The sequence below is a fragment of the Barbus barbus genome (genome assembly GCF_936440315.1).
Source record: "Barbus barbus genome assembly, chromosome: 49".
NCBI lineage: Eukaryota > Metazoa > Chordata > Actinopteri > Cypriniformes > Cyprinidae > Barbus > Barbus barbus.
This window is the reverse complement of record NC_136727.1, coordinates 18,331,089-18,403,177: the sequence shown is the minus strand read 5'-3', so window position 1 is coordinate 18,403,177 and position 72,089 is coordinate 18,331,089. Positions and strand designations below refer to the sequence as shown.

At 39.8% G+C, this 72,089-nt stretch overlaps 4 protein-coding genes across 4 annotated transcripts; all 4 read right to left on the bottom strand.

The window, feature by feature from the left end:
- Window positions 1–17,929: 17,929 nt before the first annotated feature.
- LOC306867510 (zona pellucida sperm-binding protein 4-like) lies at window positions 17,930–20,978 on the bottom strand (the record flags this gene model as incomplete). Its single annotated transcript, XM_079413188.1, has 9 exons — window positions 17,930–18,006; window positions 18,081–18,153; window positions 18,230–18,377; window positions 18,447–18,639; window positions 18,710–18,867; window positions 18,939–19,036; window positions 19,107–19,294; window positions 19,371–19,530; window positions 20,973–20,978. The coding sequence occupies 9 exons, from the start codon at window positions 20,976–20,978 to the stop codon at window positions 17,930–17,932; spliced, it is 1,101 nt and encodes a 366-aa protein (XP_079269314.1).
- Window positions 20,979–35,098: 14,120 nt separating this feature from the next.
- LOC306867509 (zona pellucida sperm-binding protein 4-like) lies at window positions 35,099–37,506 on the bottom strand (the record flags this gene model as incomplete). The annotated part of the gene is made up of 9 exons (XM_079413187.1): window positions 35,099–35,175; window positions 35,246–35,318; window positions 35,397–35,544; window positions 35,615–35,807; window positions 35,878–36,035; window positions 36,107–36,204; window positions 36,275–36,462; window positions 36,539–36,698; window positions 37,486–37,506. 9 exons carry the CDS (start codon window positions 37,504–37,506, stop codon window positions 35,099–35,101), a joined length of 1,116 nt encoding a protein of 371 aa, XP_079269313.1.
- A 10,954-nt stretch (window positions 37,507–48,460) lies between these two features.
- On the bottom strand, window positions 48,461–52,986 carry LOC306867508 (zona pellucida sperm-binding protein 4-like; the record flags this gene model as incomplete). Its single annotated transcript, XM_079413186.1, has 9 exons — window positions 48,461–48,537; window positions 48,609–48,681; window positions 48,758–48,905; window positions 48,976–49,168; window positions 49,239–49,396; window positions 49,468–49,565; window positions 49,636–49,823; window positions 49,900–50,059; window positions 52,915–52,986. 9 exons carry the CDS (start codon window positions 52,984–52,986, stop codon window positions 48,461–48,463), a joined length of 1,167 nt encoding a protein of 388 aa, XP_079269312.1.
- Window positions 52,987–60,501: 7,515 nt separating this feature from the next.
- LOC306867507 (zona pellucida sperm-binding protein 4-like) lies at window positions 60,502–69,007 on the bottom strand (the record flags this gene model as incomplete). The annotated part of the gene is made up of 9 exons (XM_079413185.1): window positions 60,502–60,578; window positions 60,650–60,722; window positions 60,801–60,948; window positions 61,019–61,211; window positions 61,282–61,439; window positions 61,511–61,608; window positions 61,679–61,866; window positions 61,941–62,100; window positions 68,891–69,007. 9 exons carry the CDS (start codon window positions 69,005–69,007, stop codon window positions 60,502–60,504), a joined length of 1,212 nt encoding a protein of 403 aa, XP_079269311.1.
- Between the last annotated feature and the right edge of the window lie 3,082 nt (window positions 69,008–72,089).

Genomic DNA, 72,089 nt, shown 5'->3' with positions numbered 1-72,089 from the left:
CTCAATTCTTAACATTAGGAAATGCATTAATTAACGTGAACTAACAATGAAAAATATATTTTTACAGCATGTTAATTCTTCCATGATAGTATGAACTAACAAAGAACAATTTTTTTAAAGCATTTATTAATCTTTTTAATGTTAGAAAAATAGTCATGTTCAAAAGATAAACTTTAAAATTTAATAATATATTAACACATTTTGGAATTAATATTGATCAACATTAAATGGTATATAATTATTAATGTTTATATATATATATAATGATAGCTACAGACACCAAACTCGGTACATAAATTGTTCTTATTAATCCGGACAACTTTCTAATTTACAGTCATTAGCTACGACCAACAGGAAGTCGGCTATATTTATTTTAATGTGGGTTTTTTTTTTAAACAGGCTGTAAACAAATTCATACTCCTTCAAGCAGAAACACAGAAATCACACCAAACATTTTTTCTCATGATGCCAAAATACTGAAGAGGCTAAATTGTGGACGGATTTAGGATATCTTGAACGGTGTTTTAATGGCAATTTATTAAAGTTACAGAAAAAAGAGAAAACTTTTTTTTTATCTTTTAAGAGCAGCTTCCAAACACTGTTGTTCTGTGTGTGTGTGTTTCACAGAGTTGATGGTTTGGATTAACCCTTTAATTGCCGTATCCCTTAAAACCAAACTGCCAGAGGGTTACTGTAATGTGTGTGCTCGCTGGGCACCGTTTTATCGATGCCACCAGGGTGGCGTATGCTGACGGCTTGGGCCCGTCATCGCTGCTCGCAGCTATATTTAGGTTTGTTTGCGCATAATAATCCCCACCACAGTAAAATAAGTATGATTTTAATCACATCATACGGCATATATGCACTTCAAAAGTTTTCATTCACTCTAAAAATTGAACCTGCTCTTGTGCAGCAGACAGATTAGGCCTCCATTCAAGAACAAAAGATAATGCTCTTACATTTTACGGCCTTCTCTTACATATCTATAGTGTTTTTCTGTGTCAGAGCTTCCCACGCTGCAGTGTTACCACAAAATAAATATTATAATTAAATTTAGATTGCACATATTGAATTGTCTTAGCAGGTGTAATGCTACAATAGCGTGCTCAGTTTGATTCACAAACAAATGACTCATTTGAATGGTTAAGTGAATCAAATCAGAGAGTCACTCGTTTAGATATTTATGGCGCCACCAGCGCAGTCCGTCTCCTATGATTCAATAACAATCGCTCGTTGAAAAAGACGAATCGAATGAATTTTAGCAAACAAAATGGAATTTAACTCATTAAAATTTAATTAGCTAACATTATCGTGCACTGGATACAGCTCATCAGTTTTTTATATTTAAAAAAAAAAAATACATATTGTTTTTCTAAAGAGACTGCACCTAACAGTTAGGCCTAAGGTTACTCATCAACACTCAATATATCCGGGACTGAAGTGTTCCTCTTGAGAACTGTGTCTGCCGAAAGCTCCTCAGGATTGCACCCTAGTGAAAAAAAAGTATACTAAGTATACTTGCAGCCAGACTAATTGTCAGTATACTTCAAGTGTGTTAATGATTAGTTAACTTGAAAGTGTGCTATTTTGGAACACCTTTTTTTGTACTAAGTGCATTTTAGTTGTAATTAAATTATACTAAAGTATAACTTTAAGTGTATTTAGTGTACTTTTTGATACTAAATTGGAACTATTTCAAGTATACTTTATACTATTGCAAGTACACTTTCAGTAAATGCCTATTTTCATGCTTCATTAGTGATATCAAAGTGAACATTTTTTGAGTGTCTTGAATTATGAGTGAAACACACAAGCAAAGCAATATACTATACATTTATTATTTTTGGGTAAAAATATACAAATTTTCTCCCAATGCTGAATCCACTTTTTAAGGTCATAACAATAAATACATAAATTCAATGACAGACAGAGACAGATTATTAACAATTCAAACAGTGTTTATTTACACCTCAAATGGTTTTAGCATTGCAAAACATAAAATGCACCAACCATGTTTTTAAATAAAAAGAACGCTGAAAGAAACAAAAAAAATTAAAACAAGTAAAATAAATACAACAAAAAAACTATTTTAAATTATACATGTCCAAAAAATATTGCAATCCTATAAAGAATTGCTCTGTTACATTTACGCATGATGGCCGCTTGCACATCGTACTTGTATGTGGAAACTCCGCAAGAACAGCATTTGTTAAAGTAAAAGAGGTAAGGTCAGAGGGCATGTTCATACTACTTTTTCCTTTTACTACATCAGACTGTAAATATTCTGTATTAGTTGTCTATATTATACCGTTTTTGCTGCTTCGTACATTGCCTATTTGGTTATTTGTATATTATTCTTTTATTATCTGTGTCCTGTTGCTGTATTTGTGTTGCACTGTGGAGCTTCTGTTACTACAACAAATTCCTTGTATGGCTAAACATACTTGGCCAATAAAGCTCATTCTGATTCTTAAACCCATACTACTTGATAGAATGACCATCATGATTAGCAGTGAGGAACTGTATCAGTATGTCACATCAATATTGCTTCCAGTGAATTAGTCAAACATACAGTATACAACAGAAGCGAGTACACCAATGTAGCATCACTACAAATCACGAGATACAACTGTTACGGTACGGAGCCGGACGCAAAAGGTAAGTGTTAAACACAGTGACTTTATTTGCTGATATGGTGCAGAGGAATGGTGCGGCTGGCGTTGTGAGGTGAGTGCTCCTCTTGGAGTAGCGTGTAACATCCACAGCGGAGGAACTGAATGTTGTCCTGTGGTTTTCAGGAGCGAGGAGCAGAGCAGACGATGAGGATCAAGACCCAGGAGAAACTGGAAGAAGAAGAAATTAAAGAAATAAAATCCATTGTGGACGGAGAACAGGTATGATAAGAAATCTATCTGAGGATTTACTCATCGAGCACTTGTCCGTTGGAGTGGAGTCCACGTTTGATCAACAAAATCAGACAACTTCAGTGACTAAGGTGAGTGCCTTTATAGTGCTTGTGATGAGGGTGGTGACAAGGTGCAGGTGTGCATGATTAATAGTCAGGTGAAGCGGATCGTTGTAGTTCACTGGGTAGAGAGCCTGGTCGTGCTGTTACAACAACACTATTCAAGTTGAAAATTATAGTATTTATAGTACAGATCAGGCTAAATTGTAATGTAGACACATGCCTGTTCTGTTCTGTAAAGCTGCTTTGAGAAGTTAGTGAACTCTAAATAAGGGCATAAAGTGCAAAAAGCAGCAGCAGTGCACTGACACTCTTTGTCTTCAAAGACAATCAAAACATCCAGTGCTTCCCTCGTGACATTTCCTCTTCCTCCTCAACAGCAATGATGGGGACTGCTGCCTCCTGCACCTGGTCAGACTCGTTTTTATAAATGCATAAAAAAGTGTTATGTGCCACAAATCATCACTTGTGTGGAAAGACATTTAAATTTTCATAATTGAAAATAAAGGTGTGAAGGATGAGAGTAGTGTTTATTCAGTAGGGTGTGTGCCCATTTAAAACCCTGTAGTACTTTTCAAAAACATGTATTAATTTTCACAATATGTCTTCCAGAGCTGTCGGTCAACTGGATTTAATTGGGAAAACTTTCAGGGGTGTATCAGCTGAATGTTCTTGAGCCTGAATTGAATCAGTTTTTTCATTAATAAAACAACCAAATAAATATAAATTAATAAATATAAATAATAAATCAACACCCCTTTATACAAACCCACAGCAACTTTAAGATAAGTGCAAGTGGAAATATAACACACAAGACCTTTTTTGTAATCCATATTAAGAAAGCCTACTATAACTAGAACTTTCAAGACCCAACTCGTATTCTTGTGAAACATAATGACATTGAGTCAAAGGCAAACTGAAATTTAATATGTTATTCATACTGCTAATACAGTCTGAATCAAAAATGGTGGCACGCTACGTTACATCTAACACAGTGGCGGCTGCTGGTCTTTTCGGCCTACATCATAAAAATTGTCCATTTATTTATACGTAAATTTTGCCCTATGTTCCTTTACAATAAAATGCTCTGTGACCCTGTCGTACCAACTAGGCGTCTTTTCCAGTGACTTGACCAGTGTCCTCTCAATGGCCAGCAGAGCTAGGCTGCTTAAACGGCCTTGGCCCATTGTGCTACGGTGTAGGACTTGAGCCGCTTTAAACAGGAGAAGCTCCTTTCTACACCTGCAGATGTGGCTCCAATTGTTACCACTAATGAGAACAGTTTGTTAAGCTGAGGCATTGCACTGTCCAACTCCATGTCTTTAATACAGCAAAATATGCTCGATGTTACAGTCACTGCCCTTGCCGTCCTGAATAAGAGAGAACATCTCAATCGAGTGAAGGGATTTGTGGAAACTGTGGTTCCTAATTATTGTGATCCAACATTTGCCTCGCATTTCAGGATGAAAAGACAAACATTTCAGGTGAAGGATAATCCAGTTCTTACCTCCGAGACTGTGTTATGATCTATATGACCTTAATATTTTTATTGTGAGTATTAGGCTGATCACTGTTGTTGTGCTATGATATTGTAATATTTACCATTATATATGAGGAGCATAGAAAAGTTGATGAAAGTGTCACTCCACAATACAATAGCAAAATATATAAATATGTATAGTATTTTTATGTTACATTAATCAGTGTCTAGCACACCTTCCTAAGGAAAGGATACGGACCAGAACAGAAGACATTGCAATTACTACATGATATGTCTCTTTGAGCGTGCTCTGGCCCACGTGCCAGCTGCTACCACAATGAGAAGAAAAACCACCTAGTCTCCTCACATCCTTTTATTCTTATTCTTTTTTATTTTAGTTTCTTTTCTTTCTGCAGAGTTTTGTGTTCTAATGTAAGTATGCTGCAAAGTTCAGCTCCGACTGCTCTCGCTTCAAACTTCAACCAGACCAACTCTGCAGCCAACGCCCAAGACGTCACTTCAACGACTACTGAACACCGAACCAATCATTGACTTGGTCAATGAATCGCTGCTGACTCAGTGATCAGCTGTAAAACAGTGATTATGTTCAAATTCCCTATAAAATCATAAATGATTCCCTTTGAGCTAAATTAAACTATTTCTTTAAATTACATATTAATATTACGTTTTATTATGTTACAATTCATTAAAAGAATCCTGAAAAAATGTACTCAACTGTTTTAAATATGTTTTTTTATTATATATTTTTTATGTAAAAAACATGTTCCTTGAGCAGCAAATCAGCATATTAGAATGATTTCTGAAGGATCATGTGACATTGAAGACTGGAGTAATGATGCTGAAAATTTAGCTTTGATCACAGGAATAAATTACATTTAAAATATATTCAAATAAAGCAGTTATTTTAAATAGTAAACATATTTCACAATATTACTGTTTTTGCTGCATTTTGGATCAAATAAATGCATGCTTGGTGAGCAGAAGGGAATACTTTAAAAACCTTACTGTTCAAAAACTTTTGACAGGTAATGTACACTATTTTTTCTAAACTAAATTATACAGGGGACCCTATTGTTAAGGTTAAAGTAACTATTTGTTTGTATACAAGTTCATATTATTATGAACTTGTATACAATTTTACCATTTTTATAATAACATTATATCTATTCATTTTTAATAATTATAATAAAAAAAAGAGCAATTATGAGTTAATATTTAAAAGTAACTTTTGCTAAATTCTCTATTTTTCTCACAAGTTTATGGACACTGTGTGGATTTTCTATTATGTGAAAATGTTTTCTAGCCGCTGTCTTTCCGCGGTTGAAACACTCATTGAGTGATTACATGAGACACTATACATTCAGTAAGTTGTAGTGTATCTTTCAACATGGATAGTAAAGTAAAGTAAAGTCGTGACGTATTGTCAAGTATGGTGACCCATACTCGAAATTGGTGCTCTGCGTTTAACCCATCCAAGTGCACACACACAGCAGTGAGTAGTGAACAAATCCACACACACACACACACACACACACACACACACACCGTGAACACACACCCGGAGCAGTGGGCAGCCATGCTGCAGCGCCCGGGGAGCAATTGGGGGTTCGGTGCCTTGCTCAAGGGCACCTCAGTCGTGGTATTGAGGGTGGAGAGAGCGCTGGACATTCCCTCCCCCCACCTACAATCCCTGCCGGCCGGGGGCTCGAACTCGCAACCTTTCGATTACTAGTCCGACTCTCTAACCATTAGGCCACGACTTCCCCAAGTTCAAAAAGGATGTTCATTCAATGTTTACTTCATGCTAATAAGAATGCACTCCTGCTTCGTTTGAACTTAAGCAAAGCGGGAGCGCACATGATCCGTCATGCCAGCCACTAAACAGCCCCAAAACTGTTTTTATCGTTTTAAATTCTTAATAAAACTAACAGAATTTGAATGCTGAGACTTTGTTTCATGTTATTATAAGTGACCTGTTCTGTCGTGTCCGTCAGCTCGTTGTTTATGTCCTCTCTGCTCTGCAATGTTTTTCACTCCCTAAATAAACGTGTGGCGCGAGAGGCTGAAAATGGACGAAGCAATGCGGAACACCAAACGTCTCTTATCCTTGAGTTCGAGGCTAAAATAAATGCTTATTTCAGTATGATTAAACAAAGAAAATTAGATCGTAGAAACTAAAAATTTTGGTTAACAGGACGTTTATCCCATCCAAGTGTGCATACACATTTTGCTGGGGAGCAATTAGGTGTTCGGGGTCTTGTTCAAGGGCATCTCAGCTGTGGGTATTAAAGGTAGAGTGTTATACATTCACTCCCATGCATAATTCCTGCTAGTACGGAGACTTGAACCCTTGACCTTTGGGTTACTAGTCAGTCCCTCCAGGATTTTGCGATCACTGAATTTTTCGCAAGAGCTCACAAATTTTCGTAATTGGCACAGATTTTGGGCTTAGACGAAGTATGGAAATACCCAGAATTATAAGCAAGAATGAACATTTTACCTCAGATCGTAAATTAGACATTCTTACCTTAAAAACCGATGACATCAGTAATCTTCCTCCACGCTGATGACTTCCTTATGTTGTCTTTGAAGAATCTATGGTGTGTTGCATATAAATCTGGGTATTTCCCTACTTCGTTGATTAGTTTTTCGTCGTCCATTGCGGTACGCTACTCCATTGGTTGTGTTCCTGGTAAATCCAGTAGATGGCAGCCAACGACAGTGAATGTAATCACGTCAGGCAAATGTTACATAGGCCTATACTGAAATTTTTTGCGTACGTAAAAATCTCAACAGAAAAATAAAAGACTAAAAGGACTGTGTTTATTATACATTTAATTATACATTTTATTCAAGATGTACAATTAATGCAAGTAGTATTTTGCAGCAGTGGAATCTTGGTATAATGTATTAACGATTTGAGACAAATGTTATTTAAAGTTGTAAAATACAATGTACAAAACGACAATGTACTTTTACCTAAATACATTGATGTGCTCACTGAATATAAATCTAACAGACCACTCAGATCATTAGCATAGAGTCAGTTAGAAATACCAAGGCTTCACACAAAACAAGGGGAGTCTGCTTTTAGCTATTGTGCCGCACACTTAGCTATTGTGCCGCACACAGTTGGAACCAGCTTCCAGAAGAGATCAGATGTGCCAAAACATTAGCCACATTTAAATCCACACTCAAAACTAATCTATTCAGCTGTGCATTTGTTGAATGAGCACTGCGCTATGTGAAAACTGACTGCAATGCAGTTTATGTATAATAATTTTCTCTTGACGGTTTTAAATTCATTTTAAATTAATTTCTATATTTTAAAATTCCTTGTTTTTGCTGATTTTTAATGACTTCCACTTTCTTTTATGTAAAGCGCTTTGAATTACCATGGTGTATGAAATGTTCTATATAAACATTTGCCTTGATATCCGTAGCTTTAACAGAATTCTGTGTTGAATTTGAATGCTTCTCGCAAGATTTAACCGATGTCATTGGTTCTGCGGCGAATTAGACTTTCTTCACTGTATCTCCCAGCACGGTGTATAACGGTGTCACGTGATCAAGAGCAGCCCGTGGCTCCGGCCCGAGCAGATAAACCGTCTGCGGCACGTAGCACGAATTAATTCCGCCATTCGGTCCGTTTGCCCAATTTAGCTCTTGTAGATGAGAACAAGGTTGTTCATTCCATTTTTCAAACTGAGAAACAACCTCTTTGAATGAGTGTTGCATTGACATCACGGGACACGGCTAAGTCCAAAATCTGTGGCAATTACAAAAATTTGTGAGCTCTTGCAAAAAAATTCAGCGATCCCAAAATCCGGGAGGGACCGACTAGTAACTCAAAGGTTCAAGTCTCAGTACTAGCAGGAATTATACATGGGAGTGAATGTATAAGTCTACCCTCAATACCCACAGCTGAGGTGCCCTTGAACAAGACCCCGAACACCTAATTGCTCCCCAGCAAAATGTGCATGCACACTTGGATGGGATAAACATCCTGTTAACCAAAAGTGAATGATTAACCCTTAAATTGGTACCCTATGCAGTGGCCCAGGTTAACAACTGGAGGTTGGATAAGGGTCATGGCTTGTACAGAAGCCTCGACGCAGAATGCATGTCTTCACAAAAGGTCGTGGAACCTTGGTTTAATGGAGTTTATTTAAAAAAAAAAAAAAAAAAAACAAACAAAAAAAAGGCATGGAATACCAGATTCTGCAAAGCCAATAGACAAAAAGTCCTGTGTTCTGCAAGGCTTATTAAAAACACTAGATTTACAGGACCAGAGTAACTTCTCCACTAGAAACCACAGTCTGCTTGCTAGAGATGGCCTTAATAGGAGTGTGTCTTCCTGAAAGATACATTTTAGAAGTGTGAATGCACTTATAAATTCTCAGTTCCGCTAGTCAAGTTAAAGAACTCACGTTTCCTGGTGCAGCTTTGCTCACAAGAGCCAGAAGATGGATGGCACACCTCTGTGCTGCAATGGATGAAGATCTGACAGGGAAGAGAGGAGCAAGTCATAGAATCCACAAGTAGTAAAATTGAAACCGTTCAAGTAATGGGGGCATACAGTCTCTTGCAGAGGAGCCAGTGAGGCTGGATCTACAAATGTGAACATTTTCACAACAAAGCGCTTGTAGTGGGTTGGGAACTGAAGACCAGACGATCCAGTCACTGGAACCAGTGTGGTCAAATAACGGTCGTCCTGGTAAGGGCATCTGAAGAGGAAAGAGAATGCTAGAAAGTGCATCCCAGTAGACAAACTGGATAAAGACTGGCTGTACACTCACCCATCAACCAGAAGGTCCCACTGGGGGAGACGGAGTGGACTGGGGGTTGAAGTTGCCCAACAACGTCCCAGCATCAGGACAATGTTGGGGTCAGTCCTCTCCATAATGCGCACCTCAGCATACACAGGCTCCCGCAGGACTTTTGTGACGGGATAATCAGCATCACTGTAGTAGGACGTGTAGGCCTCATCCCCTGAGAAACATTGGGGTTTAACCAGATTGCAGTTTGAAAGGCTTTAGGAAGACACAGGACAAGACCTTACCTTCTGCGCACCCTTTGGTGACACATTGGCCATTGGCCAGTCTGAGCTCCACCCTGAGAGGTCCAGGAGCAGCTACTGGTGGAGGTGGAGGAACAGAGTTGACCTCCACAACCAGAGCTTGAACAGAGGTTCCAGAGTACATACACTGAAAGAGAAGCCTGGACAACAGACAGTGAGCTTGTAGCATTTATCAAAGATTAAAACTCACGCCAAGTCATAGGTCACTTACTCAAAATGACTATCCCTTGTGATGGAACCAAATGGTCCAATGCCAACTTCATATGAGGAGGTCATTCTGTTCTCATACACCACATATCCGCCGTCCTCCTGTGAATAGCAACACTGTTGGCATCCAGTCCATAAGCAAAACAGAATTACACCAGAAGCAGCTGCTCACCATCATGCTCGTGCCACATGCGGTCACAGGGAACTGGTATATAGCAAAAGAAGGTGTGGACTCCACAGGACTGCAAGGTGGGTCGTTTCCACCCAGTAGACTAACCGAATCCAGACTCAGTCGAGGCAGAGTAACATCTCTAGACACCACTACCACAAACTGACCATCTCTAATACACTGGAACAGAGGTACAAGCGCAGGTGAATTCTGCAAATCTGTTTAACGTGGACAGAATAAAATTGAGAACGCTTACCTGCCCTCCCATAGTAACACTGCTGTCCGTTAAAACAGCAGTTGATAGCTGCACACTCAGCACCACTGATCCCAGTTTGTCCACATTGGATCTGCTCATAATCAGCTACAGCGCATTTATCGAGGGGCTCTGCCTGGGCCACTGGCTTCTGAAGCTCAAACTGTGGAGGAAACCGATGGTCAGTTTGTTGTGTCAGTTTGCTGTTGAACTGGCTTCTGAAACCGCTGGTCAGTTTGCTGTTGAACTGGCTTCTGAAACCGCTGGTCAGTTTGCTGTTGAACTGGCTGACGAAACCGCTGGTCAGTTTGCTGTTGAACTGGCTGACGAAACCGCTGGTCAGTTTGCTGTTGAACTGGCTGCCGAAACCGCTGGTCAGTTTGCTGTTGAACTGGCTGCCGAAACCGCTGGTCAGTTTGCTGGAACATCAGAGCTTGAGGGTTCTGAGGCAAATTACTCCACTGTGGAACGGCATGACAAAAAGCACAAAATGCCAAAATCTGAAACAAACACCCACTTCCAGCCATCTTTCAATAGCTATCCAGAAAATAAAAGTGCAGTCTTTTGGTCTTTTTGTACTCTTCAGATTTCAGCTAATTAATGATAGCTCCTCCCTCTTCATTAATCCTCACGGTTCTCCAGACTTGCATGAGTTGGAGATTATGCCATTTTGAATTCGTTTTGAGAATTCTGGATTATTTTATTCTTAAACCAGGCTCACACTACAGGACTTGTGGCTGGATTTTGCTGTCCCGGACACATTTCCACAGTCTGCGACAAAACCCCTGAATCGTGACCAAATCGGTGCTCGTTGCGGTCGCTGAAGTTCATTAAGTATGAGCAGGTCAGCAATGTGATCCGAACCTGTCTCGAGCTATCACAGACGCTACAACATTTTCAAACCTGGGGCACATTCAAGCACAACGTTTTGCTACCGTTTCCGGGTTGAATGACATGTTTCCTTGAAACGGTGTGCAACGGGGTTTGAGATAAATGTATATAAAGCACGCGGCATTAAAGAGACAGCTCGATCTATGGGTCCAAGTGAAGTCGTTTACAAATGTGTCCGCTGCAGCTCAGTATACGCAACAACTGAAGATATTAGAAGACATGTTTGTTATAAGAGTTTTATAGTAACATAGCATATCAACATGGTGATGGTGAATTTGTAAGTACATGTAATTAACATCAAAATAAATTCACAAGAGGAAGTATATTGTTTGCACATGTTTATTTACATTAAAGGCAAAATAACTTAAATAAATAAGAGCACAAGTATAAATCTGGAACTTCTTTAGGTCTGTCTACATATCATGTAGTAATTGCAATGTCTTCTGTTCTGGTCCGTATCCTTTCCTTAGGAAGGTGTGCTAGAGACTGATTAATGTAAAATAAAATACTATACATATTTATATATTTTGCTATTGTATTGTGGAGTGACACTTTCATCAACTTTTCTATGCTCCTCTGATTATATAATGGTAAATATTACAATATCATAGCACAACAACAGTGATCAGCAATAATGATAAGCCTAATTCTCACAATAAAATTATTAAGGTCATATAGATCATAACACAGTCTCGGAGGTAAGAAGTGTATTATCCTTCACCTGAAATGTTTGTCTTTTCATCCTGAAATGCGAGGCAAATGTTGGATCACAATAATTAGGAACCACAGTTTCCACAAATCCCTTCACTCAATTGAGATGTTCTCTCTTATTCAGGACGGCAAGGGCAGTGACTGTAACATCGAGCGTGTTTTGCAGTGTTAAACACGTATTTATACCGATTTCATCAGGCTCCGAAAATTCTTCAAAAATAACACAGAGTAGCCTTCTCAGCTTCCATAGTTGCAACTCTTGTGTCATCAGAACAAGGTTCCTCCACTGTGGAACAGCATGACAAAAAGCACAAACTGCCAAAATCTGAAACAAACCCCAACTTCCAGCCATTATTCACAGATATCCAGAAAATAAAGGTGCAGTCTTTTGGTCTTTTTGTACTCTACAGATTTCAGCTAATTAATGATTACGCTGAACGTGGCCCTGAAGTGTATCTGCAACAAAGTGAGCGTGTGTGTCTGTGTTAGCATGTTTGCTGTGTATTAAGTATTATTAAATCTTTAATTTCTGTGTATGTGAAGTGACATACATACTGAGACATGTGAAGTGACATACTGCCAAGTATGGTGACCCATACTCGGAATTCGTGCTCTGCATTTAACCCATCCAACGTGCACACACACAGCAGTGAACACACACACACCATGAACACACAACCGGAGCAGTGGGCAGCCATTTTATGCACACACACCCGGAGCAGTGGGCAGCCATTTTATGCTGCAGCGCCCCTGGGAGCAGTTCGGGGTTCGGTGGCGTTCGGTGCCTTGCTCAAGGGCACCTCAGTCGTGGTATTGAGGGTGGAGAGAGCGCTGGACATTCACTCCCCCCATCGACAATCCCTGCCGGCCCGAGACTCCAACCCGCAACCTTTGGATTACGAGTCCGACTCTCTAACCATTAGGCCACGACTTCCCCAACGACTTCCCCTTTTACTGTTTATTAAGTATTTTTAAACCTTTAATTTCTCCCTGTTTGTGTGTTTATGTGACAGAGAGAGGGAGCTCTCTTTTAACGAGCCGGTCATCTGAATAAAGTGTGTTCAATAAGCAAGGCAATGCACAGCAGAAGGTCTCCAGTAATGGAGCTGAGAATCACTATTTTATATCTACAACAACGTGTGTCTGTGTGTGTGTTTGTTTGTTTGTTTGTGTGTGTGTGTGTGTGTATTAGCATGCTTACTGTGTATCAGTGTTGTTTAACTTTAATTTCTGTCTGTGTGTGTATGTGACAGAGAGAGAGAAATACGGTGTTAATGAATTCTCCTTTGTGGATGTGTTCTGGTGTCAGACCTGCATTTCACATTAGGCTACACCTTAACAGCATAGAAATCATAAAGGCCTTAAAGAGCTTAAACCCCGGTAATCGCTGCTTGCATCAATTTTTTCCTTTTTTATTTTTATTTTTTTACATAAATTCTGAGCTGCTGCATGAACTTATGCATGAACATTAATCAAACATATGAGGTGCGAATTCTGGGTCTGGTCCTAATGATTGTAAAAAACTGAAATGCTTAAGATTTAATAATTACCTTACAATATATATTTACACATATATTTCAAGCTAATGCTATGGAAAATGCTATACAAAATTTTCAAGCTAATGCTATGGAATGGAGGTCAAGGGGACTATGAAGAGGAGGTTCCAGCTGGCAGATCAAAAGGACAGACTTCAGGAGGCAGACACACTCAGTGTGTCATGTGTATGAAAGGTTAAAGAGATGGGACTTTTAAACTCACAATCACATTTCTATACAGTATATACTGATTACAGTAATCAGCTGATCCAGCCGGCATCCAGACCAGATGGTGGACCTGCACCCAGGAACGACCACAACACATCCCTGAATGTCAGCAGAGACCATGTCAGCTAGATGACAGATCCCTGTGAAGACCTCATTGATGGCCCCAGCACAGATCCTCAGCAAAGACTACGAGAACCAGACAAGCCCTCTGCACAGACCCTTTTTTACCAGCTTCAGCTACTGGCATGATGTTTCTTCAAGCAGAAGAAGTTGGGTGAAATATTCAGAATCGTGTCGATCCAAAATCTGACTTTTGATGCAGCCTGGAATAATCCCACCACGTTCATTCGTTTGGCCAGAGGAGACTGTTTCCTGACTGAGCCTGGTCTTGTTTGGGTTCCTTGTCATTGTTGCCTTTTGTCTTGCTTAGTAGAAGACACTTAATATTCAGCAATATTATTGACTTGTCTGCACTGACGCCATTTGATAAGAACTGAACTGAATTATAACGCATAATGTTATATATATATATATATATATATATAATATACAGTAAATATAATTTACTTGTTACTTTGTGGTTTAAAACGTGTGTTAATGTTTATACTGTAGTGCATTTGTTCATTGTTCATATATATTTATATTAAAGTATTTGGTAATTTTATAATTAAAGCCTTTTTAATGTTTTTAAATGGTTGTATTTGTGTTTCTGGGCCACATTTGGCCTGGGGACCAAGCCGAGTCTCATCCGGATCTGGCTTAAAGTGTCTGGGCCAGACCTGGGACACCTAAAATAATAGAAGTCACTCCAGGGCCGGCGCCAAACGAGTTACTGTGCCCCCACACTTTCCATCCTCTCTCCTCCTTGCTGAACGTGATCGATTTTGAAAGCGAAAGTACCGATAAAACAGCACACATAAGAAAGCGATTGCAGGCTTTAGCTAGTGTCAGCAATTGCACGCGATCACAGATTGCATGCTCTGTGCAATGGACTACCCCCCCCCCCCCACCCACCCCGATGAGACAGTGAGACACAGAGAGTGCAATCCCCCCCCCCTCACACACACACACACAACGTGATTTGTGCCCCCCCTAGAAATCAAATAATTCTCCATAATTCTGCTGGAAACTGGTTGAAGTAATTTAAGAGCAAAGATAGACAAGTTCTCTGCTTGAAACTTCCTCAGGGCAAGTTTCAGTAACTGGCAAAAGAGTGCTAGTTAAAGCTTTCTTCAAGTTCATTGCCTGCAATGTTTATGTAATCTGTTTTGTGTTATTCTATCAGAGATAACATTGTAACCCTGCAGCAGTCAGCTACAGTATTGCATCAGATAGTGCACTATAGATCCCCTGAGGAACAATTGCACTCATTCTCTACTATAGGAGAGGAAGAATTGTATAAACTTGTTAAATCATCTAAACCAACAACATGTATGTTAGACCCTATTCCATCTAAACTACCAAAAGAGCTGCTTCCAGAAGTCATGGATCCTCTTTTGGCTATTATTAATTCATCACTGTCATTAGGTTATGTCCCCAAAACCTTCAAATTGGCTGTTATTAAGCCTCTCATTAAAAAAAAACACAACTTGGCCCCAAAGATCTAGTTAATTACAGACCGATCTCAAATCTCCCTTTTCTGTCAATGATACTAGAAAAGGTAGTATCCTCGCAATTATATTCCTTCTTAGAGAAAAATGGTATCTGTGAGGAAATCCAGTGAGGATTTAGACCGTATCATAGTACTGAGACTGCTCTCATTAGAGTTACAAATGACCTGCTTTTATCATCTGATCGTGGTTGTATCTCTTTATTAGTTCTACTGGATCTCAGCTCTGCGTTCGACACTATCGACCACAACATTCTTTTAAATAGACTAGAACACTTTGTTGGCATTAGTGGAAGTGCATTAGCATGGTTCAAATCATACTTATCTGAACGCAATCAGTTCGTAGTAGTGAATGAAGAGGTATCATATCGATCACAAGTGCAGTATGGGGTACTTCAAGGCTCAGTACTAGGGTCATTACTTTTCACGCTTTACATGTTACCCTTAGGAGATATTATCAGGAGACATGGTGTTAGCTTTCACTGTTATGCTGATGAAACTCAGCTCTATATTTCTTCGCGGCCCAGTGAAACACACCAAATTAAGAAACTAACGGAATGCATAGTCGATATAAAAAAATGGATGACGAGTAACTTCTTAATGCTAAATTCTGAAAAAACAGAGGTGTTAATTATCAGACCTAAAACCCCCACATGTAATAACCTAGAACACAATCTAACACTTGACGGCTGCTCTGTCAATTCTTCTTCATCACTTAGGAACCTAGGTGTGTTGTTTGCTAGCAATTTTTCATTTGAAAGCCATGTTTCTAGCATCTGTAAAACTTCATTTTTCCATCTCAAAAACATATCTAAATTGCGACCTATGCTCTCAATGTCAAATGCAGAAATATTAATTCATGCGTTTATGACCTCAAGGTTAGACTATTGTAATGCTTTATTGGGTGGTTGTTCTGCACGCTTGATCAACAAATTACAGTTGGTCCAAAATGCAGCAGCTAGGCCTTACTAGGACCAGGAAGTACGACCATATCAGCCCGGTTCTGTCAACACTGTATTGGCTCCCTATCAAACATCGTATAGATTTTAAAATCTTGTTAAATAATTATAAAGCCCTGAATGGCTTAGCTCCTCATTACTTGAGCGAGCTCTTATCAGATTATAGTCCTCCACATCTGCTGTGTTCTCAAAACTCTGGCTATTTGATAATACCTAGAATATCAAAATCGACTGCGGGCGGCAGATCCTTTTCCTATTTAGCACCCAAATTCTGGAACAATCTACCTGCTACTGTTCAGGAGGCAGACACACTCTGTCAGTTTAAATCTAGATTAAAGACACATTTCTTTAACCTGGCTTACACAACACACTAATACACTTCTATTTTTCAAATCCATTAAAGGATTGTTAGGCTGCATTAATTAGATCAACCGGAACCGGGGACACTCCCCATAAAACATGTACTCGTTACATCATAAGAATGGCATCTACGCTAATATTTGTCTGTTTCTATTCTGTTTCTCAGTCTGTGTCCGGATCAGATGGTGGATCGGCGCCGGGAGATGATGTATGTGGCCCTGATCATCGGCGGGGGCTGGACACCTGGATGAGCCCCGTGGACATAACCCCAGTGAAGACCTCAACTTAAAATACAATAAAACAAAACAAATAACTAAAAATATAAAATACTGAACTACATAATACTATTATTGTTAGAAATTGCAACAATATAAAAACAGAAGTATAATACATTTAAAATTTTAATTAAAACAATAAGTACACCATAAATAAACAATAATATCCTGGCCAGAGGATAACTGGCCCCCCGACTGAGCCTGGTGTCTCCCAAGGTTTTTTTTTTCTCCATTCGGTCACAGAGAGTGTTTTGGTTCCTTGCCGCTGTCGCCTCTGGCTTGCTCAGTTGGGGACCCTTAATTTCTAGCGATTATCGTCAATTTGATTTCACAGATACCATTTAAACTAAACTGAGCTAGACAATGACATCAATAATGAAATGCCTTTAACTGAAAATGTAATGTTTAATCTTATTATACATTACTGACACTATCCTCCAATTTGATACTGTTAAATTACCAGCTACAGACTCTCTTGGGCAGGTCTTCCCCATACAAAACAGATTTAGACTGGAATTCCTCAGGAGCGCTTTTAACCTCTCTCTGGTCACAGAACATGCCTCTTATTCTCTATAGAACTACACACTAGAGACAATCTGTTCATATGCACTAATCATCTTGAAAGGTCTTTAGTACGGAGACTTGAACCCTTGACCTTTGGGTTACTAGTCAGTCCCTCCAGGTGGTAATTACGAAAACTTGTGAGCTCTTGCAATAAAATTCAGTGATCACAAAATCGTGGAGGGACTGACTAGTAACCAAAGGTCAAGGGTTCAAGTCTCCGTACTAGCAGAAATTATACATGGGAGTGAATGTATAACACTACCTTCAATACCCACAGCTGAGGTGCCCTTGAACAAGACCCTGAACACCGAATTGCTCCCCAGCAAAATGTGTATGCACACTTGGATGGGATAAGCGTCCTGTTAACCAAAAGTTAATGATTAACCCTAATTTGGTACCCTATGCAGTGGCCCAGGTTAGCAACTGGAGGTTGGATAAGGGTCATGGCTTGTACAGAAGCCTCGACTCAGAAGGAATGACTTCACAAAAGGTTGTGGACCCTTGGTTTAAGAGTTTAAAAAATAAACTCACAAACGGGGAAGAGGCATGGAATACCAGAGCCAAAACAAAACCAATAGACAAAAAGTCCTGTGTTCTGCAAGGTTTATTGAAAACACTAGATTTACAGGACCAGAGTAACTTCTCCACTAGAAACCACAGTCTGCTCACTAGAGATGGCCTTGATAGGAGTGTCTCTTCCTGAAAGAGAAATTTTAGAAGTGTGAATGAACTTATAAATTCTCAGTTCCGCTAGTCATGTTAAAAGAACTCACGTTTCCTGGTGCAGCTTTGCTCACAAGAGCCAGAAGATGGATGGCACACCTCTGTGCTGCAATGGATGAAGATCTAACAGGGAAGAGAGCAGCAAGTCATAGAATCCACAAGTAGTAAAGTTGAAACCGTTCAAGTAATGGGGGCATACAGTTTCCTGCAGAGGAGCCAGTGAGGCTGGATCTACAAATGTGAACATTTTCACAACAAAGCGCTTGTAGTGGGTTGGGAACTGAAGACCAGACGATCCAGTCACTGGAACCAGTGTGGTCAAATAACGGTCGTCCCGGTAAGAGCATCTGAATAGGAAAGGAGGTTAGAAAGTGTATCCCAGTAGACAAACTGGATAAAGACTGGCTGTCACTCACCCATCAACCAGAAGGTCCCACTGGGGGAGACGGAGTGGACTGGGGGTTGAAGTCGCCCAACAACGTCCCAGCATCAGGACTATGTTGGGGTCAGTCCTCTCTATAATGCGCACCTCAGCATACACAGGCTCCCGCAGGACTTTTGTGACGGGATAATCAGCATCACTGTAGTAGGACGTGTAGGCCTCATCCCCTGAGGAACATTGGGGTTTAACTAGACTGCAGTTTGAAAGGCTTTAGGAAGACACAGGACAAGACCTTACCTTCTGCGCACCCTTTGGTGACACATTGGCCATTGGCCAGTCTGAGCTCCACCCTGAGAGGTCCAGGAGCAGCTACTGGTGGAGGTGGAGGAACAGAGTTGACCTCCACAACCAGAGCTTCAACAGAGGTTCCAGAGTACCTACACTGAAAGAGAAGCCTGGACAACAGACGGTGAGCTTGTAGCATTTATCAAAGATTAAAATTCACAACAAGTCATAGGTCACTTACTCAAAATAACTGTCCCTTGTGATGGAACCAAATGGTCCAATGCCAACTTCATACAAGGAGGTCATTCTGTTCTCATACACCACATATCCGCTGTCCTCCTGTGAATAGCAACACTGTTGGCATCCAGTCTAGAAGCAAAGCAGAATTACACCAGAAGCAGCTGCTCACCATCATGCTCGTGCCACATGCGGTCACAGGGAACTGGTATATAGCAAAAGAAGGTGTGGACTCCACAGGACTGCAAGGTGGGTCATTTCCACCCAGTAGACTAACCGAATCCAGACTCAGTCGAGGCAGGGTAACATCTCTAGACACCACTACCACAAACTGACCATCTCTAATACACTGGACAGTCACTGGAACAGAGGGACAAGCGCAGGTGAATTCTGCAAATCTGTTTAACATGGACAGAATAAAATTGAGAACGCTTACCTGCCCTCCCATAGTAACACTGCTGTCCGTTAAAGCAGCAGTTGATGGCTTCACACTCAGCACCGCTGATCCCAGTTTGTCCACATTGGATCTGCTCATAATCAGCTACAGTGCATTTATCAAAGTGCTCTGTCTGGGCCACTGGCTTCTGAAGCAGAAACTGCGGAGGAAACCGCTGGTCAGTTTGCTGTTGAACTGGCTGCCGAAACCGCTGGTCAGTTTGCTGTTGAACTGGCTGCCGAAACCGCTGGTCAGTTTGCTGTTGAACTGGCTGCCGAAACCGCTGGTCAGTTTGCTGTTGAACTGGCTGCCGAAACCGCTGGTCAGTTTGCTGTTGAACTGGCTGCCGAAACCGCTGGTCAGTTTGCTGGAACATCAGCGCTTGAGGGTTCTGAGGCAAATTACTCCACTGTGGAACAGCATGACAAAAAGCACAAACTGCCAAAATCTGAAATAAACACCAACTTCCAGCCATTGTTCAACAGCTGAACAGTCTTTTGGTCTTTTTGTACTCTAATTAATTGCTAATTAATGATAGCTCCTCCCTCTTCATTAATCCTCACGATTCTCCAGATTTGCATGAGTTGGAGATTATGCAACTGTGTGATGCTTATATTAATTTCTGCCATTTTGAATTCGGCCTTGGTTTTATCCTGCATTAGCGGAATCCAATTGTTGACGTTTTGAGAATTCTGGATTATTTTATTCTTAAAACAGGCTCACACTACAGGAGGCTGGATTTTGCTGTCCCGGACAAATTTCCACAGTCTGCGACAAAACGCCTGAATCGTGACCAAATCGGTGCTCGTTGCGGTCGCTGAAGCTCATTAAGTATGAGCAGGTCAGCAATCTGATCTTAACCTGTCTCGGGCTGTCACAGACACTACAACATTTTCAAACCTGGGGCACGTTCAGGCCCAACGTTTTGCTACTGTTTACGTGTTGAACGGCATGTTTCCTGGAAACCGTGTTTAAGATACGTTTTCTCATGTTTGGTGGGTGTGTCAAAAATGTCAGCCCAATCAGCAGCAACATCTATATAAACCACGCGGTATTAAAGAGACGGCTTGCACTATGGGTCCAAGTGAAGTCGTTTACAAATGTGTCCGCTGCAGCTCAGTATACGCAACAATTGAAGATATTTGAAGACATGTTTGTCATAAGAGTTTTATAGTAACATAGCATATCAACATGGTGATGGTTCATTTGTAAGTAAATGTAATTGTAGTAATTGCAATGTCTTCTGTTCTGGTCCGTATCCTTTCCTTAGGAAGGTGTGCTAGACACTGATTAGTGTACGGATCCAGTTCGGATCCGGACCGGATGAGCTACTTCATTAACGGGTCCGGATCGGATCCGGGCCGGATGAACAGTTTTATTAGCGGATACGGCTAATCCGGATCCGTAATCCTTATCTGTTCCGGATCCGCTGCGCTGTGCAAGTGGATGCCGTTACGGACCCGTTTTGTGGATCCGTTCTGGATCTTGTGGTACCTCCGGGGCGGATTTGCTCCGGAATCATTTTGCTATCTGGGAAGTACTATGTTTATTATACATTTAATCAGTGTTTGAAGTGGGCCGGTAAGCACCGGTACGGAGTACCGGCATTTCTATATTTTAGTCTTTAGAGTACCTGCATTTTTTTGTGCGTATCGGCACTTCTGACATGCTACCGGTACTCAAAGTAAAATCTTCAGGGTCTGGGTGATTACTATATGATCCCATATATGATTAGAAATTATATAGAAACTATGTAAATCACACTACCCAGGCGGGATCACCTCTCATCTCGACCAATCACGTGAATGAACTCAAGCAGAGTTGGTCTACTTCATTGTGTGGTGCGCGAGAGCATGCCAGGGGAGGCGTGCAGAGTAGTACAATAATAATTACTTATTGTTATCAACATTTTTTTAATTTTATTTTCATACATAACACAACATATATATATATATACATATATATATATATATATATATATATACATTTAATAATAAAATAAAACAACAGATATATACTCAACATCTCAAAGTCCAGTCAAAAGGAGGGAGAAAGGGAGGGACAGAAAAAAGAAACCCACAGAAGTCACTCTTCCATACAGTCACGTATTTCAAAGAGAAAGCACTGCCAAGCATCAATGGTAGAAGGCTTGGCCCCATTGATTCATGCTGTTGTACATTCACAGGAGACTATTTGCATGAGGCTACGGATCCAATATGTTTTCCCACACATATGCGGTGTAAACCAGTTCTGTATTATGGTCTTCTTCGCAGCTGTAAAGCCAGCAAACAACATTCTCTTTTGCATCAAACTTATACAGAGACCAGAATCATCATTAAGAAGACACAAACTTGGGTTAACTGACCAATCAATTTGCAGTAAGGATGATAAAACCAGGTTTACATGTGTCCATAGACTGATAGTGAAAGGACATTCCCAAAACATATACAGAAAAGTACCTGATGATGTAGTATTACTTATATGGCAGTTGAAATTTGATTGTAGTTTAATTTTGAATCTTTTGTAAAGAGTTATGTATGCTCTATGAATGACTTTGAAGTGAATAAGACGATGGGCCAGATTTTTAGATGTTAAACTGAGATTAGACCACACCCTCTCCCAGTCGACAGATAAATTAAGGTCAGATAATTCCCTATTCCAAATAGTTTTAATAGAAAGAGGTTTTATAATGCAATCAAGAATCTTATTATATATTAAGGAAGCAGATGGCCGACCAGCAGATGGTGCAATCCAGTCCCGCATAGGATGAGAGGAAACGGGAGAAGACCAAGGAGCGCCATACGCTTTGAGAGTGGAACGTAATTGAAGAAAGACAAAATATGCGGATGCTGGTAGACAAAATTTAGTTCATAACATCTGAAATGAACATAGGCCCTGGTTATCATATATATTACGTGTTTACACCTAAAGAAGACCAAGAGGGTTGGACAAATGGGCGATTTCCGCATACAAAATTTTCCCTGTGCCAGTAAATAAAATATCTTGGAGTCTATTTGGTTTAACCTTGTCAGCTTCAATCACTCTCCAAGAAACTGTAGATTGAGGATCAACCCAAGTATGAAGAGCCTTAAGCTGGAACGACCAATAATACAGTTCAAAGTTTGGTACAGCCAGTCCTCCTGCGCTATTAGGATGTTGTAATGTGGTAAGTTTAATTCTGGGGCATTTATCATTCCAGACAAATTTCGTAATTATGGAGTTGATCTCCTTAAAGTAACCTGGAGGGGGAGAAAGAGAAAAAAAAAATTAAATCGAGGTAACAAATTTATCTTAACAGTGGAGATTCTTCCTTGGAGGGAAACATTAAGATTCTTCCATCTTTGACTGTCATTCTTGACCTTAACTAAAATATTATTAAAATTGTCCCTGGCAATCTTATGAATGTTTTTATATATGGTAATGCCCAGATAGGTGAAAGATTCCTTAATAGGGATGAATGAGGGAATAGAAGAATTAACTTTAATATTGTTAATTGGCATTAAAGCAGATTTGCTCCAATTTATTTTATATCCTGATAAGCTATTAAAATGATCAAATTCCTTAATTATATTAGGGACTGAAACATCAAAGTGGTCTAAATATAGAATAATATCATCAGCGTATAACGAAATACTATGATTATGATCATGAATCTTAATCGATACTTCAGACTTCCTGATGGCTTGTGCTAAGGGTTCAAGAGATAGACAAAACAATAAGGGGGAAAGCGGACAGCCCTGCCTCGTTCCCCGCTGTAAAGGGAATGGGGGGAAATAACATTACCAGTTATGACTGATGCTGCAGGTGTGTGGTATAATGTCTTAATCATAGAAATGACGTGTTCACAGAAGCCGAAACATTGCAAAACTGCCCACATATAATTCCACTCTAGCCTGTCAAAGGCTTTTTCTGCATCAAGTGAAAAGACTGCACAAGGGGTTGGGTGGGAGTCCGCAAAATCAAGAATATGAAGGAGTCGACGCATATTATCAGATGCATTGCGCCCCTTGATGAAACCAGTTTGGTCCTCCTTGATCAGACTATGAATTACCTTCTCCATACGAGAAGCAAAAACTTTAGCATAAATTTTTAGATCACATGAGATAAGCGAAATTGGTCTGTAGCTGGAACAATCTAATGGATCTTTCCCTTTTTTAAGAAGTAATGAAATCAGTGACGTTTTTTGATCTCTATGAAATACCCCATGTTCAATTGCAAAATTAAATGAATTAAGCAAGTGTCCCTACCAAATCCCAAATTTCTAAATATAATTTCGGGGGGAGACCATCTAGGCCCGGCGATTTGCCCTTTTGAAGGCTTTTTAAAGAGACATGGAGTTCCTCCAAACTTAATGGGGCCTCCAAAGATTCTTTATCTATCTGTGAGATCCGAGGCAGTTCCAATTTATCTAGATACTGCTTACAGATTGATTCATCAAAATCTGTTTCGGCTTTATATAGATTTGTGTAGAAACCTTTAAATATTTCATTAATTTCCACAGGGTTTGTGGTGACCTGCTCATCCGATGATTTTATTGCGCTAATATATGCCTTAGACTCACATTCTCTCAACCTAAGAGCCAATAAATTACTAGGTCTCTCCGATTCAAAATAATATTTTTGCCTAGTCCTATGTAAAATAAATTCCGCCTTTGATTGTGAAAGCAAATCATATTCTTCTTTTAAAGAGGACAACTGTGTAGCCTGTTGCTCCGTAAAATGTTGTTTTTGTAGGTTTTGTAATGATTGGATTTTATTGTCTAATTGTGTAAACTGGCGGGTTTTCGCTTTGGCAAGAGTAGAAGAGAAAGATGTACAGAAACCTTATATAGCACACTTAGTCGTCTCCCACAGTTTTTGAGGATCCACACCAGAGGGCATATTAATTTCAAGAAACTCCTTAATATATTCTTTTAAAGAAGTAATGAAAGTCTGATTACTTAATAATGATACGTTAAAGCAACATCTAGGGGACTTGGCTTTAACATCGGAAAGAGGAGCACTGCACAGCACAGCAGAATGATCAGATAATAAAATTGGTAATATAGAGATGGAGGAATCAGACAAAATTAAAGATGGGCTGAGAAATATGTAGTCTATCCTAGAGAAAGTCTTGTGTCTATTAGAGAAAAAAAGTGAAGTCCTCAGATTTAGTATTCTGAATTCTCCAAAGATCGATTACGTTAAGCTCAGTGATAAATTTATTCAGTAATTTAGAGGATGGATTGGCTGTTGTATCAGATTGAGATTTATCAAAAGCAGGATTTATGACAGCATTAAAATCCCCACCCACCACTAGAGGGCAATCAATCTGCTCAAGCAGAGTTTTGGAAATCTGTGAAAGGAATGCACTGTCTGTCTCATTCGGACCATAAATAGAGACCAAGGCTAACCTATTATTATATATTTTGCATCGGATAAAAACAAATCTACCCTTCTCATCACTACCAAGGTGTTCAATTGTTAAATTTAACTTCCGGTTAACAAGGATAAGCACCCCCTTAGTTTTCTTTTGAGCGCAGGAAAAAGCTGCTAATTTGTAATACTTATTCTAAAAACGTGCCACGTCGGATTGCTTTAAATGTGTCTCTTGAATGAGGGCACAGGAAATAGATTTATGGTGTAAATATTCTAATACACGAGTTCGTTTAACAGCAGAATTTAACCCATTCACATTTAGTGATAAAATATTTAGAGTAAGCATTGAATATATAGCGTGTAAACGTTGATATGTATTTTAGATACCAAACCTCCTAGATGAAAAATCCCTTTAGAAATAAGGTAAAATAAATAAAAGTATAAATGTCTGTTGCAAAAAGTAAAAACCACATAAAAACATGAACAACCGACAACCTTAAACAAGGAACAACTCAGACCGCACATTACCCAGAACATAGGTCTGACTGAGCAACAAAAATTAGTGATGGTTCGTGACCGATCCACTCCAACACAGGACATGTCTCCCAAAAAGCTTGTACTGCCAAATTTTTTTTTAATTAAACCAACTCTCCATTAGTCCCCTCCAAAAGAGAAAAAAAGCGGTGTCAGTCTTACCAGCAACGAGATCGTTGTACCGGATATATAGGAACAATATCTCAGTAGTAGAGGGGAGAGAAGAAAAAGCAAAAAATTGGTTTAGCCCGCGTCCATGTCCATTCTGCCATCATCCGCTCCTGGGCAGCTGGGACCATGTTCATCCCGGCCATCAAACTCCTCCCGCCTGGCTGGAGAAATAGCGGCCGCCATTCCCCCACGCAGAGCCGCGGCATACATCTTCTGCTGGGACAGGGAGCTAATAAAACCCTCCGCTTTCTGAGGGGAATCAAAGTTTTTCTGTTCCCCCTTGTGCCGTAGTTTGATTACAGCCGGATAGATGAGGAAGGTCTGGAGACCAAGCGCTGTCATCTATTTCAAAACCGGACCAAATGCCTTTCTCCTGATCACTGTAGCTGGACTAAAGTCGGGAAAAAATAGCAGTGTGACATTGTTCTGTGTGCATTTCACCGGATAAGCCTTTCGAGCACCCTTCAGGATATCTGATCTGTCATGCCATCTCAGTACACGGAAGATGAGAGTACGCGGACGATCGGAGCCCCTCCCTCCGTCATAAACGCGATGTGCCCGGTCAATCTCAATGTCACAGCCCTTCAAGGAAGGAATCCACTTAGAAATATTAACTCTGAGGAAACCAGCCACGTCGGATCCCTCAGCCCCCTCTGACAGCCCCACCAGTCGTACGTTGTTCCTCCTGCACCTTTCCTCCATATCCGTCACCTTCTCTGTGTCACCAGCTGATTTCTTAAGTCCGTGACTGTCCTCCTATTCTCACGTGCAGCTGCTTGAACAGAATCTACGCGGTCACATGTCTGCTTCGCCGCGGCAGCTATGGTCTCAAACTCCTCTCTTAGCTCTTTAACAGACTTGTTGGTCGCTTGTATGTCTTCACGCAGTTCGCGTAATGCTGGAATCAGCACAGAGTCCATCGCCTCTCTTACTGCCAAAATCACAACCGAATTCAATGTGTTTTGCTGCTCTTTAAATGCTAGTTCGATGCGGCTAGCAATAGCATTGTCGAGGTCTTCTCTGGAGATGGCGGAATCTCTGAATTTTTTCTTCATTGGCGATTGCTCAATCTCTCTTTTACGATCCCCTTTGTCTGCCTTAGCACTCATGACAGGTCCAATGCAGAGTGGTCCAAATTTTACTGACAGGATCATATAAAATATGGCAAAGTGAGCAGAGCGCAAGACTAAGCCTGCATGGCCGTCGAAGGGTCACGTGATCCCCCCCAATAATTATTAATTATTGATAACTAATTTGAGTCAGTACTTTATAAGGAAAATCATATCTTAAAATGAAAAGTAGGCTTTTGCAATCACATCATTTTAAACCGTAAACTCCTGGGAAGTCCAAGGATCCAGTGGTGGAGCAGGAATTTGAACAAGGTCCTGAGTCGTAGCTGGGTGCCGCCGGTGTGCGTACACTCATAGAAAACAATGTGTTCCAATTTTAAAGTGCTGCTGATCTGTATGCAAACATCGGTGTCATTTAGCATCTGTTGTTATACGGTTGGAGCAACGCAGTTTAGATCTTATGTAATCGCTGAAGACACACGCCGATAGTAACGGACATGAAACAGGTGAAATGAAATAAGCATTCTTGTGTATGCATTTTAACTGGGGTTTGCCATATACATTGGCATTATCTCAGTGTTCATGCTCATTATTTCTAAGGTGTCAGGATTCTGCCCTGACAGTCTTGTCTGTCTTGTCCCTGTTCAATGTTTCTTTGTTTGTTTTGTGTCTGAGCACATGGCTCTGTCTCTGTTTGTGTTTGTCACATGCTCCTCTGGTCCAACCTCCCTGTTTCCCATGGTCACGCCCCCTTGTTTAGTCCTTGTCTAGTCCTCGTTTACGTGATTGTGTCCACCTGATCCTCATGTGCTCTGCTCCTTTATATTGTACTCCTTTCCCTCATGTCTCTGGTGGTTCGTTGCGTGAGTTCCTTGTGTGAAAGAGAATTTATTGTCAGTCTACTAGTCGTATTGAGTAGTGTTGTTGTTTTGCTCTCCTTATCTGTCTAGCTTTGCATTGGTTCTCTTGAGGCTTATCAAGATTCCTTTGCTTTTGTTATTTTGCTCTAGAACTAAATTAAAAAACAGGAACTAGACTAGTTTTCTTTAGCCTCTAGTTTGGCTTCTTTTCTTTATTTAGATTTTCGTCTTAGCCAGTTTATATTCCAGTTAGATTCCTGGAATTTGCTTTTTGGTTCTTTCTTTTTGATTTATTTGCTCTCAGCAGTTTGATTTTGGTTTTTCCTTTTTAGTCATAGCATGTAGTCATAGATGTTTTATTTTGTTGCTTGTTGTTTTGTCTTGTGGTCTTGTCTTGTTTAGTGTTTGTTCCTGTTCTGTGTCCTGATTCCCCGGGCTGCCGTTCTCAATACCTGGCTATCTGACTGGACTGGTTTCACTACAGCTCTAAGTGTCAATCACTGGTTACCCAAGCTGCTGCCTGATCTCCATTGATATCATTGACTGGTGTTGCTCGATCTCCTTTGCTATCTAGCCTAGCTTGGTCCAGGTCTGACTTCGGTCATCCTCCTGTTTTCCAGCAGACTGCCCTTTTCTATTGTTTGGACTCACTTCAGCCCTGTTTATTTCAATCTTGTCAATAAATGTCACTCCCTTGATAATTCTGCATCTGGGTCTCTCTAGTATCTGCTGTGCCAAGAACACTGACATAAGGTTGATGTTCTCATTGTGATGAGTGTGTGGTTTATTTCAGCTGCATGCAGTGTCAGAAGCAACGTTTATCGCAGTCGTATCAGTGATAATGTTGTGCGAGAAGGTAAATAAGACTTATCGCTGAAGATCACTATCTACAGCTGTTGTAGTCCAGAGTGAAATGCATTATGGGTAGTGTAGTTCGGATAAATGTGTCTGTGTGACGTGTGCTCTCGCTGTGCTGTGTAGTTCAGAAAACGGAGAAAAAACATTTATATTTGGCCTTTATTTCAGTTCATTCAAGTCAGTCCACCCAGGGGTTTTTGTGCACTGCAACTTTGACAACTTTTATCTACACGAGAGTATATGGCATGCATCGGCTAACTTTGTCCTTCTCATCATTGCACGAACATGAATTAACGAGCTGTTTTGCTGCCGCTGGGACTAATGAAGTGGAGAAAGTAAGAACAGTTATCAAATTACTAAATTCGAAGTGACTTCCATCTTGTCCTGCACTCATTATCTGTGAAGAGATAGAAATTAATGTTTGTTTTACAGGTATCTGACCTCAGGAAATTCAATCAGAACGTTTGCCTTCTACTATCGTATGGGGGAGAGCACAGTGGCTAAAGCCATCAAGGGCACATGTGTCGCAATTAACAGACACATGATGGATACACACCTAGCAAGACCTACTGAGCAGGAGTGGAGGAATATTGCTTCAAAGTTTTCAACTAGGTGGAATTTCCCTAACTGCACAGGAGTGATTGATTGGAAGCACATCCTCCTCTTTGCACCCCCTCATTCAGGCAGCCTTTAATTTAATTACAAAAAATACTCTCTATAGTATTATTGACTGTGGTCGATGCTGAATATCGCTTCCGTATAGTCCATATTGGAGAGTATGGATGGTCAAGTGATGAGGGTGTCTTTTCTGGCTCAGCCATAGGGCAGGCATTGGATGCAAAAAAAGTTGGAGGTGCCAGATGATCAGCAGCCACCAGGAGCAGAACATCTGGGGAGCATGCCATTCACCATTGTTGAGGATGCAGCATTCCCATTAAAAACCTACCTGATGCGGCTTTATCCTGGTCGAGACTGATCCACACAACAACTAATCTTCAACTACAGATTGTCTCGAGCGCACAATGTGGTGGAAAATGCTTTAGGCATTTTGTCATCTCGCTGGAGGATCCTGCATATCAGGATCAACATACACCCTGACAAATTAAACAGCCTTATTTTGTCAGCATGCCTCCTGCGCAATTTTCATCTCAAGCCAGTGTAAGTAAAGAGGTGGCTAAATGCCAGTGCTCCAACTACTGGATCAATGGAGAGCATCTCTACTGCTGGTGGACCTAGTGGTGCAAGGGAGGCCTACACTGTTCAAGATAAATTATATTCTTTTTTTCAACTCTGAAGGACATGTATCTTGGCAGAATTAAATGGTGTAATGGTCACTATAGTGTTGCCTTACTGACTTTAATAATTTAATTGATATTAGATTTGATCATTTCCTAGATATCTTATTCCTGCTTAGCTCATAATTTAATCACTGATTATTGTTAGCATTCATATTAGGCTAGATTGCCATTCATCAATTATTAGCATTGTTTTGTATTATTATAAGCAATTTCAACATTTCTTAATATGACACTAATATGATTTGTTTGCTCAATAAAAACAAAGACACTATAGTTTTTTTGTGTAATGTATGCTTATTTCTTTGTTAACTTCAATTATAATCATATTCCTGTTGAGGTAGTTTGTCTTAATTCAACATAAGGATTTGTTTACTTAAGATAACAAAATTGTCATTTGGTGGTCAGCATTATTGTTATTTTTAAGGACATCATGAAATTAAGACAATGTCTGTACTGTATGTTATTTTATGATTTTACTGTGGAATTGCATACATTTGTTGCTAATGACTGCCCAGTGGCGGAGCTAGAGTTTTATACAGGGGGTGGCCAAGGCTAATCCAGGGGGTCCATGGACCATGACAGAAAATCAATGTATAACTCTAATAAAAAACCATGAATAAATCCTGCAATTGCTGATTCCTTCACATTACCACAAATTAACTATACATTCCTACCGTAATTTCAAATGTTAGTCTATTGAAACTTATTTCTCTTAATTCTATCACCTCATTAACCAGTGGCTGGAGCAGCCTGGAGTGAGAATTATTCATGAATAATTAACTAGCCTGTGATTAACATTACTAGTCAAAAGTTTTAGAACAGTAAGATGTATAATGTTTTTTAATTCTCTTCTGCTCACCAAGCCTGCATTTATTTGATCCAAAATACAGCAAAAGCAGTAGTATTGTGAAATATTTGTATTATTTAAAATAACTGCTTTCTATTTGAATATATTTGAAAATGTAATTTATTCCTGATTGAATTCCTTGATTTAAACCATCCTTGCTAAAAAGTATTAATTTATATAATACAATGAATAAATCTGAAAAAAAAAAACAATGAATAAATAATAATTATACTGACTCCAAGCTTTAAAAAAAAAACTTATATCAGATAAATGCTAATCTTTTGATCTTTGTATTTATAGGATATCAGAGACTGAATCGGACAAATTTAAGATTCGATCAGAACATCGAAACATGAGAAGCTGAGATTCCACAAAGAGGGGCCTCAAAGCTGTAACAGGACAACGTCATAAATCTGTCCAAATCCTAGCACCAACTAGTCTGACGCAAGCAAACTAACCAGCAAGCCTCTTTCTCAGAACAGCTTACAACCTTGAGACAAAAGAACACTTATTGATAATTCCAATTCAGGAAGGAGACTGATTACTTTGGGCCAAGTAATCAAGACTGATGGTCACATGTGAACCTTTGATTGAAAATCACGAGCTACAGACTCTTGGGCGGGTCTTCCCCATACAATACAAAGACTTAGATTGGAATTCCTCAGGAGACCTTTTAACCTCTCTCTGGTCATTACAGAATATGCCTCTTATTCTCCATAGAACTACACACTAGAAACAATCTGTTCATATGCACTAAAAATCATCTTAAAAGGACTTATGAATTATTTCTCTGCATATAAATAACCTATATTATGTTTGTAACCCACACATTAGATTGCTGAAGGATTCATATTCGTGTTTGGTATGTATGAGTTTGACAATTCCAGCTTGAAATTTCTTCCAATTGATTCTGTCAAATGTATCATATTCTGGTTATAGAAATCACATCCAAAATTATACTTTGCAAGAGTGTGTAAAATTCAGACCATGTGACTGATAACATGCTGATTTATGATGGAAGGAACACCCCTAGCCTATCTAATTGGTCAAGACACCAGAGGGGATGTGTCAAGAAGCAGAGTTTAAAAACCCAGGACACCATCACACTCTCTTTTAGTCACTCTTCTGTCTCCTCTTATTCTCTTTTGCCACCGCGTTTTGAAGCTGCTCTTTGAGCGTGCTCTGTTACACGTACCAGCTGCTACCACAATGAGGAGAAAAACCACCTAGTCTCCTCACATCCTTTTATTCTTATTCTGTTTATTTTAGTTTACTTTCTTTCCGTGGAGTTTTGTGTTCTAATGTACAGTGGTGTGAAAAAGTGTTGGCCCCCTTCCTGATTTTTTATTTTTTTGCATGTTTGTCACACTTTAATGTTTCAGATCATCAAACTAATTTCAAATTTAATCTAAGATAACACAAGTAAATACAACATGCAGTTTTCAAATTAAGTTTATTATGAAGGGATATTATGAAGGGCTTGCCGTCTAAACCTAATAACTGGTTGGGGCACCCTTAGCAGCAACAACTGCAATCAAGCGTTTGCGATAATTGCAATGAGTCTGTTACAGCGCTGTAGAAGAATTTTGGCCCACTCATCTTGGCAGAAAGAGTATTCTATTCACTTTGCTTCCATCTTGTAAGCGCTTCCGTAGCCTGATGGCAAAAACTGAGAGACTTAGGAGGAGCTTCTTCCCCCAGGCCATCAGGCTCCTAAACTCTAACTCTGTGTCATAACATCACTTGACTCCATGTTAACATCACTATATCAATAAGCTATTCATAATTTTTTCTACCTCATATGCTGCTATTTAAATACTCTGTACAACTATTTTGCACATTCTTTTGCACATTCCTGTTATATTACTATTTATGTCAACAACATACTGACCTGCACATTTATATTTATATTTTTTTATTTTATTGGTTTTATTTTTTTTTCTACTTTTCTTTTTCTTAATATTTCTCTATACAATTGCACTGTCCTTGGAGCGGACCTGACTTGCATTTCACTGCTGGTTATACTCTGTATAATTGTGTATGTGATGAATAAAAAATCTTGAATCTAGAATTGCTGTAATTCAGCCACATTGGAGGGTTTTCGAGCATGAACCGCCTTTTTAAGGTCATGCCACAGCATCTCAATAGGATTCAGGTCAGGACTTTGACTAGGCCACTCCAAAGTCTTCATTTTGTTTTTCTTCAGCCATTCAGAGGGGGATTTGCTGGTGTGTTTTGGATCATTGTCCTGCTGCAGAACCCAAGTTCACTTCAGCTTGAGGTCACAAACAGATGGGCGGACATTGTCCTTCAGGATTTTTTGGTAGACAGCTGAATTCATGGTTCCATTTATCAAAGCAATTCTTCCAGGTCCTGAAGCAGAAAAACAGCCCCAGACCATCACACTACCACCACCATATTTTACTGCTGGTATGATGTTCTTTTTCTGAAATGCTGTGTTACTTTTACGCCAGATGTAATGGGGCACACACTTCCAAAAAGTTCAACTTTTGTCTCATCAGTTCACAGAGTATTTTCCCAAAAGTCTTGGGGATCATCAAGATGTTTTCTGGCAAAACTGAGACAAGCCTTTATGTTCTTTTTGCTCAGCAGTGGTTTTTGTCTTGGAACTCTGCCATGCAGGCCATTTTTGCCTGGTCTCTTTCTTATGGTGGAGTCATAAACACTGACCTTAACTGAGGCAAGTGAGGCCTGCAGTTCTTTAGATGTTGTTGTGGGGTCTTTTGTGACCTCTTGGATGAGTCGTCGCTGCGCTCTTGGGGTAATTTTGGTTGGCCGTCCACTCCTTGGAAGGTTCACCACTGTTCCATGTTTTCGCCATTTGTGGATAATGGCTCTCACTGTGGTTCACTGGAGTCCTAAAGCTTTAGAAATAGCTTTATAACCTTTTCCAGACTGATAGATCTAAATTACTTTCTCATTTGTTAACATGATGTGTAGCTTTTGAGGATCTTTTGGTCTACTTCACTTTGTCAGGCAGGTCCTATGTAAGTGATTTCTTGATTGCGAACAGGTGTGGCAGTAATCAGGCCTGGGTGTGGCTAGAGAAACTGAACCACAGTGAGAGCTGGGATAAACCACAGTTCTGTTTTAACTGTGTGACACTTTTTCACACAGGGGCATGTTGGTTTGGATTTTATTTTCCCTTCATAAAAAAAAAAACCTTAATTTAAAAACTGCATGTTTTATTTACTTGTGTTATCTTTTATTAATATTTAAATTTGTTTGATGATCTGAAACATTAAAGTGTAACAAACATGCAAAACAATAAAAAATCAGAAAGGGAGCCAACATGTTTTTACACCACTGTAATTTTGCTGCAAAGTTCAGCTCCGACTGCACTCGCTTCAAACTTCAACCAGACCAACTCGGCTACTGCAGCCAACACTTCACTTCAAAGACTACTGAACATCCAACCAATCAGCAAACTTGGGAGTTTGATGTTATGTGGCTTGGTCAATGAATCGCTGCTGATATGCTCACTGAATATAAACCTAACAGACCACTCAGATTATTAGGATAGAGTCAGATAGAAACACCAAGGGTTCACACAAAACAAGGGGAGCCTGCTTTTAGCCATTTTGCTGCACACAGTTGGAACCACCTTCCAAAAGAGATCAGTTGTGCTAAAATATTAGCCACATTTAAATCCAGACTCTAAACTAATCTATTCAGCTGTGCATTTGTTGAATGAGCAATGTGCCATGTCCAAACTGTATTTTATGTATAATCATTTTCTCTTAACGGTTTTAAATTAGTTTTAAATTGTGTTCTATATCACTTTAAAATTCCTTCTTTGCAGATTTTTAATGACTATTTCACTTTCTTTTATGTAAAGCTCTTTGAATTACCACGGTGTATCAAATGTTCTATATAAATAAACTTGCCTTGATATCCGTAGCTTTAACAATTATGTGCTGAATTTGAATGCTTCAAGATTTGACCGATATTTATTATGCGGTGAATTAGACTTTACACTATCTCCCAGCACTGGGTATAACAGTGTTGCGTGATTGGGAGCAGCCCGTGGCTCCTGCCAAAGCAGATAAATGGTCTGCGGCGCGTAGCGCGAATTCATTCTGCTTTTCGGCTCATTTGTCTAATGTAGTTCTTGTAGATAGGCATGAGAACGCAAGGCTGTTCATTCCATTTTTCAAACTGAGAAACAACCTCTGAGTGTTGCGATACCATCACGGGACACGAAGCCCAAAATCTGTGGCAATGATCGCAAAATCCTGGAGGGACTGACTAGTAACCCAAAGGTCAAGGGTTCAAGTCTCAGTACCAGCAGGAATTATACATGGGCGTGAATGCATAACACTCTACCTTCAATACCCACAGCTGAGGTGCCCTTGAACAAGACCCCGAACACCTAATTGCTCCCCAGCAAAATGTGTATGCACACTTGGATGGGATAAGCGGCCTGTTAACCAAAAGTTAATGATTAACCCCAATTTGGTACCCTATGCAGTGGCCCAGGTTAACAACTGGAGGTTGGATAAGGGTCATGGCTTGTACAGAAGCCTCAACTCAGAAGGAATGACTTCACAAAAGGTTGTGGACCCTTGGTTTAACGGTTAAAAAAAAAAAAAAAAAAAAAAAAAAAAGTAAACGGGGAAGAGGCATGGAATACCAGATTCTGCAAAGCCAAAACAAAACCAATAGACAAAAAGGATCTTGGTGTTCTGCAAGGTTTATTAAAAACACTAGATTTACAGGACCAGAGTAACTTCTCCACTAGAAACCACAGTCTGCTTGCTAGAGATGGCCTTGATAGGAGTGTCTCTTCCTGAAAGAGAAATTTTAGAAGTGAGAATGAACTTAATTCTCAGTTCCGCTAGTCAAGTTAAAGAACTCACGTTTCCTGGTGCAGCTTTGCTCACAAGAGCCAGAAGATGGATGGCACACCTCTGTGCTGCAATGGATGAAGATCTGACAGGGAAGAGAGAGGAGGAAGTCATAAAATCCACAAGTTGTAAAATTGAAACCGTTCAAGTAATGGGGGCATACAGTTTCCTGCAGAGGAGCCAGTGAGGCTGGATCTACAAATGTGAACATTTTCACAACAAAGCGCTTGTAGTGGGTTGGGAACTGAAGACCAGACGATCCAGTCACTGGAACCAGTGTGGTCAAATAACGGTCATCCCGGTAAGGGCATCTGAAGAGGAAAGAAGGTTAGAAAGTGCCTCCCAGTAGACAAACTGGATAAAGATTGGCTGTACACTCACCCATCAACCAGAAGGTCCCACTGGGGGAGACTGAGTGGACTGGGGGTCGAAGTCGTCCAACAACGTCCCAGCATCAGGACAATGTTGGGGTCAGTCCTCTCCATAATGCGCACCTCAGCATACACAGGCTCCCGAAGGACTTTTGTGACGGGATAATCAGCATCACTGTAGTAGGACGTGTAGGCCTCATCCCCTGAGGAACATTGGGGTTTAACCAGACTGCAGTTTGAAAGGCTTTAGGAAGACACAGGACAAGACCTTACCTTCTGCGCACCCTTTGGTGACACATTGGCCATTGGCCAGTCTGAGCTCCACCCTGAGAGGTCCAGGAGCAGCTACTGGTGGAGGTGGAGGAACAGAGTTGATCTCCACAACCAGAGCTTCAACAGAGGTTCCAGAGTACCTACACTGAAAGAGAAGCCTGGACAACAGATGGTGAGCTTGTAGCATTTATCAAATATTAAAATTCATACCAAGTCATAGGTCACTTACTCAAAATAACTGTCCCTTGTGATAGAACCAAATGGTCCAATGCCAGCTTCATATGAGGAGGTCATTCTGTTCTCATACACCACATATCCGCTGTCCTCCTGTGGATAGCAACACTGTTGGCATCCAGTCTATAAGCAAAGCAGAATTACACTAGAAGCAGCTGCTCACCATCATGCTCGTGCCACATGCGGTCACAGGGAACTGGTATATAGCAAAAGAAGGTGTGGACTCCACAGGACTGCAAGGTGGGTCATTTCCACCCAGTAGACTAACCGAATCCAGACTCAGTCGAGGCAGAGTAACATCTCTAGACACCACTACCACAAACTGACCGTCTCTAATACACTGGACAGTCACTGGAACAGAGGTTCAATCGCAGGTTAATGTTGCGAATCTGTTTAACATGGACAGAATAAAATTGAGAATGCTTACCTGCCCTCCCATAGTAACACTGTTGTCCGTTAAAGCAGCAGTTGATAGAGTTACACTCAGCACCACTGATCCCAGTTTGTCCACATTGGATCTGCTCATAATCAGCTACAGCGCATTTATCAAGGGGCTCTGCCTGGGCCACTGGCTTCTGAAGCTGAAACTGCGGAGGAAACCGATGGTCAGTTTGTTGTTGAACTAGCTTCTGAAACCGCTGGTCAGTTTGTTGTTGAACTGGCTTCTGAAACCGCTGGTCAGTTTGCTGTTGAACTGGCTTTTGAAACCGCTGGTCAGTTTGCTGTTGAACTGGCTTCTGAAAGCGCTGGTCAGTTTGCTGTTGAACTGGCTGCCGAAACCGCTGGTCAGTTTGCTGTTGAACTGGCTGCCGAAACCGCTGGTCAGATTGCTGGAACATCAGAGCTTGAGGGTTCTGAGGCAAATTACTCCACTGTGGAACAGCATGACAAAAAGCACAAACTGCCAAAATCTGAAACAAACACCAACTTCCAGCCATTGTTCAACAGCTATCCAGAAAATAAAGGTGCAGTCTTTTGGTCTTTTTGTACTCTACAGATTTCAGCTAATTAATGATAGCTCCTCCCTCTTCATTAATACTCACGATTCTCCAGACTTGCATGAGCTGGAGATTATGCAACTGTGTGATACTTGTATTAATTTCTGCCATTTTGAATTCGTTTTGAGAATTCTGAATTACTTTTTCTTAAACCAGGCTCACACTACATGACTTTTGGCTGGATTTTGCTGTCGTGGACAAATTTCCACAGTCTGCGACAAAACCCCTGAATCGTGACCAAATCGGTGCTCATTGCGGTCGCTGAAGTTCATTAAGTATGAGCAGATCAGCAATGTGATCCGCACCTGTCTCGAGCTATCACAGACGCTACAACATTTTCAAACCTGGGGCACATTCAGGCCCAACGTTTTGCTACCGTTTCCAGGTTGAACGACATGTTTCCTTGAAACGGTGTGCAACGGGGTTTGAGATACATGTATATAAAGCACGCGGCATTAAAGAGACAGCTCGATCTATGGGTCCAAGTGAAGTCGTTTACAAATGTGTCCGCTGCAGCTCAGTATACGCAACAACTGAAGATATTAGAAGACATGATTGTTCTAAGAGTTTTATAGTAACATAGCATATCAACATGGTGATGGTGAATTTGTAAGTACATGTAATCAACATCAAAATAAATTCACAAGAAGAAGTATATTGTTTGCACATGTTTATTTACATTAAAGGCAAAATAAGTGAAATAATAAGAGCACAAGTATAAATCTGGAACGTCTTTAGGTCTGTCTACATATCATGTAGTAATTGCAATGTCTTCTGTTCTGGTCCGTATCCTTTCCTTAGGAAGGTGTGCTAGACACTGATTAATGTAAAATAAAAATACTATACATATTTATATATTTTGCTATTGTATTGTGGAGTGACACTTTCATAAACTTTTCTATGCTCCTCTGATTATATAATGGTAAATATTACAATATCATAACACAACAACAGTGATCAGCAATAATGATAAGCCTAATACTCACAATAAAATTATTAAGGTCATATAGATCATAACACAGTCTCGGAGGTAAGAAGTGTATTATCCTTCACCTGAAATGTTTGTCTTTTCATCCTGAAATACGAGGCAAATGTTGGATCACAATAATTAGGAACCACAGTTTCCACAAATCCCTTCACTCGATTGGGATGTTCTCTTTTATTCTGAATGGCAAGGGCAGTGACGGTAACATTGAGCGTGTTTTGCAGTGTTAAACACGTATTTATACCGATTTCATCAGGCTCCGAAAATTCTTCAAAAATAACACACAGATTGGCCTTCTCAGCTTCCATATTTGCAACTCTTATGTCATCAGAACAAGGTGTTCAACGAACCACCGTTTCCATTTAATAAGTGTTTTGCACCGTTTTATCGGGGTTGAACGTGGCCCTGAAGTGTATCTGCAACAAGCGTGTGTGTGTGTGTGTCTGTGTTAGCATGTTTGCTGTGTATTAAGTATTATTAAATCTTTAATTTCTGTGTATGTGAAGTGACATACATACTGAGACATGTGAAGTGACAAACTGCCAAGTATGGTGACCCATACTCGGAATTCGTGCTCTGCATTTAACCCATCCAACATGCACACACACAGCAGTGAACACACACACACCGTGAACACACACCCGGAGCAGTGGGCAGCCATTTTATGCTGCGGCGCCCGGGGAGCAGTTGGGGGTTCGGTGCCTTGCTCAAGGGCACCTCAGTCGTGGTATTGAGGGTGGAGAGAGCGCTGGACATTCACTCCCCCCACCTACAATCGCCAGCCCGAGACTCCAACCCGCAACCTTTGGATTATGAGTCCGACTCTCTAACCATTAGGCCACGACTTCCCCTCTTACTGTTTATTAAGTATTTTTAAACCTTTCATTTCTCCCTGTTTGTGTGTTTATGTGACAGAGAGAGGGAGCTCTCTTCTAACGAGCTGGTGATCTGAATAAGGTGTGTTCAATAAGCAAGGCAGTGCACATCAGAAGGTCTCCAGTAATGGAGCTGAGAATCACTATTTTATGTCTACAACAACGTGTGTCTGTGTGTTTGTTTGTTTGTGTGTGTGTGTGTGTATTAGCATGCTTACTGTGTATCAGTGTTGTTTAACCTTTCATTTCTGTCTGTGTGTGTATGTGACAGAGAGAGAGAAATACGGTGTTAATGAATTCTCCATTGTGGATGTGTTCTGGTGTCAGACCTGCATTTCACATTAGGCTACACCTTAACAGCATAGAAATCATAAAGGCCTTAAAGAGCTTAAACACCGGTAATCACTGCTTGCAGCTATATTTTCTTTTTTTTCACAGAAATTCTGAGCTGCTGCATGAACTTATGCATGAACATTAATCAAACATATGAGGTGCGAATTCTGGGTCTGGTCCTAATGATTGTAAAAAACTGAAATGCTTAAGATTTAATAATTACCTTACAATATATATTTATACATATATTTCAAGGCTGAAGTTTGGAAAAATTGTCAAGCTAATGCTATGAAATGGAGGTCAAGGGGACTATGAAGAGGAGGTTCCAGCTGGCAGATCAAAAGGACAGACTTCAGGAGGCAGACACACTCTGTGAGTTTAAAAGTCCCATCTCTTTAACCTTCCATACACATGACACACAATCACATTTCTATACAGTATATACTGATTACAGTAATCAGCTGATCCAGCCGGTATCCAGACCAGATGGTGGACTTGCACCCAGGAACGACCACAACACATCCCTGAATGTCAGCGGAGACCATGTCAGCTAGATGACAGATCCCTGTGAAGACCTCATTGATGGCCCCAGCACAGATCCTCAGCAGCTCTTCCTGTCCTATAGTTATAAAGCACTGCAGTTTTTCTTTGGGTGCGATGAGTGAAGCTGAAATACTAGACGCAGTAGAATCTACATTTGATATTGTATTTCTGATGTTATCTATTTTATCAGTAAAGAAATTCATAAAATCATTACTATTAAACTGTGGGGGAATATTTAGATCGGGTGGTGTCTGTTTATTTGTTAGTCTAGCCACTGTGCTAAATAAGAACCTTGGATTGTTTTGGTTATTATCTATGAGTTTGCGGATATGCTCTACCCTGGCAGCTTTTAGAGCCTGTCTATAGCTGGACATACTGTTTTTCCACGCAATTCTAAAAACTTCTAATTTAGTTTTTCTCCATTTGCGCTCAAGAATACGAGTTTCTTTCTTGAGAGAATGGGTATAACTGTTGTACTATGGCGCAGTACATTTTTCTCTAACCTTTTTCAATTTGAGGGGGGGCAACAGCTTCTAATGTATTAGAGAAGATAGTGCCCATGTTGCTAGTCATTTCGTCTAGTTCATGCGTATTTATGGGTACACAGAGCAGTTGAGATAAATCAGGCAGGTTATTTGTGAATCTGTCTTTGGTGGCTGGAACAATAGTTCTGCCCGGACGATAACGCGGAGCCATATAACTAATATCAGTAATAGGCAGCATGCACGATACAAGGAAATGATCAGTAACTTTGAGGTACGATATCTATATTGGTAAGATCAAGTCCATGCGATATACTTAAATCTAGCGTATGATTAAAACGATGAGTGGGCCCGGTGATGTTTTGCTTGACTCCAAGAGAGTTTATTAGGTCAGTAAACGCAAGTCCTAACGCATCATTTGTATTATCAACGTGAATGTTAAAATCTCCGACAATTAGCAGTTTATCGACATTAACTAGTAGATCTGAGAGGAAATCTGCAAATTATTTTAGGAAATCTGTATATGGCCCTGGCGGTCTATACACAGTAGCCAGAGCAAGAGATAGGAGAGATTTCTTTTGCATATCTAACAGTGTAACATTAAGCAGAAGTAGTTCGAATGAGTTACACCTCCTGTATCCTGTTTTCTGAGTAACATTGAGAGTATTACTGTATATTGTTGCCACACCGCCGCCACGACCAGTCTGACGGGGCTCATGTTTATAACAGTAGCTTGGTGGAGTAGACTCATTTAGACCAAAATATTAATTTGGTTTCAGCCAGGTTTCAGTCAGGCAGAGTACATCAAAATGATTATCTGTGATCATTTCATTTACAATAACTGCTTTGGGTGCGAGTGATCTAATATTTAGGAGCCCAAGTTTTAAAAATTGTTTTTGTTCATTTATTTTGCGTTTTTCTGGTTTAATCATGGTCAGATTTTTTTCTAGATCCTGCATTAAATTTATATTTTGACTTCGCTATTCGGGGAACAGACACAGTCTGTATAGATTGGACAACGCAAGTACTTCTATCTTTTAAGTGGGTAGAACAAAAGTCATCATAGCAGTTATTTGAGAATTGGCTTACTAGTCAGATGGAGCGTAACGTCCTGGAGATGTTGTCCGACAGGAGTTCCGCTCCGACTCTGCTGGGGTGCAGGCCAACAGCAACGTCGCATTCTCTCTCGCGGAGGGGGGCGAATTGGTTCCTTGTGGAGATCTCGAAGACGGGGGGGGGGGGGTCGTCACCCGAGGCCTGGCTCGCGTCCTCCGCTGCTGCAGCACCCAGGGTCCGTGGTGTCCCGGCGCCGGAGTGAAGGACATCTGGGAAGATCGAGTCCTGGGTGCACAGGGTCTGTGCAGAGAAACACACGGAGTAGAAGTGATGGGAGTGTTAGCAGCATGCTGTATACCTACCCCGGATTTGTGAGTGTCAGCCCGGGATGTTTCCAGCGCGGCTTTCCGCTGTCTCAGCTGGGCCTGCTTCTCCACCAGGTCGCGGATCTGCTTCTCCACGGCTTCCAGCTGCAGCTGCACCGAATGCAGCTCGAACGTGTCCTCACCTGCACTCAAAGGTAGACACAAATCCGCCATTTAAGCAAGTAACAGTGAAACGATAGTAATGTGTGTGAATAAAGGATTTGCAATGTAAGCGAGATTAGCGGCAGCCACGCTGCCGTTGCTAACGGGCTATAAGCTAATAGCAGACTCGAGAATCAGAATAAAACTAGTGATAAACAGGCGCTCTGATTGGATTTGTTATAGAACGCTATAGTGGATATATTTACACATTATAGAAAAGCCGTTTGAATAAGGCAGTCGAAGCCCCACTCTCGTCGTTAAAGCAGGTTCAGTGGCAAACGGTTCCATATAACGTACTAACTAACAACCCGGCCATGCGCGCCAACCCGTTTGACCAAGGCTGTCAAAGCCCCACTGTCGTCGTTAAAGCAGGTTCAGTGGCAAACGGTTCTGTATGGTATAATGTTATTGCATTGAAAGTCGAGCGAGATCACGGAAAAAAATAAAGGCGAAAAGGGCAAGGCCCTGTGTGTGTGATCTCAGTCTGGGTGTGTGCCGGAAGTGGAAGCGTCCTCTGGTGCCGCGGGCAAAGGATCAGAAGAAGCCGCCGACCCACACGCCCCGGTCCCGAGAGGGGAGCGCGTGCGGCCACCAGACTCCGCCCCTTACCTGGACCCTTCCTTCCCGAACACTGCCCTCCTTAACAAGCCCGTAGCACGACGAGGACACCAGATTCCCCGTTTATTTTGGACACTTTTTTACCCCCTTTGGACACTTTATTTTGATTATTGTTTAATAAAAACCTCCCAGAGGCCTGACGCCATGCCCACTGTGTCTGTCGTTTGCTCCTCCCGCCACAGTGGTGGAGAATGCGGGCAAGGAGGAGCTAGATAGCGTGGAAGGCGTGGAGCCCGTACGGGGACGGAGGAAGGACGGGGACAGCCTCACAGCCACCAATGGGGTAAGGGACGTTCCTTTTGTGACATTACCCCGTGGTTGGTTGAGGCTGTCGACTAATACCCGCTTTCTCTGTCCCGGGTCTGGCGCGGTGCGAGAGGGAGAGTTGCCAGGAGAGGAATTCCTGCCCCGTGTGCAATTGATAAAATTGTAACCATGCAGCCGTCAGCTACAGTATTGCATCAGATAGTGCACTATAGATCCCCTGAGGAACAATTCCACTCATTATCTACTATAGGAGAGGAAGAATTGCATAAACTTGTTAAATCATCTAAACCAACAACATGTATGTTAGACCCTATTCCATCTAAACTACCAAAAGAGTTGCTTCCAGAAGTCATAGATCCTCTTTTGGCTATTATTAATTCATCACTGTCATTAGGATATGTCCCCAAAACCTTCAAATTGGCTGTTATTAAGCCTCTCATTTAAAAAAACACAACTTGACCCCAAAGATCTAGTTAATTACAGACCGATCTCAAATCTCCCTTTTCTGTCAAATATACTAGAAAAGGTAGTATCCTCGCAATTATATTCCTTCTTAGAGAAAAATGGTATCTGTGAGGAATTCCAGTGAGGATTTAGACCGTATCATAGTACTGAGACTGCTCTCATTAGAGTTACAAATGACCTGCTTTTATCATCTGATCAGGTTGTTTCTCTTTATTAGTTCTACTGGATCTTAGCTCTGCGTTCGACACTATCGACCACAACATTCTTTTAAATAGACTAGAACACTTTGTTGGCATTAGTGGAAGTGCATTAGCATGGTTCAAATCATACTTATCTGAACGCCATCAGTTCGTACCAGTGAATGAAGAGGTATCATATCGATCACAGGTGCAGTATGGAGTACTTCAAGGCTCAGTACAAGGGTCATTACTTTTCACGCTTTAAATGTTACCCTTGGGAGATATTATCAGGAGACATGGTGTTAGCTTTCACTGTTATGCTGATGATACTCAGCTCTATATTTCTTCGTGGCCCAGTGAAACACACCAATTTGAGAAACTAACGGAATGCATAGTCGATATAAAAAAATGTATGACGAGTAACTTCTTACTGCTAAATTCTGAAAAACAGAGGTGTTAATTATCAGACCTAAAACCCCCACATGTAATAGCCTAGAACACCATCTAACACTTGACGGCTGCTCTGTCAATTCTTCTTCATCAGTTAGGAACCTAGGTGTGTTGTTTGATAGCAATTTTTCATTAGAAAGCCATATTTCTAGCATCTGTAAAACTGTGTTTTTCCATCTCAAAAACATATCTAAATTGCGACCTATATGCTCTCAATGTCAAATGCAGAAATACTAATTCATGCGTTTATGACCTCAAGGTTAGACTATTGTAATGCTTTATTGGGTGGTTGTTCTGCACGCTTGATCAACAAATTAGAACGAAGAACGACCATATTAGCCCGGTTCTGTCAACACTGCGTTGGTTCCCTATCAAACATCGTATAGATTTTAAAATCTTGTTAAATACTTATAAAGCCCTGAATGGCTTAGGTCCTCAGTACTTGAGCGAGCTCTTATCAGATTATAGTCCTCCACGTCTGCTGCGTTCTCAAAACTCTGGCCATTTGATAATACCTAGAATATCAAAATCGACTGCGGGCGGCAGATCCTTTTTCTATTTAGCACCCAAACTCTGGAACAATCTACCTAATACTGTTCAGGAGGCAGACACACTCTGTCAGTTTAAATCTAGATTAAAGACACATTTTTTTAACCTGGCTTACACATAACACACTAATACACTTCTATTATTCAAATCCATTAAAGGATTGCTAGGCTGCATTAATTAGATCAACCGGAACCGGGGACACCCCACATAACACATGATGTACTCGTTACATCATAAGAAGAATGGCATCTACGCTAATATTTGTCTGTTTCTATTCTGTTTCTCAGTCCGTGTCCGGATCAGATGGTGTATCGGCGCCGGGAGATGATGTATGTGGCCCTGATCATCGGCGGAGGCTGGACACCTGGATGAGCCCCGGGGACATAACCCCAGTGAAGACTTCAATTTAAAATACAATAAAACTTAAAATAAAACGAATAACTAAAACTATAATAAAATACTGAACTACATAATACTATTATTGTTAGAAATTGCAACGATATAAAAATAGAAGTATAATACATTTATACATTTAAAATTTTAATTAAAACAATAAGTAAACAATAAATAAACAATAATCTCCTGGCCAGAGGATAACTGGCCCCCCGACTGAGCCTGGTGTCTCCCAAGGGTTTTTTTTTCTCCATTTTGTCACAGAGAGAGTTTTGGTTCCTTGCCGCTGTCGCCTCTGGCTTACTCAGTTGGGGACCCTTAATTTCTAGTGATTATCGTCAATTTGATTTCACAAATACTATTTAAACTAAACTGAGCTAGACAATGACATCTCTGAATTCAATAATGAAATGCCTTTAACTGAAAATTTAAGGTTTAATCTTATTATTATACATTACTGACACTCTATCCTCCAATTTGATACTGTTAAGTGCTTTGACACAATCTGTATTGTTAAAAGCGCTATATAAATAAAGGTGACTTGACTTGACTTGTAAACCTGTGATTGAAAATCACCAGCTACAGACTCTCTTGGGCGCGTCTTCCCCATACAAGACAAAGACTTAGACTGGAATTCTTCAGGAGAGCTTTTAACCTCTCTCTGGTCATCACAGAACATGCCTCTTATTCTCCATAGAACTACACACTAGAGACAATCTGTTCATATGCACTAAAAATCATCTTAAAAGGACTTTGAATTATTTCTCTGCATAGAAATAACCTATGTTATGTTTGTAACCCACTAATTAGATTATCATGTTTTAATCAAATATTATGTCTTTGATTAATATGTATAATATGTCCTTTTAATCATTATTGAATAGCTGAAGGATTCATATTTGTGTTTGGTATGTATGAGTTTGACAATTCTAGCTTGAAACGTTTCTTCCAATTGATTCTGTCAAATGTATCATATTCTGGTTATAGAAATCACATCCAAAATAATACTTTGCAAGAGTGTGTAAAATTCGGACCATGTGACTAATAACATGCAGATTTTTGATGGAAGGAACACCCCTAGCTAAGATAATAGCCTATCTAATTGGTCAAGACACCAGAGGGGATGTGTCCAGAAGACGAGTTTAAAAACTCAGTACACCATCAAACTCTCTCTTGGTCCTCTTAGTCACTCTTCTCTTTCCTCTTCTTCTCTTTTGCCACCGCGTTTTGATGCTGCTCTTTGAGCGTGCTCTGGCCCACGTGCCAGCTGCTACCACAATGAGAAGAAAAACCACCTACTCACATCATTTTATTCTTATTATTTTTATTTTAGTTTCTTTTCTTCCCATGGAGTTTTGTGTTCTAATGTAAGTTTACTTCAAAGTTCAGCTCAGACTGCACTCGTTTCAAACTTCAATCAGACCAACTCCGCTTCTGCAGCCCCAGAGGCAATCCCAGAGGCAAAGCAAGCAACCTCCAGACTTTTGCTGAGTAAGTGAAATTTAATACAAATTTTAGCCTCATTGAGAAACGAGGGTTAAATAAGTGATTGATGGTTGTTCAGGTCTATGCAATAGCACATATTGCTGTAAACTTGGGATATCACACTTTCATTCTCTTAAACTCATCCTTTCCTCACTTTCTGCAATGTGTGAATGCTTGTGTTCATGTGTTAGATTAGTTTGTCTTAGGTTTATCAAATAAAGCCTTATTTATATTGAAAAAAGTATCATGTGTTTTGTGCTCACAAGTTAATGTCTTAATCTGCCGATCCTGTTACTATTCTATTAAATAGTGTTTTCACTATATTTTGGATTTTAAAATCCAGTGCCGAGTTGATGTTATATAGCTTGGTCAATGAATCACTGCTGACGCAGTGATCAGCTGCAAAACAGTGATTCTGTTCAAATTCCCTCTAAAATAATAAATGATAAATTAAACTATTTCTTTAAATTTTAAATTTCACAAATTCTACAATTCATTAAAAGAACCCTGAAAAAAATACTCAACTGTTTTAAATATATTAAAGATATGTTTTTTTTAATGATATATATTTTATGTAAAAAAATAAATAAAATCTTAAGCTGCAAATCAGCATATTAGAATGATTTCTGAAGGATCATGTGACACTGAAGACTGGAGTAATGATGCTGAAAATTTAGCTTTGATCACAGGAATAAATTACATTAAAATATTTTCAAATAGAGCAATTATTTTAAATAAACATTTCACAATATTACTGCTTATGCTGCATTTTGGATCAAATAAATGCATGCTTGGCGAGCAGAAGAACTTAAAAACTATACAGGGAACCCTATTGTTAAGGTTAAAGTAAAAATTTGTATACAAGTTCATATTAGACCATTTTTATAATATCGTTATATCTATTCATTTTTATTAATTATAAAAAAGATCAATGAGTTAATATTTAAATGTAAATTTTGCAAAATCCTCTATTTTTCTCACAGGTTTATGGACACTGTGTGGATTTTCTATTATGGGAAAATGTTTTATAGCCGCTCTTCCCGCGGTTTAAACACTCATTGAGTGATTACATGAGACACTATACATTCAGTAAGTTGTAGTGAATCTTTCAACATGGATTGGATGTTCAATGTTTACTTCCTGCTAATAAGAATGCACTGCGTCGCTTAAACTTAAGCAGGAGCACGCATGATCCGTCACACCAGCCACTAAACAGCTCCAAAACTGTTTTTATCGTTTGAAATTCTTGAAACTAACAGAATTTGAATGCTGAGACTGTTTCATGTTATTATAAATGACCTGTTCTGTCATGTCCGTCAGCTCGTTGTTTATGTCCTCTCTGTTCTGCGATGTTTTTCACTCCCTAAATAAACATGTGGCGCAAGAGGCTGGAAATGGACAAAGCACGATGTAGAACACCAAACGCATTACATCCTTGAGTTCGAGAATAAAATAAATGCTTATCAGTATGATTAAACTGAGAAAATGAAATCGTAGCATTAATTTTTGGGCTGGCACCCAAAAATGTTGGTTAACAGGACGTTTATCCCATCCAAGTGAGCATACACATTTTGCTGGGGAGCACTTGTGTTCGGGGTCTTGTTCAAGGGCACCTCAGCTGTGGGTATTGAAGGTGAAAGGTGACTTGAACCCTTGACCTTTGGGTTACTAGTCAGACCCTCCAGGTGGCAATTACGAAAACTTGTGAGCTCTTGCAAAATTCAGTGTTTGCAAAATCCTGGAGGGACTGACTAGTAACCCAAAGGTCAAGGGTTCAAGTCACCTTTCACCTTCAATACCCACAGCTGAGGTGCCCTTGAACAAGACCCCGTACACCTAATTGCGCCCCAGCAAAATGTGTACACACTTGGATGGGATAAACATCCTGTTAAGCAAAAGTTAATTAGCCCAAATTTGGTACCCTATGCAGTGGCCCAGGTTAACAACTGGAGGTTGGATAAGGGTCATGGCTTGTACAGAAGCCTCGACTTCACAAAAGGTTGTGGACCCTTGGTTTAAGAGTTTAAAAAAAAAAAAAAAAAAAAAACAGGGAAGAGGCATGGAATACCAGATTCTGCAAAGCCAAAACAAAACCAATAGACAAAGATCTTGGTGTTCTGCAAGGTTTATTAAAAACACTAGATTTACAGGACCAGAGTAACTTCTCCACTAGAAACCACAGTCTGCTTGCTAGAGATGGCCTTGATAGGAGTGTCTCTTCCTGAAAGAAATTTTAGAAGTGTGAATGAACTTATAAATTCTCAGTTCCGCTAGTCAAGTTAAAGAACTCACGTTTCCTGGTGCAGCTTTGCTCACAAGAGCCAGAAGATGGATGGCACACCTCTGTGCTGCAATGGATGAAGATCTGACAGGGAAGAGAGGAGCAAGTCATAGAATCCACAAGTAGTAAAATTGAAACCATTCAAGTAATGGGGGCATACAGTTTCCTGCAGAGGAGCCAGTGAGGCTGGATCTACAAATGTGAACATTTTCACAACAAAGCGCTTGTAGTGGGTTGGGAACTGAACACCAGACGATCCAGTCACTAGAACCAGTGTGGTCAAATAACGGTCGTCCCGGTAAGGGCATCTGAAGAGGAAAGAAGGTTAGAAAGTGCCTCCCAGTAGACAAACTGGATAAAGATTGGCTGTACACTCACCCATCAACCAGAAGGTCCCACTGGGGGAGACTGAGTGGACTGGGGGTTGAAGTCGCCCAACAACGTCCCAGCATCAGGACAATGTTGGGGTCAGTCCTCTCCATAATGCGCACCTCAGCATACACAGGCTCCCGCAGGACTTTTGTGACGGGATAATCAGCATCACTGTAGTAGGACGTGTAGGCCTCATCCCCTGAGGAACATTGGGGTTTAACCAGACTGCAGTTTGAAAGGCTTTAGGAAGACACAGGACAAGACCTTACCTTCTGCGCACCCTTTGGTGACACATTGGCCATTGGCCAGTCTGAGCTCCACCCTGAGAGGTCCTGGAGCAGCTACTGGTGGAGGTGGAGGAACGGAGTTGACCTCCACAACCAGAGCTTCAACAGAGGTTCCAGAGTACCTACACTGAAAGAGAAGTCTGGACAACAGACGGTGAGCTTGTAGCATTTATCAAAGATAAAAATTCACCCCAAGTCATTGGTCACTTACTCAAAATGACTGTCCCTTGTGATGGAACCAAATGGTCCAATGCCAACTTCATATGAGGAGGTCATTCTGTTCTCATACACCACATATCCGCTGTCCTCCTGTGAATAGCAACACTGTTGGCATCCAGTCCATAAGCAAAGCAGAATTACACCAGAAGCAGCTGCTCACCATCATGCTCGTGCCACATGCGGTCACAGGGAACTGGTATATAGCAAAAGAAGGTGTGGACTCCACAGGACTGCAAGGTGGGTCGTTTCCACCCAGTAGACTAACCGAATCCAGACTCAGTCGAGGCAGAGTAACATCTCTAGACACCACTACCACAAACTGACCATCTCTAATACACTGGACAGTCACTGGAACAGAAGTACAAGCGCAGGTTAACGCTGCGAATCGGTTTAACATGGACAGAATAAAATTGAGAACGCTTACCTGCCCTCCCATAGTAACACTGCTGTCCGTTAAAGCAGCAGTTGATAGCTTCACACTCAGCACCACTGATCCCAGTTTGTCCACATTGAATCTGCTCATAAACCGCTACAGCGCATTTATCAAGGGGCTCTGCCTGGGCCACTGGCTTCTGAAGCTGAAACTGCGGAGGAAACCGCTGGTCAGTTTGTTGTTGAACTGGCTTCTGAAACCGCTGGTCAGTTTGCTGTTGAACTGGCTTCCGAAACCGCTGGTCAGTTTGCTGTTGAACTGGCTGCCGAAACCGCTGGTCAGTTTGCTGTTGAACTGGCTGCCGAAACCGCTGGTCAGTTTGCTGTTGAACTGGCTGCCGAAACCGCTGGTCAGTTTGCTGTTGAACTGGCTGCCGAAACCGCTGGTCAGTTTGCTGTTGAACTGGCTGCCGAAACCGCTGGTCAGTTTGCTGTTGAACTGGCTGCCGAAACCGCTGATCAGTTTGCTGTTGAACTGGCTTCTGAAACTGCTGGTCAGTTTGCTGGAACATCAGAGCTTGAGGGTTCTGAGGCAAATTACTCCACTTTGGAACAGCATGACAAAAAGCACAAAATGCCAAAATCTGAAACAAACACCAACTTCCAGCCATTGTTCAACAGCTATTCAGAAAATAAAGGTGCAGTCTTTTGGTCTTTTTGTACTCTACAGATTTCAGCTAATTAATGATAGCTCCTCCCTCTTCATTAATCCTCACGATTCTCCAGACTTGCATGAGTTGGAGATTATGCAACTGTGTGATACTTGTATTAACTTCTGCCGTTTTGAATTTGTTTTTAGAATTCTGGATTATTTTATTCTTAAACCAGGCTCACACTACAGGAGGCTGGATTTTGCTGTCTTGTGTTAAAGAGACAGCTCGATCTATGGGTCCAAGTGAAGTCGTTTACAAATGTGTCCGCTGCAGCTCAGTATACGCAACAACTGAAGATATTAGAAGACATGTTTGTTATAAGAGTTTTATAGTAACATGGCATATCAACATGATGATGGTGAATTTGTAAGTACATGTAATTAACACCAAAATAAATTCACAAGAGGAAGTATATTGTTTGCACATGTTTATTTACATTAAAGGCAAAATAAGTGAAATAATAAGAGCACAAGTATAAATCTGGAACTTCTTTAGGTCTGTCTACATATCATGTAGTAATTGCAATGTCTTCTGTTCTGGTCCGTATCCTTTCCTTAGGAAGGTGTGCTAGACACTGATTAATGTAACATAAAAATACTATACATATTTATATATTTTGCTATTGTATTGTGGAGTGACACTTTCATAAACCTTTCTATGCTCCTCTGATTATATAATGGTAAATATTACACTATCATAGCACAACAGTGATCAGCAATAATGATAAGCCTATACTCACAATAAAAATATTAAGGTCATATAGATCATAACACAGTCTCGGAGGTAAGAAGTGGATTATCCTTCACCTGAAATGTTTGTCTTTTCATCCTGAAATGCTAGGCAAATGTTGGATCACAATAATTAGGAACCTACAGTATCCACAAATCCCTTCACTCAATTGAGATGTTCTCTCTTATTCAGGACGGCAAGGGCAGTGACTGTAACATCGAGCATATTTTGCAGTATTAAAGACATGGAGTTGAACAGTGCAATAACTCAGCTTTACAAACTGTTGTCATTAGTGGCAACAATTGGAGCCACATCTGCAGATGTAGAAAGGAGCTTCTCCTGTTTAAAGCGGCTCAAGTCCTACACCGTAGCACAATGGGCCAAGGCCGTTTAAGCAGCCTAGCTCTGCTGGCCATTGAGAGGACACTGGTCAAGTCACTGGAAAAGACGCCTAGTTGGTACAACAGGGTCATAGAGCATTTTCTTGAAATGGAATGTAGGGCAGAATTTACATATAAATAAATGGACAATTTTTATGATGTAGGCCGAAAATGAGCTTCCCCTCTTTGAAAGACCAGCAGCCGCCACTGTGTTAGATGTAATGTAGTGTGCCACCATTTTTCAGACTGTATTAGCAGTATGAATAACATATTCAATTTCGGGTTGCCTTTGACTCAATGTCATTATGTTTCACAAGAATACGAGTTGGGTCTTGAAAGTTCTAGTTATAGTAGGCTTTCTTAATATGGATTACAAAAAAGGTCTTGTGTGTTATATTTCCACTTGCACTTATATTAAAGTTGCTGTGGGTTTGTATAAAGGTGTGTTGATTTATTATTTATATTTATTAATTTATATTTACAGTATTTGGTTGTTTTATTAATGAAAAACCCGATTCAATTCAAGCTCAAGAACATTCAGCTGATACACCCCTGAAAGTTTTCCCAATTAAATCCAGTTGACCGACAGCTCTGGAAGACATATTGTGAAAATTAATACATGTTTTTGAAAAGTACTACAGGGTTTTAAATGGGCACACACCCTACTGAATAAACACTACTCTCATCCTTCACACCTTTATTTTCAATAATGAAAAGTTTTCATTTTATGATTTGTGGCACATAAAACTTTTTTTATGCATTTAGAAAAAGGAGCCTCACCAGGTGCAGAAGGCAGCAGTCCCCATTATTGCTGTTGAGGAGGAAGAGGAAATGTCACGAGGGAAGCACTGGATGTTTTGATTGTCTTTGAAGACAAAGAGTGTCAGTGCACTGCTGCTGCTTTTTGCACTTTATACCCTTATTTAGAGTTCACTAACTTCTCAAAGCAGCTTTACAGAACAGAACAGGCATGTGTCTACATTACAATTTAGCCTGATCTGTACTATAAATACTATAATGTTGTATCTCGTGATTTATAGTGATGCTACATTGGTGTACTCACTTCTGTTATATACTGTATGTTTGACTAATTCACTGGAAGCAATGTTGATGTGACATACTGATACAGTTCCTCACTGCTTATCATGATGTTCATTCTATCAAGTAATATGAGTTTAATACAGGATATTTACAGTCTGATGTAGTAAAAAGAAAAAGTTGTATGAACATGCCCACTGACCTTACCTCTTTTACTTTAACAAATGCTGTTCTTGCGGAGTTTCCACACATAAGTACATCTGATGTGCGAGCGGCCATCAGGCGCAAATGTAACAAAGAACAATTCTTTATAGAATTGCAATATTTTTTGGACATGTATAATGTAAAATTGTTTTTGTTTTGTTTTATTGTATTTATTTTACATGTTTGAAATGTTTTGTTTTTGTTTGTTTCTTCAGGGGCGCGGGAAGGTGTTTTATGTAGGGGGTGCTGTGGGGGGGCGGGGGTAGTCAATTTCTGTGTATAAATATCCCAGCCAACATTGATATGTGGGCCCCATATATGTTATACCCGGGCAGCATGGGTTCCATGTGGGCATGGGCTGAAAGTGGGCAATTTATGTGGGTCCCATATAGGTTTGAACATATGGGACCTTTATAGGATCTATGTGGGCATGGGCTGAAAATGGGGAATTTGTGTGGGTCCCATGTGCATTTCACAATATATGGGATCTATGTGGGTAAAATTATTTCACACTTAAAATTCATCCTTATACCTGTAATTTTTTTGGTTAATAGTCACGTTTTAACAAAGAATATAGATTGTATGGATCTGATCAATGTAACTACGTTTTAAATGAAAATGCATTATTTTCTATTGTGATGTGTCATTTTGTTTGAATTATCAATATTACAATGTTAGCCTGCTTATGCATTTATCTGTACTCTACACATTGTAGCAGGGACAAGCAAAAATTCCAGAATTGATATGGGTCTCACATGGGAGCTACATGCTCAACATTATCTCGTCTCTGATAACACCTTACAACACTACAAAGTAGTTCTGATGCATTCAGCATTTCCTTTCGAATTTATCCATATAATTTCATATAATAATATCATAGATCTTTGTTGTAAATAAGCAGATATTTAAAATGTAAAAGATTTAAAATGTTCAAAGTAGATGAATTCCCGCCCAACGCAAGAATACAGTTTCCTCCAAGCGGCAGCGCCGGTGAAGCGGGAGACGTCTCAGTCGTTTCAGCAAATCAAGGACGTGGATGTGGAGCGAAAATATGCAGGTAAGTGCAAATTTTCTAAACATGTCTTTGTTAATGTGTTTTCAAGCATGGGCGTTTTTACAGTTTAAATGACCTTTAAAGTAATTGTATCTATGTGTTTTTTTTTTTTTTGGGGGGGGGGGGGGGGGGGGGGGGCATAACAGTTAATTACATCTCTGAGGTTTAAAATTGAGGTCATTTTGTTGACTCTGACGTGTAATGTTGTTTTTGTCTGACATTTATCGAGTCGTATAGCGAATTTTTGTTTATTTTATGCTTTGGAATTCAGTGCTGGCTACCGTGTTTTGCATTAACCTTTTAGTTTGTTTTTTTTAAGATAAAAGTATAGCCTACATGCAGATTAATAAATGCACACACACTACAGAGTATACATGTGGGTATGTATGTTTTTATGCACATTTACGGTATACAGGTAAAAAGTGTGGCCACTATTAATGTTTTGAAATAAGTCTCCTATGCTCATCAAGCATTTAATTGATCAAAAATACTGACAAAAACAGTAATATTTTGAAATTACAATTTAAAATAATGTTTTTTTAATATGCTTTAAAATTATTTATTTCTGTGATCAAATCTTAATTTTCAACATAATTACTCCAGTCTTGTGTCACATGATGCTTCAGAAATCATTATAATATGTTTATTATCGTGCTGCTAAATATTTCTTTATAAACAGATAATTTTAGTATTCTTTGAATAAAAGAACAGCATTTATTTATAATATAAATGTTTTGTAACAACATGCACTACTGTTCAAAAGTTTGGGGTCAGTATTTAATTGTATTTAAAGAATATGAATACATTTATTCAGCAATTTTTTAAATTGATTTTAAAAAGTGACAAAGACATACTGTTAGGAAATATTTATATAATTTTGAAAATCCCTGTCTGGATTTAATTCATCAATCCTGTATAAAGTATCAGGTTCCAGAAAAAAATATTAAGCAGCATAACTGTTTCCAACAATGACCCTATATCAAATCAGCACATTAGAATGATCTCTGAAGGATCATGTGACACTTAAGACTGGAGTAATGGCTGATCAAAATTCAGCTTTGCATAACAGAAATAAATATCAAGAATATTAAAACAAAAAAAATATTTTAAATTGTAATATTTGACAATATTACTTATTTTGTCTGTATTTTTTATCAAATAAATGGAGGCTTGATGAGCATAAGAGACTTAATTCAAAAACATATAAAAATAGTAATGCGTCCAGATATTTGACCAGTACTGCATATAAACAAAAGACAGCAGGCTGACCATGAGCAGCTTTGAGTACTACATTGCATTTCATCCTCAAGTTCTCAAACACATCTGGATGATCATATGGTCACATGTGGTTTGGCACTGTCCTGTCTCCCTGTAGCACTCACTGTCTTACGTGTCTTGCATTACAGCTGATGGCTTTCCTAAAGACAAAAGTAGAAAAACAATTATTTTATTCAATGCACAATATTTACAAATAATACTATTATTGTTTAATACATCAGTACATGTTGGAATAAACATTAGACAAGCATAAGTGATGAAAAATCTTTAACGTTAGCTTTTGTAAACTACTGCAGTTTCCGTTTCACTATTCAACATTCAAGTTTAGAGAATACATTTAAATAACGTGTTACTCACTGCATTTATCTGCTGACAAGATAGCTAGACAACTAATGAGAACTCATATTTAATTATAGCCCACATAACGCTTGCAATAAAACGGAAATAAAAGCTTGGCCTTTTTCACTAAAAAAGAATCAAAACGCTAGGCGCATATGTAAACAATGACGAAAACACAATGCTGCATCATACTTGAAGAGTTAAAATAAATAAATACAAATAATCAAATGGAAAAAAACAAGAACTTTTCCTTACCTGAATGGAAATGTGCGCTGCACATTATATCCAAGAGTTGCTAGTTGGCTATTCTGCTTCTCGCTTCACTGCTGCAATCCAGGCGCGTTTCTCGGAAATCTAAACCCTTTAGTTTCCGATTATTTATAAATTTATGTTAGTTCGAGCCCAGAGGGAGCACCCAACCACCGAGCAACAAGGATCTAATTTTAATTTCGACATTTTAAACAGCAGGATTAAATAAATTAATCACAATCCCACTGTGCATCAAGCGCCTACCGCCATTGTTTTGAATGCACTCAAACGCTAACCAGAAATGTCCGAGGAACAAAGACGTCACTTCCTTATACCGCTGATTATACGTTGAAATATATATAGTAAATATAAATATATATATATATATATATATATATATATAATATATTAGTGCTATAAATATATATATTTAATCTATAGCACTAATTTTGAATGATTCAATCAAAATGGTTTTTAGCAAGGCATGGGATTCCTGTTAGTCCGAAAGAGTTTGCAATTGTTGCTGATGCAGTGCCACATGCTTTTCTCATGCTTTTTAGAGGTCTTTCTTATCCAATCTCATGTCACTCAGTGGATCTTTGTAAAACATTTGTTGTAAAACATTGCCTTTCGTCATCCAAGTCAAAAAACAATAAGAAAATGAGAGTTTTGTTTCAGATGGAGTCTATTTCTGTGCCTTATGTAATCTCTTATTGGAATGGTTTAGTAAGTGATATTCCCTGGAAGAAAGTGAATTGAAGAATGGCATCTACTCTAATATTTGTCTGTTTCTATTCTGTTTCTCAGTCCGTGTCCGGATCAGATGGTGTATCGGCGCCGGGAGATGATGTATGTGGCCCTGATCATCGGCGGAGGCTGGACACCTGGATGAGCCCCGGGGACATAACCCCAGTGAAGACCTCAACTTAAAATACAATAAAACTTCAAATAAAACAAATAACTAAAAATATAATAAAATACTGAACTACATAATACTATTATTGTTAGAAATTGCAACAATATAAAAATAGAAGTATAATACATTTATACATTTAAAATTTTAATTAAAACAATAAGTAAACAATAAATAAACAATAATATCCTGGCCAGAGGATAACTGGCCCCCCGACTGAGCCTGTTGTCTCCCAAGGGTTTTTTTTTTCTCCATTTTGTCACAGAGAGAGTTTTGGTTCCTTGCCGCTGTCGCCTCTGGCTTGCTCAGTTGGGGACCCTTAATTTCTAGTGATTATCGTCAATTTGATTTCACAAATACTATTTAAACTAAACTGAGCTAGACAATGACATCTCTGAATTCAATAATGAAATGCCTTTAACTGAAAATGTAATGTTTAATCTTATTATTATACATTACTGACACTCTATCCTCCAATTTGATACTGTTAAGTGCTTTGACACAATCTGTATTGTTAAAAGCGCTATATAAATAAAGGTGACTTGACTTGTAAACCTCTTATTGAAAATCACCAGCTACAGACTCTCTTGGGCGCGTCTTCCCCATACAAGACAAAGATTTAGACTGGAATTCCTCAGGAGAGCTTTTAACCTCTCTCTGGTCGTCACAGAACATGCCTCTTATTCTCCATAGAACTACACACTAGAGACAATCTGTTCATATGCACTAAAAATCATCTTAAAAGGACTTATGAATTATTTCTCTGCATAGAAACAACCTATATTATGTTTGTAACCCACTAATTAATTATCATGTTTTAATCAAATATTATGTCTTTGATTAATATGTATAATATGTCTTTTTAATCATTATTGAATAGCTGAAGGATTCATATTTGTGTTTGGTATGTACGAGTTTGACAATTCTAGCTTGAAACGTTTCTTCCAATTGATTCTGTCAAATGTATCATATTCTGGTTATAGAAATCACATCCAAAATAATACTTTGCAAGAGGGTGTAAAATTCGGATCATGTGACTAATAACATGCAGATTTTTGATGGAAGGAACACCCCTAGCTAAGATAATAGCTAATTGGTCTAATTGGTCAAGACACCAGAGGGGATGTGTCCAGAAGACGAGTTTAAAAACAGGACACCATCAAACTCTCTCTTGGTCCTCTTAGTCACTCTTCTCTCTCCTCTTCTCTTTTGCTACCGCGTTTTGATGCTGCTCTTTGAGCGTGCTCTGGCCCACGTGCCTGCTGCTACCACAATGAGAAGAAAAACCACCGTGTCTCCTCACATCCTTTTATTCTTACTCTTTTTATTTTAGTTTCTTTTCTTCCCGTGGAGTTTTGTGTTTTAATGCAAGTATGCTGCAAAGTTCAGCTCCGACTGCACTTGCTTCAAACTTCACCCAGACCAACTCCGCTTCTGCAGCCCCAGAGGCAATCCCAGAGGCAAAGCAAGCAACCTCCAGACTTTTGCTGAGTCAGTGCAGTTTAATACAAATTTTAGCCTCATTGAGAAACGAGGGTTAAATAAGTGATTGATGGTTGTTCAGGTCTATGCAATAGCACATATCGCTGTAAACTTGGGATATCACATTTTCATTCTCTTAAACTCATCCTTTCCTCACTTTCTGCAATGTGTGAATGCTTGTGTTCATGTGTTAGATTAGTTTATGTCTTAGGTTTATCAAATAAAGCCGTATTTATATTGAAAAGAGAAGTATCATGTGTTTTGTGCTCACAAGTTAATGTCTTAATCTGCCGATCCTGTTACTATTCTATTAAATAATGTTTTCACTATATTTTGGATTTTAATGTCCAGTGCCGAGTTGAAGTTATATGGCTTGGTCAATGAATCGCTGCCGACTTAGCTGACTTCATTGTAAAACAACGATTCGGTTCAAATTCCCTATAAAATCATAAATGATTCCCTTTGAGCTAAATTAAACTATTTCTTAATTTTATAAATTCTACAATTCATTAAAAGAATCCTGAAAAAAAAACTCAACTGTTTTAAATATTAAAGATGTTTTTTTTTATGATATTTTATGTAAAAAAAAAAAAATATATATTAGAATGATTTCTGAAGGATCATGTGACACTGAAGACTGGAGTAATGATGCTGAAAATTTAGCTTTGATCACAGGAATAAATTACACTTTAAAATATATTCAAATTGAGCAATTTTTTTAAATATTAAACATTTAACAATATTACTGCTTTTGCTGCATTTGGATCAAATAAATGCATGTTTGGTGAGCAGATGATAATTATTTAAAAACCTTACGGTTCAAAAACTTTTGACAGGTAATATACACTATTTTTTCATATTTTTTTCTAAACTAAACAGGGAACCCTATTGTTAAGGTTAAAGTAACAGTTTGTATACAAGTTCATATTAGACCATTTTTATAATATAGTTATATCTATTAATTTTTATTAGTTGTAAGAAGTTTGCAAAATCCTCTATTTTTCTCAGAAGTTTATGGACACTGTGGATTTTCTATTATGGGAAAATGTTTTCTATCCGCTGTCTTTCCGCGGTTGAAACACTCATTGAGTGACTACATGAGACCCTATACATTCAGTAAGTTGTAGTGTCTCTTTCAACATGGATAGGATGTTCATTCAATGTTTACTTCATGCTAATAAGAATGCACTCCTGCGTCGCTTAAACTTAAGCAAAGCAGGAGCGCGCATGATCCGTCACGCTAGCCACTAAACAGCCCCAAAACTGTTTTTATATTTTGAAATTCTTAAAACGAACAGAATTTGAATGCCGAGACTGTGTTTCATGTTATTATAAGGGACCTGTTCTGTCGTGTCCGTCAGCTCGTTGTTTATGTCCTCTCTGCTCTGCAATGTTTTTCACTCCCTAAATAAACGTGTGGCGCAAGAGGCTGGAAATGGACGAAGCGCGATGTGGAACACCAAACGCATTACAGTTCGAGAATAAAATAAATGCTTATCAGTATGATTAAAGATGAAATCGTAGCATATTAATTTGGGGTGGCACCCAAAAATTTTGGTTAACAGGACGTTTATCCCATCCAAGTGTGCATACACATTTTGCTGGGGAGCAAATCGGTATTCAGGGTCTTGTTCAAGGGCACCTCAGCTGTGGGTATTGAAGGTAGTGTTATACATTCACTCCCATGTATAATTCCTGCTAGTACGGAGACTTGAACCCTTGAATTTCGGGTTACTAGTCAGTCCCTCCAGGTGGTAATTACGAAAACTTGTGAGCTCTTGCAAAAAATTTAAATCGCAAAGTCGTGGAGGGACTGACTAGTAACCCAAAGGTCAAGGGTTCAAGTCTCGGTACCAGCAGGAATTATACATGGGTGTGAATGCATCACTCTACCTTAAATACCCACAGCTGAGGTGCCCTTGAACAAGACCCCGAACACCTAATTGCTCCCCAGCAAAATGTGTATGCACACTTGGACGGGATAAGCATCCTGTTAACCAAAAGTTAATGATTAACCCTTAATTTGGTACCCTATGCAGTGGCCCAAGTTAACAACTGGAGGTTGGATAAGGGTCATGGCTTGTACAGAGGCCTCGACTCAGAAGGAATGTCTCCACAAAAGGTTGTGGACCCTTGGTTTAATAGTTTAAAAAAAAAAAAAAAAAAAATAAAAAAAAAAAAAGGGGAAGAGGCATGGAATACCAGATTCTGCAAAGCCAAAAAAACAATAGACAAAAAGATCTGTGTTCTGCAAGGTTTATTAAAAACACTAGATTTACAGGACCAGAGTAACTTCTCCACTAGAAACCACAGTCTGCTTGCTAGAGATGGCCTTAATAGAAGTGTCTCTTCCTGAAATAAATTTTAGAAGTGTGAATGAACTTATTAATTCTCAGTTCAGCTAGTCAAGTTAAAGAACTCACGTTTCCTGGTGCAGCTTCGCTCACAAGAGCCAGAAGATGGATGGCACACCTCTGTGCTGCAATGGATGAAGATCTGACAGGGAAGAGAGAGGAGCAAGTCATAGAATCCACAAGTAATAAATTTGAAACCGTTCAAGTAATGGGGGCATACAGTTTCCCGCAGAGGAGCCAGTGAGGCTGGATCTACAAATGTGAACATTTTCACAACAAAGCGCTTGTAGTGGGTTGGGAACTGAAGACCAGACGATCCAGTCACTGGAACCAGTGTGGTCAAATAACGGTCGTCCTGGTAAGGGCATCTGAAGAGGAAAGAAGGTTAGAAAGTGCCTCCCAGTAGGCAAACTGGATAAAGATCGGCTGTACACTCACCCATCAACCAGAAGGTCCCACTGGGGGAGACTGAGTGGACTGGGGGTTGAAGTCGCCCAACAACGTCCCAGCATCAGGACAATGTTGGGGTCAGTCCTCTCCATAATGCGCACCTCAGCATACATAGGCTCCCGCAGGACTTTTGTGACGGGATAATCAGAATCACTGTAGTAAGACGTGTAGGCCTCATCCCCTGAGGAACATTGGGGTTTAACCAAACTGCAGTTTGAAAGGCTTTAGGAAGACACAGGACAAGACCTTACCTTCTGCGCACCCTTTGGTGACACATTGGCCATTGGCCAGTCTGAGCTCCACCCTGAGAGGTCCAGGAGCAGCTACTGGTGGAGGTGGAGGAACAGAGTTGACCTCCACAACCAGAGCTTCAACAGAGGTTCCAGAGTACCTACACTGAAAGAGAAGCCTGGACAACAGACGGTGAGCTTGTAGCATTTATCAAAGATTAAAATTCACACCAAGTCATAGGTCACTTACTCAAAATGACTGTCCCTTGTGATGGAACCAAATGGTCCAATGCCAACTTCATATGAGGAGGTCATTCTGTTCTCATACACCACATATCCGCTGTCCTCCTGTGAATAGCAACACTGTTGGCATCCAGTCCATAAGCAAAGCAGAATTACACCAGAAGCAGCTGCTCACCATCATGCTCGTGCCACATGCGGTCACAGGGAACTGGTATATAGCAAAAGAAGGTGTGGACTCCACAGGACTGCAAGGTGGGTCGTTTCCACCCAGTAGACTAACCGAATCCAGACTCAGTCGAGGCAGAGTAACATCTCTAGACACCACTACCACAAACTGACCATCTCTAATACACTGGACAGTCACTGGAACAGAGGGACAAGCGCAGGTGAATTCTGCGAATCGGTTTAACATAGACAATAAAATTGAGAATGCTTACCTGCCCTCCCATAGTAACACTGCTGTCCGTTAAAGCAGCAGTTGATAGCTTCACACTCAGCACCACTGATCCCAGTTTGTCCACATTGGATCTGCTCATAATCAGCTACAGCGCATTTATCAAGGGGCTCTGCCTGGGCCACTGGCTTCTGAAGCTGAAACTGCGGAGGAAACCGATGGTCAGTTTGTTGTTGAACTGGCTTCTGAAACCGCTGGTCAGTTTGTTGTTGAACTGGCTTCTGAAACCGCTGGTCAGTTTGCTGTTGAACTGGCTTCTGAAACCACTGGTCAGTTTGCTGTTGAACTGGCTTCTGAAACCGCTGGTCAGTTTGCTGTTGAACTGGCTGCCGAAACCGCTGGTCAGTTTGCTGTTGAACTGGCTGCCGAAACCGCTGGTCAGTTTGCTGGAACATCAGAGCTTGAGGGTTCTGAGGCAAATTATTCCACTGTGGAACAGCATGACAAAAAGCACAAACTGCCAAAATCTGAAACAAACACCAACTTCCAGCCATTGTTCAACAGCTATTCAGAAAATAAAGGTGCAGTCTTTTGGTCTTTTTGTACTCTACAGATTTCAGCTAATTAATGATAGCTCCTCCCTCTTCATTAATCCTCACGATTCTCCAGACTTGCATGAGTTGGAGATTATGCAACTGTGTGATACTTGTATTAATTTCTGCCATTTTTAATTTGTTTTGAGAATTCTGGATTATTTTATTCTTAAACCAGGCTCACAATACAGGAGGCTGGATTTTGCTGTCCCAAACAATTTTCCACAGTCTGCGACAAAACCCCTGAATCGTGACCAAATCTGTGCTCGTTGTGGTCGCTGAAGCTCATTAAGTATGAGCAGGTCAGCAATGTGATCTTAACCTGTCTCGGGCGGTCACAGACGCTACAACATTTTCAAACCTGGGGCACGTTTGTTGATACGTTTTCTCATGTTTGGTGGGTGTGTCAAAAATGTCAGCCCAATCAGCATCTATATAAACCACGCGATATTAAAGAGACAGCTTGCACTATGGGTCCAAGTGAAGTCGTTTACAAATGTGTTTATAGTTTATAGCATATCAACATGGTGATGGTTAATTTGTAAGTAAATGTAATTGTAGTAATTGCAATGTCTTCTGTTCTGGTCCGTATCCTTTCCTTGGGAAGGTGTGCTAGACACTGATTAGTGAACGGATCCAGTTCGGATCCGGACTGGATGAGCCACTTCATTAACGGGTCCGGATCAGATCCGGGCCGGATGAACCGCTTTATTAGCGGATACGGATAGGGTCTGGACCAGATTCGGTCCGGATCCGTAATCCTTATCTGTTCCGGATCCGCTGCGCTGTGCAAGTGGACGCCGTTACGGACCCGTTTTGTGGATCCGTTCCGGATCTTGTGGTACCTCCGGGGCGGATCATTTTGCTATCTGGGAAGTACTATGTTTATTATACATTTAATCAATGCTTGAAGTGGGCCGGTAAGCACCGGTACGCAGTACCGGCACTTCTATATTTTAGTCTTTAGAGTACCTGCATTTTTTTGTGCGTATCGGCACTTCTGACATGTTGCCGGTACTCAGAGTAAAATCGTCAGGGTCTGGGTGATTACTATATGATCCCATATATGATTAGAAATTATATAGAAACTATGTAAATCACACTACCCAGACGGGATCACCTCTCATCTCGACCAATCACGTGAATGAACTCTAGCAGAGTTGGTCTACTTCATTGTGTGGTGCGCGTGAGCATGTCAGGGGAGGCTGATTAATTAATTATTGATTACTAATTTGAATCAGTACTTTATAACGAAAATCATATCTTAAAATGAAAAGCAGGCTTTTGCAATCACATCATTTTAAACTGTAAACTCCTGGAAAGTCCAAGGATCCAGTGAACAAATTCAAACAGTACGGCCGATTTCATCAGCGATTACGGAGAGAATAGTTACTTACCTCCAGATGTCAGTAAAATTAGCATGTATTTGGCTTAAAAGCAAGAGTGTTTTATAATAAACGCTGATTATGCGGTGGTCAGAGATTTAGCGATTCTGAATGGATCCGTATATTAAAGGAAGGCAATTTAGTGGTCTTTGGCATCTCCCTGTGGTCCTGTTTGGTATTGCAGCTTGACATGTGCTAATTTGTATTGAAAACTTTTATTTAATTATTGATTGATTGATTGATTTTGGCACTATACATACATTGTGAATTATTAAAAAGTACTGAGCAAAGTAATAAGTAAAAAAGTAAAAAGCACTTATTTTTTTCCACTTCAAGCACTGCATTTAATTATACATTTTATTCAACCTCTAAATTTAATGTAAGTATTATTTTGCAGCAGTGGAATATTGGTATAATGTATTAACAACGATTTGAGACAAATATGATGTTATTTTATATAAAACTATGTAGATGACGCTTTGTGGTGGAGCAGGAATTTGAACAAGGTCCTGCCGCCGGTGTGCGTACACTCATAGAAAACAATGCGTTCCAATTTTAAAGTGCTGCTGATCTGTATGCAAACATTGTGTCATTTAGCATCTGTGTTTATACGGTTGGAGCAAAACGCAGTTTAGATCTTATGTAATCGCTGAAGACACGCCGATGGTAACGGACATGAAACAGGTGAAATGAAATAAACATTCTTGTGTATGCATTTTAACTGGGGTTTGCCATATACATTGGCATTATCTCAGTGTTCATGCTCATTATTTCTAAGGTTGATGTTTTCATTGTGATGAGTGTGTGGTTTATTTCAGCTGCATGCAGCATCAGAAGCAACGTTTATCTCAGTCGTATCAATGATAGTGTTGTGGGAGAAGGTAAATAAGACTTATCACTGAAGATCACTATCTACAGCTGTTGTAGTCCAAAGTGAAATGCATTATGGGTAGTGTAGTTCGGAGAAATGTGTCTGTGTGACGTGCTCTCGCTGTGCTGTATAGTTCAGAAAACGGAGAAAAAACATTTATATTTGGCTTTTATTTCAGTTCATTCAAGTCAGTCCACCCAGGGGTTTTTGTGCACTTCAACTTTGACAACTTTTATCTACACAAGAGAGTATATGGCATGCATCGGCTAACTTTGTCCTTCTCATCATTGCACAAACATGAATTAACGAGCTGTTAATTGCTGTTGCTACCGCTGGGACTAAAGTGAAAGTGAAAGTGACATACTGCCAAGTATGGTGACCCATACTCGGAATTCGTGCTCTGCATTTAACCCATCCAAAGTGCACACACACAGCAGTGAACACACACACCGTGAACACACACCCGGAGCAGTGGGCAGCCATTTATGCTGCGCCGCCCGGGGAGCAGTTGGGGGTTCAGTGCCTTGCTTAAGGGCACCTCAGTCATGGTATTGAGGGTGGAGAGAGCGCTGGACATTCAATCCCCCCACCTACAATCCCTGCCGGCCCGAGACTCGAACCCGCAACCTTTGGATTACGAGTCTGACACTCTAACCATTAGGCCACAGCTTCCTCTAATGAAGTGGAGAACGTAAGAACAGTTATCAAATTTATAAATTCGAAGTGACTTCCATCTTGTCCTGCACTCATTTTCTGTGAAGAGATAGAAATTAATGATTGTTTTACAGGTATCTGACCTCAGGAAATTCAATTAGAACATTTCCCTTCTACTATCGTATGGGGGAGAGCACAGTGGCTAAAGCCATCAAGGGCACATGTGTCGCAATTAACAGACACATGATGGATACACACCTAGCAAGACCTACTGGGCAGGAGTGGAGGAATATTGCTTCAAAGTTTTCAACTAGGTGGAATTTCCCTAACTGCACAGGAGTGATTGATTGGAAGCACATCCTCCTCTTTGCACCACCTCATTCAGGCAGCCTTTAATTTAATTACAAAAAATACTCTATAGTATTATTGGCTGTGGTCGATGCTGAATATCGCTTCCATCTATTCCATATTGGAGAGTATGGACGGTCAAGTGAGCCAGCAAAAAGTCTTTGCTGGCTCAGCCATAGGGCAGGCATTGGATGCAAAAAAAGTTGGAGGTGCCAGATGATCAGCAGCCACCAGGAGCAGAGCATCTGGGGAGCATGCCATTCACCATTGTTGGGGATGTAGCATTCCCATTAAAAACCTACCTGATGCGGCTTTATCCTGGTCGAGACTTATCCACACAACAACTCATCTTCAACTACAGATTATCTCGAGCCCACAATGTGGTGGAAAATGCCTTAGGCAATTTGTCATCTCGCTGAAGGATCCTGCATATCAGGATCAACATACACCCTGATAAATTAAACAGCCTTATTTTGTCAGCATGCCTCCTGCGCAATATTCATCTCACGCCAGTGTAAGTAGAGAGGTGGTTAAATGCCAGTGCTCCAACTACTGGATCAATGGAGAGCATCTCTACTGCTGGTGGACCTAGTGGTGCAAGGGAGGCCTACACTGTTCGAGATAAATTATGTTCTTTTTTCAACTCTGAAGGACATGTATCTTGGCAGAATGAAATGGTGTAATGGTCACTATAGTGTTGCCTTACTGACTTTGATAATTTAATTGATATTAGATTTGATCATTTCCTAGATATCTTATTCCTGCTTAGCTCATAATTTAATCACTGATTATTGTTAGCATTCATATTAGGCTAGATTGCCATTCATCAATTATTAGCATTGTTTTGTATTATTATAAGCAATTTCAACGTTTCTTAATATGACACTAATATTATTTGTTTGCTCAATAAAAACAAAGACACTATAGATTTTTTTTGTGTAAGGTATGCTTATTTCTTTGTTAACTTCAATTATAATCATATTCCTGTTGAGGTATTTTGTCTTAATTCAACATGAGGATTTGTTTACTTAAGATAACAAAATTGTCATTTGGTGGTCAGCATTATTGTTATTTTTAAGGACATCGTGAAATTAAGACAATGTCTGTACTGTATGTTATTTTATGATTGTACTCTGCAATTGCATACAGTTGTTGCTAACGACTGCCCAGTGGCGGAGCTAGAGTTTTATACAGGGGGTGGCCAAGGCAAATTCAGGGGGTCCATGGACCATGACAGAAAATCAGTGTATAACTCTAACCTGGAATAAAAAAGCATGAATAAATCCTACAATTGCTGATTCCTTCACATTACCACACATTAGCTATACATTCCTACCGTAATTTCAAATGTTAGTCTATTGAAACTTATTTCTCTTAATTCTATCACCTCAGTAACCAGTGGCTGGAGCAGCCTGGAGTGAGAATTATTCATGAATAATTAACAAGCCTGTGATTAACATTACTAGTCAAAAGTTTTAGAACAGTAAGATTTATAATGTTTTTTAATTATCTTCTGCTCACCAAGCCTGCATTTATTTGATCCAAAATACAGCAAAAGCAGTAGTATTGTGAAATATTTTGTATTAATTAAAATAACTGCTTCCTATTTGAATATATTTTAAAATGTAATTTATTCCTGATTGAATTCCTTGATTTAAACCTTCCTTGCTAAATAAAAGTATTAATTTATATAATACCCAACCCCCCCCCCCCCCCCCCCCCCCCCCCAAAAATAAATAAATAAATAAATAAATAAATATACTGACTCCAAGCTTAAAAAAAAACTTATATCAGATAAATGCTAATCTTTTGATCTTTGTATTTATAGGATATCAGAGACTGAATCGGACAAATTTAAGATTCGATCAGAACATCGAAACATGAGATGCTGAGATTCCACAAAGAGGGGCCTCAAAGCTGTAACAGGACAACGCCATAAATCTGTCCAAATCCTAGCACCAACTAGTCTGACGCAAGCAAACTCACCAGCAAGCCTCTTTCTCAGAACAGCTTACAACCTTGAGACAAAAGAACACTTATTGATAATTCCAATTCAGGAAGGAGACTGATTACTTTGGGGCAAGTAATCAAGACTGATGGTCACATGTAAACCTGTAATTGAAAATCACGAGCTACAGACTCTCTTGGGCGGGTCTTCCCCATACAAGACAAAGACTTAGATTGGAATTCCTCAGGAGACCTTTTAACCTCTCTCTGGTTGTCACAGAACATGCCTCTTATTCTCCATAGAACTACACACTAGAGACAATCTGTTCATAGGCACTAAAAATCATCTTAAAAGGACTTATGAATTATTTCTATGCATATGAATAACCTATATTATGTTTGTAACCCACACATTAGATTATCATGTTTTAGTCAAATATTATGTATGTATTTTTAATCATTATTGAATAGCTGGGGCTCATTCTTCGTACGTTGCTTAAAACATCCGAGATCAAATGAGACATCCGAGATGATTTCATCGTGCTAATCATGATCTGGCTAATTGGGTTCTTCGAACACACCTATTGTTTATGATTAGTATCGCTAGATTGAGTTATCTGAGATAATTGCGCGTTCATGCGTTGGTTTAAAAGGGGATATGTATCGATAGTAGAAACAATGATTAGCAACGCTGTTATTGGCTGTTCAGCATGGCCAAAGAACGTGCCCAGTTTTTCTCCCAAGCAGAACAAGAGCTTTTAATGGAAGGTTATGCCGAATTTGAGTCTTTAATTAAAACGACAGGAAACACCTCAAAGTCTGCAAAAGCCAAGAGAGAGGGCTGGCAAAAAGTAGCAGACAAATTAAATGTGTAAGTGCAGTCCATGGTAGATGTTTCTATTACTTTCTACAGTGTGTATTTTTGCATTTTAATAATTTCATATTTACTTTGTTCTTTTATGTCAGAGCCACCACGGGACCCACTAGAACATGGGGACAAGTAAAAGTGAAGTACAAGAATATTCTACAAAATGGTAGCCTTTAATTTTTATACTGTCTTTATTTTAAAAAGCCACTTTTTTCCTTTTTAAAAGCCACTGTTAAATAATGTGTTTGTCTGTTTATAACAGCCACCAAGAAAAAGGCTGAAAACAAAAAAAAAAACAGGTGGTGGTCCTGCACCACCACAATATACCCCAGCAGAGGAGCTGGCCCTTGGGTTGAATGAAAACCGAACCATTGTGGAGGGCATCCCTGGGGGCAACTCTTCCTCAGACCCAAAGCCAGGGACCAGTAGCAGCAACACCTTCATTACTGGTAGGCTAAATGAGCTTTCAATTCTCTTAGTACACTGTAAAATTATTTGTTGCTGCATTAAATGAAGTATAATCCAAATGGCTGGTACAGTCATTTCAACCATTTGTGAAAGTGAAGACTTCTACACTTTTAGTTAATATAAAATGTTGCCATGAGTTATTGATCACATTATATTTTTTACAGTGTAGTTAATTATAATGACAATTTTTTTTTTCCTCTTTTGTGCAGTTTTACATAATACACCAACACTTTTACCTGTTCCCAAGCAAGTGGTGGCTGAAGCATATGCAGTAAGTTGTGTACTTTTTCTAACTTGCATAAACTCCAAAATTATACTTTGCAAGAGTGTGTAAAATTCAGACCATGTGACTGATAACATGCTGATTTATGATGGAAGGAACACCCCTAGCCTATCTAATTGGTCAAGACACCAGAGGGGATGTGTCAAGAAGCAGAGTTAAAAAACTCAGGACACCATCAAACTCTCTCTTAGTCACTCTTCTCTCTCCTCTTCTTCTCTTTTGCCACCGCGTTTTGAAGCTGCTCTTTGAGCGTGCTGTTCCACGTGCCAGCTGCTACCACAATGAGGAGAAAAACCACCTAGTCTCCTCACATCCTTTTATTCTTATTCTTTTTTAGTTTCTTTTCTTTTCTTTCCGTGGAGTTTTGTGTTCTAATGTACAGTGGTGTGAAAAAGTGTTGGTCCCCTTCCTGATTTTTTATTTTTTTGTATGTTTGTCACACTTTAATGTTTCAGATCATCAAACAAATTTAAATATTAATCTAAGATAACACAAGTAAATACAACATGCAGTTTTCGAATTAAGTTTATTATGAAGGGATATTATGAAATGCTTGCCGTCTAAACCTAATAACTGGTTGGGCCACCCTTAGCAGCAACAACTGCAATCAAGCGTTTGCAATAACTTGCAATGAGTCTGTTACAGCGCTGTGGAAGAATTTTGGCCCACTTATCTTGACAGAATGAGTATTCTCATTCTCAGAATGAGTTCTCAGAATGAGTATTCTATTCACTTTGCTTCCATCTGGTAAGCGCTTCCGTAGCCTGATGGCAAAAACTGAGAAACTTAGGAGGAGCTTCTTGCCCCAAGCCATCAGGCTCCTAAACTCTAACTCTGTGTCATAACATCAGTTGACTCCATGTTAACATCACTATATCAATAAGCTATTCATAATTTCTACTACCTCATATGCTGCTATTTAAATACCCTGTACAACTTTTTTGCACATTCCTGTTATATTACTATTTATGTCAACAACATACTGACCTGCACATTTATATTTTTTTATCTTTTATTTGTTTTATTTTTTTTTTCTACTTTTTCTTAATATTTGTCAATACAATTGCACTGTCCTTGGAGCAGACCTGACTTACATTTCACTGCTGGTTATACTCTGTATAATTGTGTGTGAGACGAATAAAAAATCTTGAATCTTGAATCTAGAATTGTTGTAATTCAGCCACATTGGAGGGTTTTCGAGCATGAACCGCCTTTTTAAGGGCATGCCACAGCATCTCAATAGGATTCAGGTCAGGACTTTGACTAGGGCACTCCAAAGTCTTCAATTTGTTTTTCTTCAGCCATTCAGAGGGGGATTTGCTGGTGTATTTTGGATCATTGTCCTGCTGCAGAACCCAAGTTCACTTCAGCTTGAGGTCACGAACAGATGGGCGGACATTGTCCTTCAGGATATTTTGGTAGACAGCTGAATTCATGGTTCCATTTATCACAGCAAGTCTTCCAGGTCCTGCAGCAGCAAAACAGCCCCAGACCATCACACTACCACCACCATATTTTACTGCTGGTATGATGTTCTTTTTCTGAAATGTTGTGTTAATTTTACGCCAGATGTAATGGGACACACACCTTCCAAAAAGTTCAACTTTTGTCTCATCAGTCCATAGAGTATTTTCCCAAAAGTCTTGGGGATCATCAAGATGTCTTCTGGCAAAACTGAGACAAGCCTTTGTGTTATTTTTGCTCAGCAGTGGTTTTCGTCTTGGAACTCTGCCATGCAGGCCATTTTTGCCCGGTCTCTTTCTTATGGTGGAGTCATAAACACTGACCTTAACTGAGGCAAGTGAGGCCTGCAGTTCTTTAGATGTTGTTGTGGAGTCTTTTGTGAACTCTTGGATGAGTCGTCGCTGCGCTCTTGGGGTAATTTTGGTCACCACTGTTCCATGTTTTCGCCATTTGTGGATAATGTGTCTTACTGTGGTTCGCTGGAGTCCAAAGCTTTAGAAATAGCTTCATAACCTTTTCCAGACTGATTGATCTCAATTACTTTCTCATTTGTTCCTTAATTTCTTTGGATCTCAACATGTGTAGCTTTTGAGGATCTTTTGGTCTACTTCACTTTGTCAGGCATGTCCTATGCGAGTGATTTCTTCATTGCGAACAGGTGTGGCAGTAATCAGGCCTGGGTGTGGCTAGAGAAACTGAACTCCGGTGTGATAAACCACAGTTATGTTTTAACTGTGACACTTTTTCGCACAGGGGCATGTTGGTTTGGATTTCGTTTTCCCTTCATAAAAAAAACCTTTCATTTAAAAACTGCATGTTTTGTTTACTTGTGTTATCTTTTATTAATATTTAAATTTGTTTGATGATCTGAAACATTAAAGTGTGACAAACATGCAGAAAAATAAAAATCAGAAAGGGGGGCCAACATGTTTTTACACCACTAAGTTTGCTGCAATGTTCAGCTCCGACTGCACTCGCTTCAAACTTCAACCAGACCAACACCGCTTCTGCAGCCAACGCCCAAGACGTCTCTTCAACGACTACTGAACATCCAACCAATCGGCAAACTAGGGAGTTTGATGTTATGTGGCTTGGTCAATGAATCTCTCCTGATATGCTCACTGAATATAAACCTAACAGGCCACTCAGATCATTAGGATAGAGTCAGTTAGAAATACCAAGGGTTCACACAAAACAAGGGGAGTCTGCTTTTAGCTATTATGCCGCACAGTTGGAACTACCTTCCAAAAGAGATCAGATGTGCTAAAACATTAGCCACATTTAAATCCAGACTCAAAACTAATCTATTCA